The sequence below is a fragment of the Phaseolus vulgaris genome, chromosome 2, assembly GCF_051622355.1.
Source record: "Phaseolus vulgaris cultivar YP4 chromosome 2, ASM5162235v1, whole genome shotgun sequence".
NCBI lineage: Eukaryota > Viridiplantae > Streptophyta > Magnoliopsida > Fabales > Fabaceae > Phaseolus > Phaseolus vulgaris.
In genome coordinates, this window is record NC_143499.1 from 34,281,220 (window position 1) to 34,352,635 (window position 71,416).

Here is a 71,416-nt window from a genome sequence, read left to right on the forward strand (position 1 = left end):
TTAGTAAGCCAATTTTCTCACAAACCTGGGATATTTGACCAGCTCACATCAAAGAAAAAGAGAAAGTTACTGGAGTTTACCTATCCATTGAGCGCTGAGCTAAGTAAACTGGGGTGGGATCAATATCATTTGTGGGACTAAATGGCTGCACAGCACGTATATCATCCAAGCCAAGGATTGCATCAGCATGGTCATGAGTCAAAACAATCTGCAATTCAAGCAAGAGATAACTAATGTATTACACTAGGGAACTATGACCAAGTCAAGCTCCATCTGCAACAAAATAAGGCACCTGACTGAACACATACAAAGTTAGATTCGTATTGAATCTGAAATTTGAAAAGTTTGACCAAAAATAAGTATAGTAACCAAAGAAGGGAAGTTGAGTGACTGACAGAATCTACTCTGGGAATGCGATGGAAAACAAACCACCTAAGTGCAGCCTCCCTGAAGGTCTTGCCAGCATCAATTAATATATATTTGTGAGTGGCATCGGTTTGAGAGTAATATTTGATTAACATAGAGGAATTGCACCTGCAATGCAAAGCCAAGTCCATAATACATATAATGAAAGAGCTGGATTCAGTCTCTAGAATTGAGCTTAATTTCTACGAATTGTTACTGTGAAAAGTTGTACCCCATCTACCAATCAGTAATCAAGGTTGAGATAGCTAAGAATTTATGGTAAAGTCAACATATTTATTATGATTGAATGAAGAGTAATAGCAATAATTGAGAGTGAAGAAGTGAGGTACCTGTAGTTAGGGTTGGAGTGAGGTGGGAGAGAGAGGAATTGAGTGCAAACAGAGCACGGAGGATCTGAAGGTTCAATGAGGCAACGCAAGGAGGGGACCGATCCCGAAGTTCCCGTTCCCAGAAATATCAATGCCGATTCCATTTCCATCGCCATTTCCCACAAGCGAATGCAAATGGAAAAATGGAAAGTTTGGACAAGAAATACTCCTCCACCTTCCTAAGCTTTCTGCTTTTCCACTAAGAATTACAATCAAAATGGAAAGAGATTTTGGTACGTTGACCAAACTCATGAACAAGTGAGATTGAAGTAAGAGAAACTTGGGAACTTCATTATCTTCTAATAAAAAATTTAGGAGGGAAATAATAGAAAAGAAAAAAAATCATAACTTTCTAGACTATATTATGAAATACTTCATTTAAAGTAATTTTTAAAATTATAAAGTAAAGTTTAAATAAATTTTAAAAGATAACGAAAATAAATCTATTATAACAACACACTAAAAAAGAAATATGTTCTACCGTTTGGAACATTCTAAGAACTCTTGATCAGAGAAGAGCATATACATTAGAAACATTCTAGGAACTCAATTAAAGAAACTTCACAACAGAAGCAAATCACATGATAATTTTCGACAACACAACCCTACCTTTTTGGATTTGTAAGCACCCTTTGACAGTTCAAAATAACTCAAATGTTCTTAATGATTTCGCTTTTCAGAGTAGTATTAAGTGTGTGAAAGAGGAAATCAAATGTTTTATTTAGAGTTCAATAAGTGTTTATTGAAAACTCATTCAAATGTATTTAGTCAATTATTTCAAGTTGATAATTTATTATTCTCAATAAAATTTTGAGAAAAAATTACAACGATTTTTGTTTTAATGGATTATGTGACATATTAATTGATTACTTTAATTTTGTATTTAATTTAGAAAACAAACTTAATTGTGATTGATTACACAAGACTTTAATCGGTTAATGTCTAATAACACTTGAAAACACATAACTCTACTATGTGTTTTAATCAGATAACAAAATAGATAATCAATTATCCTATTCTCTATTCTGAAACATCTTAAGAATAGTTTAATTGGTTATTTAAAACCTTAATCATTTAACATAGTCATAAAACCTTCACATGTTTTTCACTTTTCAAAACAAAATTTCTTTTAATGAACTTTCCTGTAGGTTGTGTATAAAACCTGATGAATACCATGTGTGCAATACTCTCGTGAAAGCTAAAACACCCAATACATTTTGAACATCATTAAAACAACTTTTCTGAGGCTTGATATTGCTCTTAAAGTCCAAATTTTTAAATGTTATCACTGAATTTATATTGTGATTGATTATATCATGAAGATATAATCTTTGCTTAAGGATGACAAAGCGGCTCGACCGCACTTGACCAGTAAAATACGGGTCGGGTTGGTCTGTTCCGCGTAGCGTAATGAACGCATACTCAATTTTTTGTCCCGTCCCACATAAGGGTCAGTTCGCATTCCTTTTTTTTTTTTAAGAAATTCAATGAAAATGTGTTTTTACTTTTTGCTTTTGAAAAATTGTCAAATTGAACCTATATTTGATATTATCAAACATCAATAATTTTTTCTTCCATTTCAAACATAGTCAAACATCAATAATTTAATTAAGATAAAAATTAAATATCAATATTCTTCCATTTAAAAAACATTAAAAATAGCTAATTCAAAAACATTGAACATAAATACCACTACAATAAACATAGTTAACTCAAAAAACATTAATATTCTTCTATTTCAATAATATTGCCTTAGACAAACTTTCATCCATTTTTTCATAATTAAATTTTTCCCATCTGTATACATTAAAACAATGACAATGAATTAATTAATTTTTCATAAAAATAAGATCAATTAGAAAGAAACTGGAAGTGTGCAGCTTTGGAAAGCTTTGGAATGAATGAAAAAGAAAAACCTATTTTTTTTCCTGTCCAACTAGTCACGGCCAAGTCAACACACAAACCTTTTTTTGCAGGCCAGCAGGCCAACCCGTCTCGCTCCGCTGTTGGCCTGCGGGAGTTGCGGTTTTTCGGATTGGATTAATGCGGGTCAGCAGGTTGAAAAACTTAATCCACCCCGCATTTTTTACTAGTGGGTCGTGGGTCAGCCCGTATGGCCCATCCCGCTTTGTCATCACTATGTTTGCTTATGATTGGAAATTAGAGTAAATAAAGAATTAAAAAATAAATAAATTCAAACTTTATAATTTAGTTTGTTATAAGTATGGGAGAAAAAAAGAAAACATTGTTCTTCATCTTCGTTTTCATAGAGCGAATCCCCCTTTAAATAAACATTAGCTTTACACATGTTAAACTCCCCATTAGCTTTACATCCATATAAACTTAATCTTATCTCTTCTTTAAGGACCATCAAAAGATGACCTTAGTCTAACTCTTCTTTATCTCACTAAAGCTAATGAAACGGCCCGATAGAAATTGAGTTTGTGGGAACATCAACATAACCTAAGCAATGTTGTTCATGGTCGGTTTGGAAGCTCTCTTGGGTGCCAAGGAGATTCTAGAAAGATTGGTGAGGGAAGAGATAAAACAAAGAATGCAAATAGACAAAAGCAAAAATCTTCAAATTCCACATCAGCATGAAAGTAGTGGAAGGAAACCATAAAAAGGAATATGAATTAAATATAAATATATTTCAAACACATTGAAATAAGCAACCATTTCTTTAATTTATTTTAGTAAATAACTTCTATCTCGATACTTAACCCTTTCATGTGTTTCTCAACACATTTTCGTTAAATAATATAACCATTTCTTTTACAAATATTTATTTAACCTATAACTTTACCCTCACAAACATACTAACACAAGTCATGATGCAGTAGTCCCACATTTCTCTTAATACTTTTTCTTAAATTACTAAAAAATAAAGTTAGGAGTGTGTTCGACTATATTTGAAAACTATATCTACATGAGTTGTATACATAATTCTTAGTCAATAATAAAAAAGTGTACCAAATTTTAAAAAATATACTTTTTCTTCGAATGTAACATGGAGACGCTCTTATATTTTAGATGACGAGTAAGACGGGATAAAATTATATTCTGAACTTAATTTTCTTTCCAATTATGAAACAACAAAGGTTTAAATTGATATGATTTAACCTAGTGAAAAAGTAAAAAAAAAAACAAAATCATTGAGTTCAGCCCTTAAGCAAACACAAACTATTTCTTGTTGGTTTTGCATACGAAAAGTAAAAACAGCTTCATCATGTGGTGTGTGCAAAATGGCAAAAGCGATTATCTGAAATCATTAGTCTTCCACACCTTTCCGTTCTTCCATGTTCTTATCCTTGGATTTATCTTCTTTTTACTTGAAACTAGAACGTAATCAAAGTAGCTAGCAGAATGGCAAACCAAACATTTGGGGTAGGATCTGTGAAATTATCTCTTCAAAACAGTACACTCCACCACCTAACATTCAACGTTAGTACAAATGTTCACGCATGCCATTCTTGTTATTTCAATCACCAAAAGCTACACCTAAATCATGACCCATTTCTGTCTTCTCATTTCAGATTGGAAAGAGAACATGCTGATTCCCAAAGCACATGCTAATTTATATAAACTAAAACACAGATTTCTTCTATATATTTCTATGTTTAATCTTCTCCTCTTAGCTCACATATGGTGGCATGAAAGTGAAGATGGTCCTGCATCACATGTTCTACCATTATCAATAACTGTTGAGTATGAATTCAAGACCAATTGGGTTGGGATGACTAAACACCATGTTTAGTGAGTGAGCTTAATGATTGTACACAGTTGGAGCGCAGGTGAACATTGTTCTATGGGTTTAAGTGGAAAATTGTTGGGTATGAAGCCATGACCAATTGGGTTGGACTGACTAGACATCATGTTTAGTGAGTGAGCTTAATTATTGTGCAACAGAACAATGTTCACCTAATAGTTGCCCGTGTGGATGTAGGTTGCAGTTGGCGACCGAACCACGTTAAATCTTGTATTTATTTTTCTGCAATTGATTCGTGATTGTGTGTTGTTTCCGCGTGCATTTTTCTCATCAATAACTTTCCTCAAGCTAATCGTTTGAGCTAATCGTTTGAGGGATCTTTACCACCTTAGAATGTTGCTCATTGCTTAATCTTCTTGCAAGAAGACAAGAAGAAATGTGATCTTAGAGCATGTGCTTTATAAATTATTAGGTGTGGATTTTACAGGCACACAGTTTCAGCACTGCTACTTCTACCGACTCAATTTATTCCATTTTAAAGAGTTTTAAGAAGTTTTGAATTGTTAATAAAATTATGACTTTTTTAAGGTTTTATGACCATCATGGGGTCTTTTTTTTATTGTTTTTACCAAAATGGGATCGTTGTCAAAAAAATTACAAATATGGGGCAAGTCATGCCAACTTGACACGACTTCATATGTAAAAGTCGTGCAATGACTTTGCCATGTCAGCCTGAAGTTGTGTCAACTAGGCACGACTTCTGCCACGTCAACCTGAAGTCGTGCTAAGTTGGCACGACTTTGTCCACATCATATTTTTTAAATTTTTTTTTGTTTTTAAATAAATATATATTATAATTATTTAATTATAATTAAAATTATAAGTTATGTAATATTTGAAATTAATTTGATAAATAATTTTTTTATGAAGGTCTAAATACTTAGGTAAAGAAAATGAGAAAATTAATAATCAAACTTGAAATTGAATTTTATTATCAAGCTTGTTTGTGCGGACAATTAGTTTTATTGTGATATTCGGTTCTGCAATATGAACATTTTTTTTGTTTTTCATATTTTTTATTAATCTAATAACCAAATTAATATATTACATTATCGTCAAACATGATCCATACACAATTATTCATTTTTTTATTGCTTAAAACTAACACCCTTAGAAAATTATGTATCAAATTAATTTTAAACATTACATAACTTACTAGTCAATATCTGAATAAGAAAATTTTAAAAAAATAAAATAAATAAATAAATAAATTATATATATATATGACGTAGACAAAGTCGTGCCAAATTGACACGACTTCAGGGGTTGACGTGGCAGAAGTCGTGCTAACTTAGCACGACTTCAGGCTGACGTGACAAAGTCGTGCCAACTTGGCACGACTTGCCCATATTTGTAATATTTTTGAAAACAACTCCATTTTGGTAAAAATGAAAAAAAACTCCATGATGGTCATAAAACCCTTTTTTAAATTATATTTCACACTTTTAAGATGTGAAATTACTTATCAAATATCTAAATTAATTTTATTAATGATTTTTATTTTCTTAAATTGTAAGGCGGATTTTTTTTTTAATATAATAGGACTATAGGCCTTGAGAATTAAATGAACGAAGAGATCAATCGGGAGAATGAATCAGTGAAGAATTAATGAGCCTTTTATAAATTAAGAAGAAGAAAATTATAATAAATGGAATCAGGAGCTTTCAAGAAAAATAATAATTACCCTTTTAATAAAGAAAAGTCTTATTTTCACGTAACCTAAAATTAACCTCACCTTAAGGTTTTATATAAAACTAACTCTGATGTAATTGAACGTCTTAAAATGAATATAAAACTAACTCTAATGTAATTGAATGTCTTATTACGGCTAAAATGATTTTTTAACATACATACAAGTAATATATAGAAAGCTAAATTTTTTACATTGATAATTAATGAATCAATTAGAAAAATCACTTTTTTTATGTTAGTTGAAAAGATCTATTACATAAAGGTCTAGAAGGAGATCATATTAGAATTATTTTTAACAATTAATTATGTCAATTGTAATCTTAATTAAAAAATTAAAGCTATAAAGACAATCTAACAGTTGCATAGCCCAATCTAACTCTTGCATAGCCCTTCTAGAATGATGAAAATCATCTAACCATAAAATCTTTCTCCAAAAAGGTAGAAGAAGATGAAACCTCAAGAAAGAAGACTCCACATTTGAAGAGTAGAAATAGGATTTTCTTCTTCCTTCTTAATCTTCTACAATTGTAAAGGTGTACTTTATTCTTTGTATCTTGTAGGATTTTGTGGAAGCATAAGTGAGTTTCCACTAGGCCTCAACTGGGTCTTGATTTGGACTTGAAAAACTATCCAAAAATCCTATAAAACATAGAGAATAATTTAGCCAAGTACATGCACATGAAGGGAGAAGAAGGCTTGAAGCATGGAAGTCCCACATCACTTGAGAGAGGAGTGTTACACTTCAACTCTTGGACGTCGCTTTTGCTCTTTTTTAGTCCCACATCTCTTGGTCAAGAGGTTTATGCATATATAAATAAGACTCATTGCCTCTTGTAACACTCACCCTTTGATTGAATGATAGTTGAATTAACATTATGCATTCTTCTTGTTCTCTTATCTCACACATGGGAGTAATACTCTCATATATCCTTAAGGATCATTCCTTGGTAGAGAAATCTGACTCTCTCAAAACATTTAGAAAATATTTAAGAATTTTCATTCATCTTTCGCTTCTTAGGAGAAAGTGTTTTCCATCATTTGGCACCAGAGCTAGGCATGAAGGTTTTCAATAGATAAGTCATCCTTTCTTTCTTTCTTGTCTTAGGTTTAAGTCTTATTCATATTTCATTTAGTTTAGGTTAGTTTACTTTCTTTATATGTTTTATGCCTTATTTTGTTCTTAATTGATTCAATTACTTGTTCCAATTGTCTTGAATCAATTGCATGTGTTTAGGAAACTCTATAACATATTTTGCTTATTTCTTTTCTTATAGTTTGAATTCGGTCCTTTGCATGATTACTTACCTTAGCTTTAATTTTCTTAATCCTCTAAGTTGGTTATAGTCTTGTTTAGTCCATTTATATGTTATGTTCATAATTCCATTAAAAAGTAGTAGTTAAATGATGTGAGTTGATTTTAGGATTGCACATTTCATGGTGATACTTTGTTTATGAGTTCTTGTTTTAGACAGAATATGGTGAGAAACCCAAAGAAGATTCTCACTGGACACGAACATAACCAAATGGTTAAGTAAGTGTGGAGGTTCACTTCTAGAGGGCAAAGAGAAAAACACAACTATGGTGATTATGATGATGAAGGTGTAGAATTTAAAGAACTTAAAGAAAAAGAACACAAGATAAAAACTGAATAAGGAAAGAAGAAAAGAAATGGAAATGGCGCAATGGAACAAAAAAGAAAAGATGAGAGTTAGAAAAAGTTTATGTAGGGAGGTGATTAATCACGCCACTTGGATGATGGACTACTCCAAGATGAGTGGTGAAGAGCCGCCACTTGAGGTGTTGTGCACTCTAGATAAGACCCAAGGATAAGAGACTCAACTCACTAAACACTCTGACAAAGTTTCTTTTCTATTTCAAAAATTCAACATATGATTTACAAGAGGGGAGACACCAAATTTATAGATATGAGTGCCTTGGAGAGGAAGAAAGGAAGGGTAGAGGTGTAAATGACTAAAAGCTTCTAGAAACTAGGTCAAATGTGAGCACATGGGGAAAGTCTTCTAGAATCTAGGTCAAAGGTGAGCACATGGGCGAGTTTCTAAAAGTTAGGTTAAGGTGGGCTTTGCACAAGCCCATTTTACTAAGTACACCCTCTTCTAGTTTATTTTTCTAATTGAAGCTCAAAGTGAGCCTGATTTATTTACTTCACTTGTCTTGTAAGAAGACTCGAAGGAAGAACAACTGATATTTTGGTTCATGTCCGGTTCTCCCTCTATCGAGACTCTTCTGAGATTTGGTGGGTCCTTATCTGGTATGTTGAGATGACTGACCTAGTTGTGAAGAGTTTGTGGTGTCCTTAGTCATCTATTTGTCGAGTTGGTTTGTATCATGCCCCCTAAGTTAGAAAGAATTCGGCCTCAAATTTAGAACTCTTCTAAATAACATAGTTAGTTTGTTCACAAGAAAGATAGAAACATTTCTAGACTTGGTATGTGAAGCAAACTTGTGTTCATTAAACTTTGGGAGTTCGTTTGGATGATTTCTACATATAGGCCACGTTTGAAAAGAATATTTGGGGATGAAATAATTTGTTTGTGAAAATCCTCTTAGAAGGTGAAAACCTTTAGGAGGTTTTTGAATATTATCCCTAAACTTCTTTATCAAAGATGTAAAGTATTTAGAATGATTAGGAGATGAAAAAGATAAGGAAGAAGAATACTTATGAGGTACAATTTGTATTTTTGTACGGGTTAACATTATTTTTTTTACTGTGTGAGGTGAGATGATGATACTCATTTTGTCTTTTCTTTCTTCATCTTTTTCATTTTGTCTTTTGGTTTTCATTTTTACTTGGTCCTCATTAACTTCTTTGGGAGAGAGGGGTTTTAATATAATCTTATGCCTTTGCAAGTTGAAAGAAATCTTATTGGAATGACCATCATGTAAAATTTTTCTATCATATTGCAAAGGCCTTCCCAGTAGAAAATGTGTTTCTTCCATTAGCACAACATCACATAAAACTTCATCTTTATATTTTCCTATGGAAAAAGTTACGAGGACTTGTTTATTAACCATAATTTCACCCTCTTCACTAAGCCATTATAGTTTAAAGGGCTTTATATGAGAAATAGTGGCTAATCCAAGCTTTTCCACTACTCTTGTACCTGCCACATTAGCACAACTACCCCTATCTATGACCATGGAACATAACTTCTTGTTGATAAGGCATCGAGTGTGAAAATATTTTCTCTTTGAGTTTCATCAAAAGGTTTTTGAATAGTATCCAACATTCACCTTACCACCAATAAGTCACCTTCACAAGGTATCTGACATTCATCTTCATTAGGGGTTTTGGAAGGGGTAGGGAAGGTAGACTTGGAAGATTAGGAACTATGCTCACTCACTACAACCCCCCTTTGACCCTCATTGTTCTTTTGGTTGGACAATTGACAGCTATGTGCCCAAAATCTAAACATTTGAAACATTTTCTACTTGAAGTTTTGGTTGGTGACTTAGGGGTAAAGGTGGAAGGTTTTTCTTTAGAAACTCTATGGTGAGAAGGGGTTTCTTTTGAGAAATTGGAAGGATAAGTTTTTGTAGAAATTTTGTTTTTATCCTTCCATGGAGATTTGTAGAAGACATCATTATGAGTATTTTTGAAAGTTGTTTTCTTCAAAATTTGTGATTCCGCCTTGATGGCTAGGTGAACCAAATCCTCTAAAGAAGAGTACTCATATAACTATACAATATCTTGAATTTCTCTCCTCCAACCACTTACAAACCTAGCTATCTTTGACTCCTCACTATCATGCATATTAATCTTAGTCAAAGTAGTATCCAAGTCTTTAAAGTATTCATCTACCGTTCTAGATCCTTAATGAAGCAGTTGGAGCTTCAACAAGAGTTCCTTCCTATAATGAGGAGGAACAAACCGCACGCATGCATTCTTTCAAATCCTACCAAGAGACTACGACTGACCTCTTGTTCAAACCAATGTCCATTACAATTTGATGCCACCACTGCATGGCATAATCTAAAATTTCTAGGAAGCGAACTTAAGAATTCTAGGAGACTCGACTCACTAAACACTATGACAAAGTTTCTTTTCTATTTCAAAATTCAATGTATGATTTATAAGAGTGGAGACACCCTATTTATAGATATGAGTGCCTTGGAGAGGAAGAGAGGAAGGGTAGGGGTGTAAATGACTGAAAGCTTCTAGAAATTAGGTCAAATGTGAGCACATGGGGAAAGTCTTCTAAAATCTAGGTCAAAGGTGAGCACATGGAAGAGTTTCTAGAAGCTAGGCTAAGGTGGGCTTTGGCACAAGCCCATTTTACTAAGTACACCCTCTTCTAGTTTATTTTTCTAATTGAAGCTCAAAGTGAGCCCAATTTATTTACTTAACTTTTCTTGTAAGAAGACTAGAATGAAGAACAACTGATATTTTGGTTCATGTCTGGTTCTCCCTCTACTCAGACTCTTCTGAGATTTGGTGAGACCTTGTCTTTTATGTTGAGATGAATGACCTAGTTGTGAAGAGTTTGTGGTGTCCTTAGTCATTTGTTTATCGAGTTGGTTTGTATCATCAAATGTTTGCAAAACTAAAAAGTGAGGTCCTACATTTGCCTTTTTATATATTAACACTATCAATATGGATATGTCCTGATGATAAACACTTATTGAAATGAAGCATCTCTTGTGATTTGTTTTCCTTTTGTTCATTGTTTTTGTTCAAATTATCAGTGACTTTTCTTTGATTGACGAGTTAACATTCACTACTACAAAAATAGAAAAACAATAACGATTTATTATGATGATTGTAGTTCACCCATCATAAAAAGTGGGATGATGAAATTTTTATAATAAACATCAAACTGACATAGTAAGTAACTTAAAATGATGGTTCTAAATTGAACCGACATAGTAACTATTTATTATGTCAGTTGAAATTAAAACTGACATAATAAATACTTACTATGTTGGTTCAATTTAGAACCATAATTTTAAGTTACTTACTATGTTCGTTTTAATTCAATTGATCTAATAAGTATTTCTAACTTTTTGCACCCATTTTTCCAAAATTTTACACTCTCCTATCTTCTATCTTTTCCAATAATAAACTCTCCTCTTCAAATCATAAAATTCAGTGGTCGTCATTTGTTTCTTTGTGTTAGCTTGATTCTTCGTGTTCATGGTGACTCCTTGGTTGTGGTTGTGATTCGTGTTCGTCGTTTTCATCACTCAACTTTGTGCATTTTGTCATGTCTCTTTTCTTGTGTCCTTCCTCTTGACATCCCTGTTGGGGCTCATTCTCCTTCTATTTTATGAGACTACCTTGGGGAGAGCACCATAGGTGGTTTGAATATGAAGTCAAAAGTAATACTTGAAACTTTTCTAAGATTCCAATTTTTGGTTTTGGTAAACACTTGCAAGGATTCAATCTTTGTCTATCTTGATTATGTTTTGGGTTGTTGGTTATTAGTTGATAGCACCATTCATCAAGATCAAAATCAATTGTTGTTTTTAAATGTGAAAGTTTCTTTATATATATAACAAAATAGAACATTAGATCATATAGTTATTTTCTTAATGTTCTGAACAACAAATATCAACTTAGATTGATTTCATTCTACATTTTTTTTTTAACATTGAGATTAATTTGTAACAATATTTCGTATTATATTCTTTAACTCATAAGCTAATTTTAACTTATAGATATTATCTCCTTTCTTATTATTTCTCTCCTAGAAGTGTTTATGAATAAATTTTCTTCAAACATATCTTTACTCTTATTTAATTGGATGTGGTTTGTAAGTTTGTTCTAAACAAGACAAATGTTGGTCCCCTTGCTTGTAGGAATTGATGGTCATGCTGCTTTAGAAGATCCAATTGAGGAAGAGACCATATCAGAAGCAACACAACACTACAAGAAAATCATAAAATAGAAACCAATTTTTAGAGACTAAAATAACTAGTTGCAATAATAACTAAATTAGAGACCATTTTAGAAACTAAAAGGAAAATTGGTTTTTAAACTAGTTTCTATTATTGTTAAATAATTTCTAAATTGGTATCTAATTAGCAACCAAAGTTTTAGAGACTAAATTTAGAAACTAAATAATTGGTAGTTAAAACCTTGGTTGCTAATTAAATACCAATTTAGAAACTATTTAACAATAATAAAAACTAATTTAGAAACCAAAATTTTTTGAAATTTTTAAAATGGTATATAATTTAATTACTATTGCAACTAATTATTTTGGTATCTAAAATTGATTTTTATTTCATGATTTTCTTGTAGTGAAAGCAAAGGATTTGCTAAAAGATTTGGGCATTGCAGTGTAGTTAGCCTACTCCTTTTGCTTGCTTGTGATTGTTTTTTCAATCTTCAATCTACTTCCCTGCGTCATATGCAATTGCTTGATGAATGAATACATTATGAATATATATTTGGCAGTATCTGTATCCCTTAATGTGCTCTTATGCTGTGTGCATATTTGTATCATTATCAAATTCTCTTCTCAACAGAGGCAGGGATGGATAATGGACACACACATCCTTTTAGTTGCAAAATATCCTTTTAGTTTTACATTGTATATTCAAACACTTAGCATTCGTATTATGCCTTTTTTCTATTCTTTCTCTCTCACTCTTTTCTGTTTGGATTTGACTCAGAAGTGGATTCAAGTTGTGTAAGAAAACATCATTTGTTTGTGTTCATGTGTGGACCTTTTCTTCAACCAGAAATTCGCCTCGTGGAATATTCTGCAGCCGTACATTGAATCTGTGATCCATCAGTGCCATTGGATATGACATGGACTATACCTTGATTTATTATAACGTGATGCCACACTTCTGCTGAGTTGATGCATTCAACAAAGATATTTTAACTTCACTTTCCCTTGAATAGGGTATTAATTTTTAGTATTGATATGGTGTGGAGAGGTTTTGATTTGCATTAAGTCGGTTAAAGGTTCTAAGAATTTGAGAGGTAAATTTAATGAGTCGGTCTCTCTGCCTGATTTTATTATAGTTAGATGATTTGAGATTAAATATCTTAACCAATATTTTATGTAAGGATTGAGGTATCTCTAAAATATTTTATATTAATTTATTATTTTTTGTCGATAAAAAAAATCTTCATATTCAACGCGTTCATCCTGTGTCAAGGAAGTGATTTTAGAAATGCCAATATGAAATATTATGTTGGTGTATGTCTAATAGGAATCACTTTTACTCCTTTCTTTTCCTTTTTTATATATTTTTTCCCTTTGCTTATTGATTTTTTCCGTTGTTCATGGACTGAACTCCTTTATACTCATTAGTTCTTCCTATGCGATCTCTTATAAATAATAGAGATAGATGACATGCCAAAATATGGCACCCAAATTAATTACATATTTAATAATATATCCCACAAACAAAACTACGGAAAGTATCCTAGTTGACCAAGTTAAAAGCTTAATTATTAACTTTTTTATTGACTAGTATTAGTTAATCAAGAAATGATTTTGCTTCAAAACGAAGGATAAATTCAAAAAAACAGCATGATGATTTAGTGTTGCATGGTTGAGCCAAGTGTATGTACCAAGTAGTTACATGGCTTATGGAAGAGTCTTGTTTTTGTTTCTTTTTCTTTCGACCCCCACGTTAGCTGGTGACACATCATTAATTGGGATGTTCATTTCTAATTATGCACCTGCTTCATCTTTATGTAGTTATATGCAATGACACGTATATTTTAGCATATGTACATAGCTTCTCTGATTTTATAGCTCCATCTATTTCATCATAAAGGAAACTTTAATTATATTTTTGTTTTCATCATAGTTTTGCATAAAGAGATGGTTTGTTTATGAATATAGAACTTTACTATCTTTAAATATGAAAAGATAAAGTAGAATATCGGTTTCATAAGGATTTGGGTTGCTATGTATCACTTCTTTAATTGGATTACTATGTAGACAACGAATCAATTTCAATATGTTTTTTAAAAATCATTTTTTTCTGTTTTATGAAATTTTTCTCTGATTTTTCAAAAATCTAAAAGAAAAATATCAAATAAATTCATTTCTTGTAATTTTTTACAAAAGAAAAATGGTAGCAAAACTCTAATAGTAATGGTATGAAGAAAATTAAGTCAAAGGATAATTTTCCACTTATTAGCTTATGTTTAATTGATCATGATCACGACACTGATTTGGTGCTCCATGAGTTGAAATTCTTTAATCTCATACCCTAAATTTGAAACTTTGTGGTTTAAAAGATAATTTAGTTAGTTTAAACTAAGCTTCATGTTTTTCTATTCAGAACATGGGATGGTTTTATTCAAATCGTAGTTGGATATATATGATAGATGTTATAGTGGTAAAAGAAGTTTAAAAGAAAGTTTTATAAACGGGGTTGAAGAGTTTGACATTAAAGCTTGTTAACAAGAGTCTTAATAGAATGAAAGGAAGACTACATGTTCATGCAATAAATGTCAATTTAAAAAAAAAAAATCAATTGAAATGGTTAGGATTGAACTCTTTAAAAATGGTTTCATGTCTTACTATTATGTTTGGAATGATCATGGTGAAGAAATGTCACATTTTAACAACAATCATGTTGGTGCTTTAACTAATGGTAAAGTGAACCATTTATGGCAATGAAGGACATGTATAATGCTCTTGGACATCATAAATCATTTTAACCATCCAATTTTAATAATATAAAAGAGCCTTTGAATAAAGAAGCTCAAAGATTTTATGATATGTTGTTAGAGGCTAATAAGTCATTGTTTGAAGGGGCTTTAGATTCTAAATTATTAATGTGTTTAAGATTTTTAGCCTGCAAGTCTAATAGGAATGTTCCTTACCAATGTTTGAATTTTATTACAATAATGTTTTTGGATGTTACACCTACAAAGAGGGTTTGCCAAAAAGTTATTATGATGTCAAAAGGTTCGTGTTAAAGTCGGGGTTGAAGGCTAACATGATAGATTGTTGTATAAAAGGTTGTATGTTTTTTTTTATAATAATGAATATGGAAAAATGATGGACATCTACTACAATGCAAATTTTGTCATCAAGCATGATATCATGACTCAAAAGTTGAAACAAGTAAAAGAAAATCAATTTCAATGAAAATAATGTTTTCTACACCTATGTTTTCAAGATTACAAAGTTTGTTTGTGTTCGTGCAAACTACAGGAATTTTCACAAGCATGTTCTGATGTTGATAGTTTAAAGAATAGTTTTGTTAATAAGCAATATGTTATTAGACTTGTACAACCATATTGTGTCTGACTAGGAGGAATAGACACAACCTCAATAGTTAACATAATTACTTACTGGAAATTCTTTTCGAAATTCTTATTCATAGCTACTCTCTTTCTTAAGTTAGCACAAATGATAAGATCATGTAATGTAAGAGAGATAAGGGAAAGAGATAATGTACACAACAATTTATATTGGTTCGTCTGTCTCAATGCTACATCCAATTTTTAACCAACAAGCCAAGTTCAACTAGGAGGACTATTGCTGCAAAGTACACTCGAATATTCTTTAGGCTCACAACCACTCTTAGCTAACCCCTTTCTTTACCCAAGACACTCCTAGCTGACCACTAAGTATTCTTTGCACCTAGAAACTTTTGACTAACTGAGTATTCTTTTATATTGCAACCATGCCTAATTAACCCGTCAAGGAATATTCTTTGGGCTACTAGCAACTTCTGGATACTCTTTTGAGTATTCTTGACACAAGTCAGTCTTGATTTAATTGAATCTTCTTTGTCCTTTAGCCACTTCTAGCTAACATAAGAAGGTTAAAGACTTCAACGATTGTCTGGGTAGTTTGACTACTAGAGAGTGTTTGCGTCTTTCAAAGAATATAATGTTTAGGTTTTCTCTTCTAGTTTAGATCATCTTGCATTGTAGGAAGGGGTTATGTCTTCTGACAAATACAAAGTTTAGGCTTTATCTCCTAGGTAGTTGAATGAACACACTTAGAATTCTTCTGATGACTTCTTCTAATCCATTAATATGGAAAATTCACTCCTCTCAGCTTTGGGATCTCATTTTGAAGCTTTGAGGATTGATTAACATTTGAACAACATTTTGGCATAGTGTAACATTTTCTCTCATCTTCTTCTTCTTTATGATTAATATAGGTGTTGGAAGAAGATAATAGTCAAGAGACCATTTTTATCCGTTGAGTAGCTTCAGTTCTTTTGATGTTCTTTCTACACCTAACGAGCTTAAATATAAGCATTGCATTAAATGTATTTTTTTATGCAATATCCTTGATAATGCTCATCTCCCTAAGTGACATGACCTTTTTATGCATTTATTAGGATCTTGATAAACTCAAAAGGTGTGGAGAAAGGAAACTCCATGGAAAACACAAGGAGAGTTGGCACATATCACATTTTCTGTTAGACAAAAGAATCATAGTCTCCTACATCAGCCCTTGATTCCTTTTTCAAATAAAAGTGTTGGCATACGTCATTATTCTTATTTTGTCCTAGAATAAGTTATTCTAGAAATTATTATCATATCTCTCTTTTCAAATTATTTTTTTTCATGTGAAAGTCTTCCTTTCTAAATATATTATATTTTTATTTTCACTTATCTTCTTGAGAAATCTTCTCCAAACTCTTCTTTACTTGAATACTCCGTTTTCAAATTCCTATCACTTATCAATATGTTGTCTCTTATCAATATGTGTATTGTTGCTCAATCTTTGAGAAGGACGAGGAGGTATATATGATTTCTTAGACTTTTTGTGGAAACAAAAAATGTGATTCCTATCTACAAATTTTAAAGAGTCTTTTTTGGAGGTAAAAGTTTCTATAAATATATGGAATATATATATTATTCTGCTTGATTATAAATTATTTTATGTTAAGTTATTTTTTATTGTGGTATGTTTTATGAAGATAGAACTTACTCCATGATGATACCAATTTGTTAGGAACTTAATTTTAGAAAAATAAGTTATATATGAAATATTTTGTATCAGAGAATCCAACAATCCAACAGTAGTAAGTATAAGGCAGTTGTGTATATAATTATTACATATCTATATATATTTTTTTTTATCTTTATAGAACTCGGGAGTTATAATAATGGTTACCAAAAAATTTTAGATTATATGATAGAGTAATATGGTGTAGTGTATTAAGGAGGACTTTAATCCTTAAACGTTACCAACCTACATTTTCAAACCAGTTATTGCATATTATTGCTGTTTATAATTACTATTTGAAATTAATTTTTTGTTATCGGAAGGCAAAAATGATCAATTATAAGAAATGCTCAAGAGGGTATTCTTGTTAAATGAAGATACATTTGGAAGCACGAATATTTTTTTCTTTTCAGTAAATTTGATTGGTATATTATTAAGTTTAAATTAATAATAAAAGGAATATTGTTGTAACAGCGAAAATAATATAATGCAAAGTGAATCCTGTGTGTAAAGAAAGGAAAGCATGATTGAAAAAATATAAGACAAGGGAATGATTAAGGCCACTCGTTTAGGTGGTGGTAGTCTTACATCACCTCACCTCAAAATCAAAAGAATGAAAAGAATATTAGTTATGATCTCTAAATGGAATAATAAAGGGTTGAAGATCATCTCAAATCAACTTAGAGCATGCATTGTCCCCTTTTCATGCATCAACCATTCTTTCCCTCTTCCACCTTTTCTTCACTTTTTCTTCTTCAACTATGCACACACTTCTCACCTTTTAAGCCAATTCCCCCAATTAAAACTAATTGTTCATGCTTGGTCGGTTGTATTTTGTGTGTGATAACATGCGTTGATGTTTCGAGAGTCAAGTCAGTTTTTTATTTTAGATAATAATTCATTTTTATCTGTGGTTAAAAAGAAGTAGTATTTTAGTTTATTAACGATTGAATGGTCAACTGTGCATATAATATGGAGTTCCATATTCAGTATAATTAATGCTCTATAAATACGTATATTAATATGATGTTGATCAACATATTTATAATGATGAGTTGAACCTTCGTATTTATGAACTTATATAATACAATTTTTTTTATTAATTTTATAACATCATACTTGATTTTGTCTTTAATCTTTTTTTAATCTTGTGTTAATAAGATTCATTCTCGTTAATAAGATTTATGAGAATGATTGAGGTTTAGGGTTTAGCTTCTGAACTTCGGATGATATAACAATAATTAATTTTGATAGGATACTAGCTTAGCTAAACATGGTGCTTTCCTTCAATGATCTTCATTCTCTTTTTTCTTTTCCCCAACTTCAAAATTGTACACTCCAAAATAGTTGCATGAAGAAGTATTGATTTTGGGCATGAAGACAACCGAAAGGGTAACAGAGAAATGCATGCCCCACCGAAAAAGAAAATAAAAAGCATGGTGCTAAAAAGTGGAAAAGAAAACACAAGCCTCATTATGCTGTCTGTGGGGACTTCAATTCCCCCATAAACATCTTTCCAGGTAAGGAAAGCAATTCAATCCCACCTTGCATTTTCAATCAATTATCACACACTATTTTGGAAAAAGCAAAAACAATCGTAGATTTCACCAAATCATAAACCATGCTCATTTAATTCACCCTTTTCCCTTCCTCTTTACAAATTATTTCTATTCTTCGGTAAAAGAAATGACTTCATCCTCATTCATATTTGCTAGTAAGACTTTTCTATGATTCATTAATTAAAAACCATCTTAAACATACATTTTAAAACATTTATTATAAAAAGAATACTAACTCATCATCAATAGTGATATGTAACTAGACAGGAATATGAAAAACATTTTCTTTATTTGTAAACTCTAAATAAGTTCAATAGTTTATACAAACGTATCTTCTAAAAATATATATGATCGAAAAAAAGAAACATTTTTAAATTATAATTTTTAATTTTCTTAGTTTTTTTATTCTAAAAGTGTTTAAAGAATTGTCTAATCTAGATATAGAAATAATCGTTGTATATAAGTGAAGTGCAAATTTCATCTTTATATAGTCTCACGCACGAGTCGGCAGTCTCGGCGTGAGAGGATGTGTTGAAGATTCTACCTCGACTAAAGATTGGAGTCTTTCATTGTATATAAGTGGATGCAAACCTCAACCTCAAAAGTCAGTTTTAATTTTATGGGACGAGGTTTACACTCACTTATATACAATGAAATGTTTTAATCCTCATTTATATATAATGAAATGTTTTAATCTTTAGCCGTCGATGATGTGGATCTTCAACCTATATGAATTTAAATTCATATAGGTATGACTTACTATTACTTTTAAGAAATTGAAAAAAAGAATTGTAAAAGTGAATTAATCTATTTTTGAGCAATCTCTTTATTTTTTTAAAAATCTTTTTGTGCGTGCATTGCTGTGTCAACCATCTCTGTATATATGAGTGTAAGCTCCATAGCTCAGACAATAGTAATAATTAAAAATAAAGCACGCGTTACGCATTGTGTTTTCCGGCAACGCTCAACGTCGCCGCAAATGAACGATTCACAGAGAGTCGGAATCGGCTTAATGCGGGGTTTTCCACGCCGTCGATCGCTGGAGGACCGATCATCTACCCGCCGCCGACAGGCCCCCTTCTCCTGCGCCGGAAATTTGGAAGCCGTGGACGCTGACGACTTTGCTGACGTGTTTGGGGGCCCACCGCGGACCCTGCTGGCTCACAAAATCTCCAGCTGCGGGTCGTTTTACGAAGAAATATTCAGGGCGCCGGAGTTTACGTGTCCGGTGGCGAAGGGTGGCCGGAGCTTGCCAGTGTTCAGGATTCCGGCGAGGAACGAGGCATTTTACAGCGACATATTCGGCTCGGAGGATGGGCGGAAATCGAGAGAGCGGTCGAGGTCGCTGTCGAAAGAGAATTCCTCGTCGGCACTGAGTTCGGAGGAGCTGAGCCCTCGACGGCCGGCGATTGGAGATGACGTGGCACTCTGTGGTTTTGCTTCAAAGCTCAGGTACTGCTAACAGATAAGATTCCCCATTGAGAACAAAACTAAAAACTCTTTACCTTTTTCTAAGAATTTGAATTTTATGCCCTTGGTTATTTGGTAGTTATGTTATGTTTGCATGTGCTATCTCCTTGTTCTTGGTGTGTTGAATTGTACATATTGGTGGGATGAGAAGAATGCTTATTGATTGAAATTTGGCAAATGGAGATTTAAATTCTTTGAATAAATTTTAATCAAATAAAGCCACATGGTTTAGAAAGAGTGCAATCCAGAGCTGAATTTCTTGCTTCCTTTCCCAAGTTTGAAAGTGTTTCATTTTTAGAGTTTAAATTCGTGTATTATTAACAGAACTATATTTCAGATATAACTTTTCAAAATAACTATTATGAACTAGATAGTTTTATTATATGAAAATCTATGATAGGATAAAAAAAAGCATTTTAGATAAGTTCCTATTTTATTGATTTTTAATAGAGGCTTTTTAAAAGTTGTATTTTAAATTTAAATTATCTGAAGCAATTATTAAATATATATGTAGCAACATGTCTTTACGTGCTTTTAATTGGACCTGTAAAGTTTAGTTGCTTGCTTTTTCTAAATTACTAATAAAATAATAGTTTCTTTTTTTTGAAATAAGTTAACCAAATATCCAACCAACATTAGAGATTATTTAGAAGATGGATTTGGTAAGAGCTAGATGAAGTTGGAGACTATACCAAACCATTTCATTGTAAATAACTATAATCTACAACTGTTTAGGCTTTCTAGTTTCTACAACAAGTTGATTTTACAGAATTGGACTAAAGAATGAGAATAACTTCGTGAAAATATGGTAATGCAGTAACGGAATTCTGAGTACTCCTAGTGATTGCTACAGGCCAATCAATGTTTCATGGAGATGGAACACATCCACCGTGGTGCCGGAGGCTGAGGAACACTCAAGTAAACATGGGGTGCCACTTTTTGCATGCAATGGTCGTCAGTTATTTGAATTTCAACATCAGGATAATAATAAGGAATTCAAGGAGAACTTCAGAAGCTCCCCTTTAGGATCCTCAAGAAGAGTCTCGTCCCCAGAAACCGTTAGTTTTGAATCCAATTCATACCAAAGCGTCAAAGTGTTCACTGATGACTGGGAGCTCAATTCCCCATTTTCTGCTGCCTCTTCTTCGCTTTATCAAGAACCCGAGGCAAGATTTTCAGTCCGTGAGCATGTGTTCTCAGAACAAATTGTAGAAGGCAATGATGACGAGGATGAGGATGAGGATGATGAAGTTATGAGTTCCTATGTCATTGAACTCAACTCCAACCTGAGAAGGGAAGAGTGTGAAGCATCTGCCGTTGATGAAGCAATTGCATGGGCCAAAGAGAAGTTTCAATCACGAAACTCTGATGAAGAATCAAGCGCGAGAAATGATAGCAATGAGCAAACTATTGGAAGACAAGGTGATTCTCTTGGAAAAGGGGAAGTTTCCTACAAAGTTAACACATATTGTAGTCCTGAAGCAGACAATAGTAGACACTTATGTGTGTATCCTTATGATGCAGGAAGATCTGATGCAAGTGAATGCCACCGTGATGATGGGATTGGAATAGTTCACACTATGGAGGTAATGTATTGGATAAGCTTAAATAAGTATCAGTAGATCTATCATATAACTGATACAAAGATTAACCAGATATTTTATGAAAACAATGTTTGAAATATGATGTTTGTTTGTAAAATTGAAAAAAAGGGAGAGGCTATAATCTAATAACAACCAATCTTTTCTGAAGTAATTTCAATTTCAACCACTCCATGCTTGGTCAATCTTTAAAGATTGATTGATAACACAACCTCCAATTTCACAAAATCACTTTACTAGTTGTCAGAAGGTAGTATAAGAAAGTAAATGGCAGAATATACTCTTGTATATATATAAGGGATGTCTGAACTAAGGATGAAATCAAAGCCATACAGAACCAGAATCAGATTAGAATAATAAAGAAAGTGTATGTGATTAAAAATGAGTAAAAGTTAACTTCTACCTAAAATTACTTGTATTTTCTGAAGCAGTTAAAACTTGCATACTTTGTAAAGGCACTGGTTCATATTAGGATTTCCTTTATTTCTATTTATACTTCGTTATAATATTAAAGATTATTTATAGTAATTTCTATTTCTACAGAAGCAACAGACAGAGATAGAAAAGTTAGACAGAGATATAAGATTGTGGTCATCTGGCAAGCGAACAGATATTAGGCTATTACTTTCATCACTACATCATGTAAGATTTTCTTTGTTGATGATTTCGTACTAGTGACAGATTATCAAATCTGTAGTTTTATACCACTTTGACAAACATATAACAGGAGAATTGACCTGGTTTTATTTTTTAATTACCAGATTCTAAGGCCCGAGAGTGGTTGGTATGCTATTCCTCTTATGAGTCTATTAGAAAGCTCACATGTGAAAAAGGCTTATCAGAAAGCAAGGTTATGCCTGCATCCAGACAAACTGCAGCAAAGAGGAGCAACATCCCTACAAAAGTATGTAGCAGAGAAGGCTTTCTCAATTCTTCAGGTACGTAAAAACTTTTAGACCTATGGAAAAATTCTGCTTCTGTCATTGTTCTTTTTAGAGAATAAAGTATGCTCTGAGGATCAATGTTGATTTTAACTTCACATTGAAACAGAATGCTTGGGCTGCATTTATTTCTGAAGATGTTTCGTTTTAGCCAGTGGATGTCTTTAATCCTGATAAGCTCAGTTTTGTCTGGAAAGTTGTGGACAGACGCCAAGTGTTGGTTGACATGCCGCACATATAAATCTAAAGCCATGAAACTTGAAAGTATGAGATCTTTTGTACAAATGATTGCTGAGGGATCTACTGTTGTATTTATGTTTGTATCATAACTTCATAAGCTGTTTGTTGCTTTAGTAGGTATATGTAATTACCAGAAGGATTGGTCTTAGTATTTGATTTGTAAATTACATGAGTACTTGATGAGAGATTAGCGGTTATCACACTACCAGACAACACGATATTAAATACCAATTATTAGAAAAAAAATAACTACAATGTCTTAAATTCAGTTCAATTACATGATTATAACTTTATCATAAGGGAGAGCGGCATTGGACAATTTGCGAAAAGAGCATAGTCCCATTTGTGAGTTAGTGGACTCCTTGAAGTTAAGCTCTGACTGTCTAGTTTAAGTACTAAATGGAAAGTTTACTTACAAAAGATTTTTTCACGCTTAAATCAGTAAGAACTTTAAAATGATAATAATGAGAAAAAATAAGTGTCTACTCCCTTAAGACAAACTTAAATTTGCTGGACTGTGCTGCTTTGCTACCCTGTATTATCGAAACATCATGCCAACGTGGCTAATTTGAATTGTTATCACCTCAGTACTGAAAATGACCGAATTCACATTTATTCAATAGTTAAAATTTTGAAATTTAAACAAACGGGAAAATTTAAAAGAAAACACTAATTGACACATTACAATAGGGCCAAAGGCCTAAACCAAATTCCATCATTAAAGAACTCTCTAGTATTTACAATTTAATTGCTGAAACTTCAGTTCTGAGGTAAACAGTTGTTTGATAGAAACTTTCCACTCTACGAGGTAATTGACTAGTAACATAGATTGAGGCAAGATCCCCGTTCTGATGAACAACCTGTACCCATTATGGCATAGGTGGGAGAAAGTAACATGTCTACTACAAACTCACTGAGCTCTAGCAAGTGAATGCAAGAATACCTCGAATAGATTAGTCGAATACGCTTCTAGAAGCCTGCAAAAGTTAGGACAACAAGAGTTAGAGATAGCAGGGAAAAGAACAAGTTTGAGCTGAAAAAAATAGCCATTTAATTAATTTAAGGTACGTAAAGTTGGAGATACTTTAACTTCAATTTGAAGAGTGGATAATCCTTACTTTCTCATTTCACATGCTTATTCCTTTAAGAGGAGTCAAATCCATGACGTAAAGTAACAATACTTTGTCTATCAAATTTTCAAGCTATAAGCCTATGACATACCCTCTTACAGGAAATGGAAACACCCATTAAAATCTCAGAGTTGACCATGGCTTCTGCTCAGAGAGTCGTTGCGAAAGAGTTTTTTACCAGGTGCTTGCTGGTCATTCTGCTGAAAGAGATTCAAGCCAGAGAACATTAAGACAATTAATTCAACGTAAGGTATATAGAGTATAAACATTAATATTTTAATTTAATTATAAAAAACAAACAACAGATGAAGAAGTTTATTATAAGGAAATACGTTCAATTTCATTGTATCTTCTATGTCAAACAATAATTTGTCCAAAGAACACCGTTAAATTTCTAGATGTTGAAAAGTAAACATTAATCAAAGGATAGGACAGGTCTACAGTATCCTATGCCAGTCCAAAAGACATTTTTCAAACGTATTGTCCACAATGTCTTTAAAAGGAAAATATTGGAGGAAGCAGCAAAACTTATCCAAAGGAGCAAACAGGGACCTCTAGATTACTAAACTAATAGAAACATGTAATTACAAAATTACATGTAGACTTCTGGATCAGCACACAATCATTCTCAGCTTATCAAGACTTGCAAACTTCTCAATATAACAAGACTACTAAACTCAATATAACAATGATCCTATGTAAGGAATATCTAAATTATATATGTATTATTAAGAACATTTGTATTTATTCTCATATCATATCTTTATTATTAGATGTCAAATCTTCTATATTTATTGTATTGATTCATTTTTCTCAATATATATAAAGCACTTGTGTTGTCTCAGAAACACAATTTCAGCTCAATATTTCTCTTCCCTAGAATTTAACATGGTATCAGGGCCTTTCTTAGAACCGTGTTAGCTCAATAGACCCACGGTTTCCAGAGGATTTTCATTTTTTGTTGCAAACCTCCCTCCTAGGTTCGCTTTCAATATTTCAGTGCTCTCTCATTAGGGTTTTTTTTTTTCTTTAGCTTTCCAAAACAAATGTCTTCCAACACCACACCAACCTCCAGAAAAGATTCTCTTGTCTTTTCTTACCATAATTAGTATTGAGAAGATGGACAAGTCTAACTATTCCACTTCAGCTTCTGAAATTGAGTTATGGTTAAGTGGGTCAAGCTACAAATCCCATCTCACTACCATTATTAAATTCGTTCCTACACAACATCGTGAACAATGGATAAAGATTCACGTTCAACTCAATAGTGTTATTACACCTCACTAAGACCTATTTTTTGCCTCCATGAAATGTGTGCATTACTTTGGAGTGAGGCTCGAGCCCTTTATACCAATGATACACAGCGTCTATACAGCACGTGTCAAGATCTCTCAGTACTTCTTGGTCCACAATGTTTTGAGGGTCCTATGTATGCTTATCTTGAGTGGCTTCATGTTGCCTTACATTATTTTAATGAGATCCTTCTACCATTTGCAAATGTGAAAAAGGACTTGGGAACTACAGTACGATCTTTATGACCTTGGGTTTATATGGTTGCCACAAGAGTATGCCCTTACCTGTGATTAGATTTTGGGATCACCAATAAATCTTACTATAACTTTCCCATCATTTGTGCTCCTTTGTATTCCTCAAAAAATAAACACAAAGACACATACTTCGTCGATAGGTGTGAAAACACTGCAATTGCATCATAGGGTGTAATTTTAGACTCTCTTGTTCAGGTAATTCTAAAAATCATTCTGCAAACAGTTACTTCATAAGTTGTTTGAGGGTGGACAGGAAACTCCCTTGTCCACACAATATTGCCCAAGCATCCACTACTGAGTTACCTGTTGTTCCTAGATTATCGGTTAATCCATCTCTAGCAAAATTTTAAAACTTTATCTAATGGTGTGTGACACACCAATCCACTAGCAGCATTGCTTCAATGGCATACACTAGTGATTCATCTACTTGTCTCTCTCAATCTCCTTCTCTTGGTCCCTGGGTTACTAGCTCTGGCACAACTGGTAATCATTCTCTTTTCTCCTCCTTTAATAAAGTTGTCAATTTTCCTTTCATAATTACTGCTAATGGATCACAAACAAAAGCTTGCAACATTGGTACTACCCAATCCGTCTCATTCCTTATTGTTGACTCTATTCTTTATGTCCCTCATTGCACTTTTAATTAACTGTGTATACTACCCAATCCCGTCATATTATCCTCATCATTGAAAAATTGTTACCTTCCAAGATTGGATATTGGCATTGTGAGTCACATGGCCTTTACTATCTCTATCTGTCATCATTAGTATGTGCATTAAGTCTATTCAATAATGATTCATGCACAATTAGGACATCCTCGATTAACAAAATTGCAAAAGATTATGTCAAGCTTAAAATGTCTACTTTAAATTGAGAGTCATGTTAATTAAGAAGCATGTTTGTCAGTCTTGTCTTCATAGTCTTAATAAACGAGCATTGTCTCTTTTTTTCTTTAGTTCACTTTATTGTACTATTACCCGTTTTGGTTTTACATATTTTCTTATCTTTATTGATGCTTATTCGATATGTACTTGAATTTGGTTGATAAAGAATCAATCATAAGTGTTTTATATATTTTAAACATTTTTAAATAACCAAAACACAATTTGGTATATTCATATGTGCTCTTCAAAGTGCCAATGCTCATGAGTATCTGTCTAACCAATTTCAACACTTCATGACATTCAATGGTATCCTTCATCAAACTTCATATTTGCATACTCCGCAACAAAATGGGGTAGTTGAATGTAAAAACAAACATCTTCTTGAAACTACTCGAACACTACTTCAAAGTAATCTTCCTCACCAATTTTGGCAGGATGTTGTTTTTAAATATGTATTTAATTAATCAAATGTCATCACTTGCCCTAAATGATTACCGCACCCTGTCCTTTTCTTCATTCCCCTCTATAAATCTTCCTCCACGTGTTTTTGGTTCCGCATGTTCTGTACGTAACCTCACCTTAGATAAACTTTCTACTCAATCATTCAAATGTGTCTTCATGGGATATCTTCCTTCACCACCAAATGACTTTGCAATAATTCAGGATGCTTCTTCTGCATCACTTCAGGTATATGAACGTTGTTTGTGACTTATTGATATTTCAGTATGAGATTCATCTTCGATAGATGATGATATAATGGAGGCCATGCCTACTCCTTCACTGACACCATCTCCCATACCGAATCCGATCTCATCTAAAAATGATTAGCCTATTAGGTATTCGAAAAGCTACATGTTCTACTTGTAACCCTTCTCCCCAATAGCGTCATTGTATTTCCTCCATAACATATGTTTGTTTGTCCTTGTTATCTTCAATTCTTATTCCTAAGTCTCCAAGTGAAGCTTGATCACACTAAGAGTGGCAACAACAAGATGATTGATGAGATGTGGGCTCTTCAAAGTAGTGGTACTTGAAAGTTGGTCCCTCTTCCAACTCGCAAATCAATTATCGAGTGTCGATGGTTGTATACTCCTAAAATAGAACCTGATGGTAATATTGATCGCTATAAAACTCGACAGATTATAATATTGTTTCTTCGCTTTCCAACTATTGTTTTCTCTCTTCAAAACTTTGATTAACCACCAATGCATGACACAAGAAATCATCTAAGAAGCGTGTGTCACTCTTAGATAAACAAAGGAGGGAGTAGCCATTTGATATGACACTCAAAATAAGAAATCACATTTTTATTCAATCAAAGTTATCAAAATAAGTACATGAGCTATCCTCATATAGAGAGTATGGTGGGAAAGGATTAAACAAACATCCTAGCCTTATGTCTAAACAAAACATAGAATATACTAATATTAGGGATATATAGTTTATTCTTGTTATGCTAAAAACAAAGAAAAAATTCACATTTATTTTTATTTTGAGGATCGCATCAAAGGGTCTAGACCCATCTCTATGTAATGCAATATACATTCTATATATAATATGTTCCTTTGTTGTGCTTGTGGCACATGGATTCCATATGATTATCTATCATTTATTTCTACAATATATGTCCTACTTAATTTTTTAATGTGCAAAATTTTTGTCTTTTGTCAGCATTTTCCACCACCAAACAAACAAAAAGGAAGTTTGAGGCTTGCAAAATTTCGTTCACTAAACCAATCAAATTAACTACTAATTTTTCAATAAATTGTTATAATATAGTTTCAAAATTTGAAAAATATTAATGTCCAAGAAAAACAAACAAACAACTCCACAAAATTCTTGTCCATACAAATTACACGGGAGAATCTAGTAAAATGAAATAAATTCATGGCAGTCTGATCTTGTCATGCTTCAAGCCTTATTTATTGCTCACCTAAACAAAATTACAACCTAGCAAGAATGGAGAAAACAAATGAGGAGTGAGATAGAAAAACCTTGTACAAGGACGCAGCAGACTCAGATGGTACAGCTGGAATTGCATTGTGCTCCAGTGATTGCAAAGTATCCAAAGCATCTAAAGTCAACTGCCAACCGGAGAGGGCAATTGCATCACTACTTGTTCTTGTAACAGAACTAGCACAGCCAGCTGCAGCCACATTGCCATTTACCCAAGGGCAACATTGATTGTGATAGGAAATAGGATCAAACTCTGCAGCTTCATAATTACTCTCTCCTTTTGGAGGGCCTAAAGAATTGCATAATATTAGTGGCTATGCTCCAAAATATGAACTAATGAATGAAGAGCAAAAAGACAATAAATGATTAGATTCCATTTTCATTTTGATGCTTGATGAAAAGCAGCAAGGGCAGGATTGTATATAGAGTCCACTGTCCAAAATTATCAATCTTGGAAAGTGGCGCATAGCAACTAAAAAAGTTAAAGATCATAAAAATAGAGCTTACCAATCCCATTTGCAATGGCAAAATCGGATTCAGGGAGAGAACTATTATTGCCAAATGAAGATTTACCATCCTTCATGATCTCTTCCTTGGTATTTTCACAACCGGAATAAATATTAGCATTACAAGATTGAGATGGGTGGCCACTATTAGCAGGCAGAAGATTGCAATTTTGACTAATCTTTTCACCACTTTCAACAGATTCCGCCTTTGTAGAACAGCCAATTTTTGACCCACTATCTGTTCTTCCTGCAGAGTGAGACATCATTTCCTGGCTATCACCAATAGGATCTTCCCTATTCATATCATCAGGGATAATCTCATCCATTAGACCTGGATCTGGAACAGATTCACCTGTTTGTCCCTGATGTTCAGCATCTTCTACTCTCTGTTCCATTTCACCAACAAGACTATCAGCTCTGTGCACAGATATATCAGCCCCGTGGATTTCAGCTTCATGACTAGCACACATTCCAACACTCCCTCCACTGATGCCCAAACTAATTCCATCTCGAGCCTGAGCAGTCACAGTTTCTGCATTGAAATGTTCTTCTATGTAGTTTGTACTACTGACACCCACTTCACCAGGGACAACTTCAGTAGTAGTTTGTAAGCAAGTGCTTTGCTGAGCTAGATTGCTGTTATTCAGTTCAGACGTTTCATTCATGTCCACATTGCCATATGTGCTAGAGGAGGGGAAATGAACATCATCAAGATCTCCAGGGTAGTTTTCAACACTTTCCATAGAATTATCATTCACACTGTGACATATTGTGTCCATTGCAATGACAGATGATGCACGGGTTGAGTCCCTAGTAGCTTGGATACCTATGGGACGATCACAACCTTTAACGTGAGCCTCAAAACCCCTTGAATGACTCAGACCTGCACCACATGAGTCTCTTTGATGAGGTGAACAATAAGTGTCGAAAATATCAGAATCACGTGCTCGTTTCGATGGACCAGCTGAATATTGTCCACCATCTGTAACTTCATCTCCATCACGATCGATGACAGTTCCTTCTACACTATCAGCCTGCTGCTGCAACCTAAGAATTGGCTGTTCATCTGAGCTTCCACCTTTTTCAAGATTTCTCTTACGAGACCTTGGTCCTCGTGATTCGTATGAAGCCGCACGATCACCAATTTCACTCCTAGAAGGTTGCCCGATCATTAAGTCCCTTCCCATATCTTCATCATGAGTATATTCAGATGTTGCTGTCCTGCCAAAAGGAGTAAAAGGAAAACCCCCTGCCATGGTAAGATTTAAATCCAAATCATCATTTGCCAACAATTTCCCCTCATTTGTTGTTGCAACTTCATCACGGTTATCAGTCTGATCTTTCTCTGTATCATCACCTGCAATCCAACCACTGATTCCACTTGCTGCACTAGCTCCTCGAATCAATCCTCCTATTTTTTTACTAGTATCAAGAATATCTATACTGTTAGGTACAAAACGAGTAGCACAAGGAACTGATAAAAAATCTGAAATTCTGACTGCAGCACCACATAAGCTACAATCAAGCCAAGGTATCTTGGAGTCAAGTCTAGTCTCTTTAACAGATGCCTTTCCCTTTCTAGCATCCAATTTAGTAGAAGCAGAAACTGCCTTTGACCCAGGATCTTGAGTAAGATGAATTTTAGTCTTGCTAGGGCCGATAGAATATCCATTTCTTTCAGATTGAGCAGAGTGTTCTTCACAATCTTGGACATTTAAAAGCCACCTTGGTTCCCAACCACAAAGGCTTATAAGTTTTTGTGCCTGCCAAAAGCATGACAAGTTATTAGGAAATAAGCATGTGACAGAGTAGCAACAAAAGTATCAAAAAGACAAAAAATATATAAAAAGCTTACACGAGTATACAAACAGTATGTCTCATCTTGAGAGTTGTCAAGCTCATATATAATTTCTGGTTTGATGTCTGCTTCTCCTGACGTAAAATTCTGAGACTGCAATAGAAAGCGTTCAATCTGTGGGCCATGAGAAGCAGACATCAACTCAATTGCAGAGATGGCTACCACAGGGAGACGGTGAAATTGTATGAGTCCATCACATCTATCCTTGTAGCCCCCAATTAAAGCAGATGGAGGAGTTGGAGGGAACTGCACTAAGCTTTCTGGACAACTGTTTCCCTTCCAAGGGCAATTTACCTTATGACCCGAATCCAGCTGCCTGGCAAAGGATTCGCAGGCATTTTGAGCTTTGGCCATGAACAATAAGAAAAAAAAGTTAAGAACACTGACGAATAAATCACCAACAGCAGACAAATCCTTTTAACCTGTTACCAGAGACAGTTTGCTTAAAACTAGATTAAAATAAGATAATAGGAGAGCTTGTTTGTGATTATTTTCTAAGAAAAAAAGTGGTTATTTTATAAAACAAGAAGATTTGTTCATTTTCTTTTTGTGTTTGTCTAATGTGCTTCTTTTAAAAATAAACACCTTTCAACTTATTTTTATTTAATAATCAAATCCTATCTAATTCTTACATCAGTGACTTTCTTTAAATTGCTTATTTCAAAGAACATTTTAAATTTAAACAAACTGATGCTATATTTGCCTAACTGTTTTGAGAAAATAATGTAAAAGAAGATCTCAAATGATTTAAACTGATAAAGGATCGCTTAGATATAAATATTAATAACTTATCTTATATGCACAGCTTACATTTTGTCCCTTTATTTTGAAGTATTATAAAGTCTTGCTATAAATGCCATAGCCTATAAAAACCTTGAAACAAAGTAATGCAAGCTAGTATACTTACATGCTTACTTGTATATAGTCACTATTTCTCAGCCAACTTCAAAAGCCTTATGGGACATTCATCACATTGATTTATCTTAATGAACAAATTTTATATACTCCTTTTAACACACAAAAATTGTATTAGAGGACAAATAGAAGTTAAGAATAGAACTGGGTCTGGGAGGAAAATAAAAAAAAAATTCTCTAAAACAAAAACTAGACAGGTACAAAGAACAAGGAGGCAATCACTTAAGACAGAAAACCAAGCCTGGTCTCTGTATTTCAAGAATAGCACCCATCCCTGTAACAAACACGAGCTGAAGACCCAAGGAAATAGAGAAAAAAGAAAATAATCCTGTCCCCATTATATATTTCAGAAGGATTGACAAACTATGCATTTAATCTTGAATCTCATTTCATCGACAACAAATTAAACAGCACTTAGCTACATTCATTTTTTGGACATATAAAACATTAAATGTTCAGCATCATTGCTTTTAATGTTCCATTTAAGAACTAAGTGAGGAAGAACAATATTTATCTTTGGGGATTGCTTGTTAACAATAGACGACCGTTCTCTGAAAGTAAAGTAACAGATCTGATTTTCATCCTACTTCTACATCGGACCTGTACCTAGGGTTCCACCAGATTAGACTTTTAACATCCATAGTCCACATAAAAGCATAAGCAGTTTTTATAATTTCTATATAGTTATTAACATGACATATTTTAGAGAAAACAGAGTTTGGAAACAGAATGAAGTAGCCAAAAAAAGTACAAAGATTGCAAATTTCCAATCACCAACCTTCAGCTGAAGTCCAAGATGATAATGCTGTAAAACACAGGCAAGCAGCACATGACTCGCAAGCAATTTTGTCTACACCATTATTTATCCAGCCTTTCTGAGCACAAGCCAATGAACTGATGATCTGGAGGAGGAAATTAAAGAGGACATGAAGAAGATTTGGAGAATAAAGTATAACATTGTCTATACATGCTCAATAGATAAAGCTTATCCCTCACAGATTAAAAAATCCTTAAACAACTACTTCGTGCAACTATCTATAACATTCACTGATTTTTTATCAAATAAAATTCAAATTTAATCAATGCTACCCAGCCTTGGGGTTCCCAGTGCGTATTAGTATGCATTCAGAAAGCACCAAGACAATATATTTGGGTTTCCCAAGATGATAGAAACCCTAATAAATATGGGGGAAAACAAACTCCATGAAAGAAACATTTCCCTCAAATGTGTCCTCCCAAGAGCTGACAGTTTTATTCATGTGCCATAATGCCATTTCCCAAGCCAAAGGAAATCAGTGTTTGAAAAATAATTTTTGAGGGACTAGCAAAAGTTACATTATGCATAATCAAACATAATAGCCTTCTGAAGAAATGATACTTATTTCATTTCAAAATAGAAATTACTAGATTTGGACCATATATGTTGTGACAGTGAAAGTGAGCACAGTTAATGTGAAAAAACCTGAAACAGCTACACAATGAGTGTTGGAGATCTCACATCAACCAAAGATGAGGTCAAATTTTGTATACAAGTGGGTGGAAACTACCTTACAAGCTTGTTTTGTGAGGTTGAGTTAAGCTTAAAGTCTACTTTCTAAGATGGTATCAAAGCCTACTTTAGCAATGTTTGTTGAGCTTATTGTGTCACCTGCTATTAAACCGCTATCAAACCACCTATAAATATTTAATCTCATGCTCAAAATGTCCACTCCTCATCGTGAGGGGGGTGTTAAAGATCCCACTTCAACCAAAAATATGGTCAAATTATAGTATATAAGTAGATACAAATCTCACGTTACAAACTGGTTTTGTGAAGTTGAACTAGGCTTAAAGCCCACTTCTAAGAGTGTGATATAAATGCATCACAATGACACTATTGGAATTCCCAAAATTGCCTAACAATCTACATTATTTATAATTGCACCCAATTTGGTAATTTTTCTTTATTAGTATAAATTCTTTAAGGATAATATGAAGTAAATTAATTACGAAATTGCAATTTAAGAAGTTAGTTGTGTTGTGAATAGGTAACCAGAAATGTCAAAATTACCATCCATGAACGGTTACAGGTAGAATTCAATATTTTGTCACATTAGGGATTGCAAAAGCAAATTTGCATAAATTCTAGTTTATTAACAATCAACAAATTATTTGAGACATTTAACACTACTGTAGAAAGAGTGGCCAACAGCTGTCACAAATTCAAAAGCTGAAACCAAAATTATTTGTAAGTTCCTCAAACTAAAGAGGAGTTTGCAGTTTTCAAGCAATTAGCACATGTAACAGACATGTTCTTGTACTACTAACAATAACTGATTTCAGATTTGAGAATTATATGTACTACTAACAATAAATGAATAAAAAGGAACCAGAAAGAATTATATGTAGCTCTGTTTGCATAATACCCTTTTTTTTACATTGTATAACAGTATAAGTTCCTATCATAATCTATATAAGCAAGCATAAACAGAAACTATCTCGGGGTAATCAATCAATATGCTTTGTTGACTTCAGACATACAACTCTTTATTCTCTAGGCCAACAAATATTGAAGCATAAGTGAATCTGTAACAAACTACCCACAAGGAAGGGATAGCTTAAAATGTACAAGTATATATTGAAGCATAAATGAATCTGTAATACATTTATAGAAAACCGTGGTCAGTTCAAACCTGAGGCTTTCCAAGCCAATTTAAAGGATTAAATGTAGCCAAACGTCTTAATAAGTCTCCCCTTTCCCAAGGTCTACAAGATCTGGAAGACCCACCAGTACTTGTGCTCAAGGAAGTCCATGGGGGTTGTGAACCAACACATGAGATAGAAGCTGCTTTAGAGACTTGTCCATGACTTGACCCATCTATACTGCCAACATTCGTTGGAACAGCTGGGGATGATGCCCCAGCAGAACTGATAAATTATGAAAATTGTCAATTTAGTAGGTCAAACAAACAAAATAGTAGACAATACAATTGATTAGTGTTTACAAACCACCGCCAAGCATCATATGTGCATTAAGTTCATATCCATAAAAAATTACGGAACTATCCGCTTTGCATATACTTGCACAAATAAGATGAGTGAAAGACAATGTTTTCAACCTACATTGTTGGACTTTTATTGATGTATATATAGGATACAAAGAGGCAAAGCACTTGCCTAAAACCCTAACCCTAAAGCTAGGTTCACACAAAGGAAAATAATAAAAATAACATTACATTTCAACACTCTCCCTCGAGCTGGAGCATATAGATCATATGCACCAAGCTTGGAACATGTAAATTGAATTGGACTTTTATTGATATAGGATACAAAGAGGCAAAGCACTTGCCCAAAACCCTAACCCTAAAGCTAGGTACACACAAAGGAAAATAATAAAAATAACATTACATTTCAACACTCTCTCTCAAGCTAGAGCATATAGATCATATGCACCAAGCTTGGAACATGTAAATTGAATCATAGGTCCTCTTAGAGATTTAGTTAGAATGTATGTTTGTTGTTCACTAGAGCTGACAAACTTAGTAATAAGATCCTTGGATAGCAACTGCTCCCTAACAAAATGACAATCAATCTCTATGTTTAGTCCTCTCATGAAACACTAGATTGGAAGCAATATGAAGAGTTGTGTGGTTGTCACAATACAACTTCAGCAACTCATTTTCACAAAATCTCAACTCTTGAAGGAGTAGTTTAATCCACACAAGTTCACATGTAGCTAGGGCCATAAATCAATATTCAGCTTCTGCACTAGATCGAGCAACAACTCTTTCTTTCTTACTTTTCGAAGATAGAAGGCTCCCTCCAAGGAATATACAGTATCTTGTGGTAGATCTCATGCCAACAAGAAAACCAACCCAATTTGCATCACAATACTCTAAGACTTCAGTATTTCCCTTGTTCTCATACAACAATTCTTGTCCCGAGTTCCCTTTTACATGTCTGAGAATGTAAATCACAGCATTCCAGTGATCAATGCAGGGGTTTTCCGAAATTGACTCACAACTCCCACTGGATTAGAAAGACCAGGTCTTGTTATAGTAAGATAAATGAGTTTCCAAACCAGACTTCTATATCTCTTTAGGCATGAGAAAAGTTCACCTTGGTCTCTCCTCAACTTCTGATTTGAGTCCATAGGACTATCAATGAGCTTGCCAATTTTTAGGCATGTCTCCTTCAAAATATCAAGAACATATTATCTTTGTGAAATGATGATACCTTTTTTATTGTGTCACTTCGATACCAAAAACATATTTTAGATAGCCTAGATCTTTGGTTTGAAAGTTCCTGAACAAATGCTTTTTTAATTGAGCAATTCTAGTCATATCATTTCCTATAATAACAATATCATCAACATACACCGTAAGATAAACACAATTCCGAGAAGAAGTGTGGCAATAAAACACTAAATGATCTGCCTCACTCCATTTTAATCCAAATATCTGCACAATATGACTAAATTTACCAAACTAGGCTCAAGGTGATTGCTTCAAGCCATAGAGAGACTGTTGTAATTTACAAACTAAACCAAACTCCCCCTGAGAAACAAATACAAGAGGTGGCTCCATGTAAATCCCTTCCTCCAAATCACCATGAAGAAAGACATTTTTATTGCCAAGCTAGTGAGAGGGCAATGGAGAATGGCAACCATAGTAAGAAAAACACAAACAGTGTTGATCTTAGTCACGGGAGAAGAAGTATCACAATAGTTGAGACCACAAATTTGAGTGTATCCCTTAGTTACTAGACGAGCTTTGAGATGATCTACTTCACCAATAAGACCTACCTTAACAGTATAAACTCATCTACAACCCACAAGCTTCTTATCAGGGAGAAGAGTTACAAGCTCCCAAGTACCACTATGTTCAAATGCATGCAAATCATCAATCATGGTTTGTTGACATTTAGGGTGACCAAGTGCCTCATGAACATTGTTAGGAACAGTAATGGTGGACAAGAAGAAAACAAAAGAGAAATATGAAGGAGACAAATGATGATAACTTAAAAAAATTATTATCAAGATATGGATTACGAGTAGATCAAATACTTCTTCTAAGAGCAATAGGTCAAGTATGATTAGAGTCAGGAGAAGGTGATGAAGATGAAGGATCCATGGTATGGGAATCTAGTGGTGGAGGATATGAGTCACGGGTACCTTCAGGTAAGGATGAAGGAGTGATTTGTGTCTGACAGTGGTATGTGAGAAGAGGTGAGGTGAACAACGTCATCTACACTTTGAGCTGGAGTTTGAGAGGAAGAAGGAATAATTAATGGATCACAAGATGGTATAGGAAGGACTTATTGAATAGATGATGAATGTTTAATGAAGGACAAGCAGTGAGGGATTGCATCTCCCAAATGATGAACAAGAACATTAGTATTCAACATTAGAGAGCATGCACCTAACCCCAGCTTTTTTACTGAACGGTTCGGATAGTAGTGGACAACGACGATGACAACAGATGGTGTCCAAAACAATGAAGAAGACAAAGCGAGATCATACCCGCTCCAATACTAACTTGAAAAAATAAGATGACTGAAAGATATTGTTGTATATATAGGATACAAGGAAGAGGCAAGGCACTTGTCTAAAACCATAACCCTAAGGCTAGGTACACACAAAGGAAAAAATAATAAAAATAACATTACATTTCAACACATATGAAGGAGATTAATTCTAAACTTGAGCTTTAGAAACACACATTGGAACCCAAGGGTTTCCACTTCAGTAGGATTAAGACATGGAATATATCGAATATCCTCTATTTATTGTATAATTAGGACTATTTAGATTATATGTGAATTATTAGGAATATATTTATTTATTCCTGAATCATATATTTATTATTAAAGGATAGCAGATCTCCTCTATTTATTGTGTTGATTCTATTTTCTCGATATAAATAAAGCATTTGTACTATCTCAAAAACACATGATTTTAGATGGTGGTGGAGGTTGTGCTTGCAAGCTTAAAATGGAAAGAATCATGTTGAAGCCAACGGAGAACAAATAAGAAGATGGTGATGGCCAAATATAGTTAGCCAAACTATGGCTAAGGTGAATGCTTCTCTACCATTCCAAATGAAGGAAGCCTGAGATAATTAAGACCTGATTGGCTTATTCCTAATGGTATCAAGGTGCTGAAACCTTGATGGAGTCATTTCCACCTAAAAATTTGCCATGTCACTGACTTGTTATTCATTTAGGGGGAAATAGAGACACATGATAAAAATAATAAATTAGGACCAGTTAAAAACTAGTCCACCTGAAAAAGAAAAGGCAAGAAATGGTGGGTGCAGATCTGTCTTTTCTAAATTTTTTTGCTTATATGGTAATGGGAAATAATTGAGAAAAATTATTACTTTATTTAATTTAACATTTTTCATACAGTTTATTTATTTCCACTCTTTCTTCTCTACTCATCCAAACATGTGGAACTTTTTTCATTCTCATTTCTATCCATCCAAACATATCTTTTCAACCCTATTGCTCTTTTATTTATATCCTTCCTATTTCTCTCCCTCTTATTTCATTCACTCGATTTCCCTTTAAATCAACACAAAAAATAAAGAAGTAGCTCCTGTAAAGACCCTTGACTCAAACATTATGAAAGTCAAACACAGGCAAAGTGTTCTGCCTTGTCATACGCAACAAGCAAGTAAAATCACCTAAACCCACCTGCGTTTAAACATTTTCAACTTACCGGAATGCTGTAGAAAACGCAAACTTTATTACAACGAAACTAAGACAGTGAGGCCACTCCAGTTAGTGCTTACGCACTTTATCTATATCTACTCTACAATTAGTCCTTTATCTCCTTCGTAATGACACGAATGACGTGAAGGAAGAAAAAAAAAACTCGAGCAAGAAACTACATAGTAAGTAAGGGTATAACCGCATAAGCACAACATTTCCAAAATACACAATTCGCAACAAGAACAACACGAAACCGCGTTTTTTTCCTTAATAAGATCCAATTCTGGAGCTGCGGGAGCAGCGACAACAATATTATTGTGTTCTAGTGTCCAATTGAAGTTCAAATCGCATGAAGACGGAGAAACCGAGCAAATTGAAGCAACGTTTACAAAGCCCACGGAAAGCGAAACCCTAATTTAGGAAGAAAACAAGACTTGCGAGGAAGTGAGAGAGAGAAGAAAGGAGTACCTGGCAGTGGCAGCAGGTGTTGGATCAACGGTGCCGCCGGAGCTGATAACCTCTTCTCTCATCCCCTCACTCACTCTTTCCACCTCGCTACTTTCTCAAATTCCAAGCAAATGAAATTCACAACTGAAAGAGTAGCATTTGCAGCTTTGCTCATGTAAGTAAGTGTCAGCGCGTGGAAACCACTGCGAATACCAATATTTGCTATGCCCACGCCAATCGTGCTTCTGGCTGCGCCTGCAATAACTATTTGGAAAATGATAATTTGACTCTTGAAACTTTTAATTTCTTCTAATATTTTTTACAGAACTTTTAATCCTTATATTTGAATTTCAAAAACTTAAAAGACTAAATCATCTCCAACTCATATTAATTTTTTCATGATTGTAAGATAGTTTTTTTTTTATATATCTGACCCCTTAAGCATTTTTTATTTTATTAATTATTTAGTAGAAATTGTTGAAAATAATCACGTACGATATTAGTATTTTATTATAAAACATGAGAAAATAATTCCTAAAAATAATAATAATAATAAAATCCACATGTGCAATTATGTTAGTGTAATAAAAGAGCGATTGTGGACATATCATATCACTCTCCTTTGGAGTTTCATCATATACTTGGAACTTGAACAATGAAATCTTTAAGCTTCATCCAATATTTTCTTCAATTTGTTTTTTTTTTATGTTTACCCTTTAACTAAAGTTATTTGGCTAGTGTTTTAGTACCAACTTTGGTCATCTTACAAAATATTATTATTTTTGTATTGTATCTATTTTTAGATCTATCGAGAATCTCTTTTTTATGATTTTTCCTTTTATGTCTTTCTTAAATATTTTGATATTAAAAAATTTGAATGGGGGTTTGCAAAAAAAAAAATTGACTTAAATTGATTTTAATTAAAATTTATTTTTAAGTGATTGTGATTTATGTTAGATGTTTCATTCTAAAAACGAGTTAACAATATGAAAATTACTTAAATCTATATTAACTTCCAGCTTATTAACCTAAACCAGATCTAAATTTGATTTATTTTTATTTTTACTTTCTATTTCTAATTTCATTAATAGTTGCTACAAAGTTTATATTTAAAGGATTAAATAGATACAAATAAAAATATTAATCTACTATTTAAGGCTAATTCTCCCTGCACCCAATCAAGTGCCCAATTATGTTTGTGAAAATATCAAAATGTTCTTAATGAAATTTGCAAAAATATGAAAATGTCCTTAATGAAATTGAAATTAGGTTAAGGGAGAAATTTGCACTCAATCACAACACCCCTTTTTTTTTCACGCAGCAGCCACCACCACCACCTTCGTTGTTGTCTTGCCATTCTTCTGTTTGCATTTCTTCTCTGAGGCAGCTGTATCCATTAAGAATGATGAAAAAAAAATATCACTTGGCTTCCGGATATAGAAATCCATAAGTCAAAAAATATACTTCCGCATGCTCACATCCGGAACACAATTAACTATTATGGATATGTACATCTGGAATTCAAAACCCAATTCCAAATATGTACATCCGGAATCCAAAACTCAATTTCAGATAATGATATCTGTAACACATTTCTCTAATATGGACATAGGTATCCAGAAGCTTCAACTGCAAATGTTAATTGCTTACAGATGTTTATATCCGGAGTGTTTAACAATGACTTCCGGACGCTTGCATCCGTAAGGTCCGTAAGGTTAAAATCAAGCTTCTGGATATCGGTATCCGTGACCACCTCAGCACGAACAAAATACGAAAAACCAGCTTAAATGTCTTTTTACCTCACAATAATGTCAACCGACGGACCTTACAGTGCAAACGGCCCGTCCACCACCACATTAAAACTACCTGCTCTGTAGCTCAAACCACCACCAAAGAGAAAAAAAACAAGTTTCTATGCACCCTACACAGTTTTTCAAAATAAAAAAGACAAGGACATAATGAGATTTTACAAAGTTTGATTAGGTGCAGGAAGTAATTGTCATTACTTAAAAACTGGTCCAAATAGTGTTCTTAGCCCATTTCTTGATTTTGTTTATGGGTAATTGCTTCTTGCACCTTCATATTTTTTAAAATTTTAAAAATATTTATTTTAAATTTCACAATATAAAATACAATATTATGAATTATTCAATCTGAAATAAAAGAAAATTATAAATTTTAATCTTCAAAATTCTATAATTCGAAAAATCTCTAAATTTCATATTCTAAAATTTAAAAAAATATTTAATAAAAAATATGAAAAAGTATTTTGGATATTTTTTAAAATATGGACTTCTTGGTCAAAACTTATTTCATCTAAAACAGTTATTGGGTCAACTGTATTTATTTTGTAGTATATATCCTAAATCTATTTTAAAATAAATAGGAACTAAAGCAATAAATTTTAAACGTAGAAAGAAATACTCTGAACACATGTGCAAACCTCTCAAATCCTACTAGTTAAGTCTAAATTTTTGTGACTTAAATATTTTTTTAACAAATTCGACTTGAATTTTTTTCATTTAAATTAAAATTAATCTTTTTAGTTATTGTAATTTAAAAAAAAAACTTATTCTTATCTTTGAATTAGATGTCTTATATATAGTTAAAAATATGTATATTGCGTTAATATATGTATGTAATAGTTATATTTTAATGTCTTAATTCCTATGATTTCTTCAATATATTATTTTTTTTATGTTTTTAATATTTAAGTATGAGCTTGATCTTATTTTTGTGGTTTTTAATATTAAGTATGAGTTCGGTCTTATATTGAGTACAAATGGGAAGGATGAACATTAAATTAAAAAAAAACCTAGACCTATAAATTTATTATCTCAAGGTTTTGGATTGAAAATGATCTCATAGTCTTTTGTATATAATATTAATGGTTTATTGGTGTTGAATCTATTCGTCATGTACCCTTGCAATAACCCAACAAAATATTGTGAATATGGAATGAACACGAAGTGGGTGAAGAGTCATATATTTGAGGATTTATTGTATCTAAAGTCTTCATAACAAGTGTTTCAAACAAGTGTCTCGTTGTGATAACAACAATGATACAAGTGTGTTACTATTATTTCTTGAGGGGAAGTGCCTTGGATAAAAACTTACAACTAACCCAAAAATTATAGCTAATAATCAGGGCAAAACTCTTTCTACTAAATAACATAATAGTCTAAGTGTCACGATTCGATTGTGACGTTGCTCACTTGGCCTAGGTCTCGAGATAATTGATGTACCTTGCAACAATCTCTCTCTCAGCAATTGTCCCACTAGAAACTCTTTAGTTGTGACTTGGCTCACCTGGCCTACACCATGTGATAATTGTACAACCTACAACAATCTTCCTCTAAACAATTGTCCCACTAATCGAACTTGTGACCTTCACTTTGATACAAATTTTCGAGTAAAAAACTTATCACTAAGTCAAAAGTTAAGTTGATAGTTAGGGTGCAACATTTTTTACTTAAAAGTGTAACAACTCAAATGTCACGATTAGATTATGACTTTGTCCACTTGTCCTACGTTACAAAACAATTTATCAACTTACAACAATACTAATATAGAAGAAATTCAAACTTCAAAGAAAGATTTTTAGGATTTCAAGTATCAATTTGTCTAATTCAAAGAGAAAGTAAACATTAATAAAAAAAATATCCAAATTAGCTATTAGAATATATTAAAATTGAGAAACTAGAATGAAATTTTTTAATATTTACTAAAACTAACACTTAAAATCACCTGCTATGATCTAATAGGACTAAAGAAATTTCCTTATCCAACCAAAAACAATAGAAAATAATATCTTCACCATTTTCAGCACATGGCCATTCACCGCCAATTAACTATGATGCTACACTTGGCATCCATTTTCTTCGTTCAATCAAACTTCTCCAATATCAATGCAACTCAATACCCAATAATCAGTGCCTGGAACTTTGAAAGGCTAAGCCAACCACCATGAAACAAACAAATGTATGAATAAAATTTCTCCAACTACACCCATGACCATCCATATCCTATCACATACCCAAAATAAGCAACGTGGCACACTACTAAAATAGCCCTTTACTAAAGCCCAAAAAGTGTATATTTGGAAGAACAGTTCCCAACAAAAACCATATCTCCATGGATATCAAATTTCCACCCAGATTTTGACACATACCATGTAGGTCCCACTGGAAGCTTATCCACAAGGAAAAGTTAGAAAACAACTTTGCCTCGCAATTAATATGAAAAGCTAAAAGCTAGAGGCGGCACTAACCAATAAATTTTGATTTAACCTTTCATGATTAAGACCATTGACTCAATTTTAGCCTAGCTATGAAACCCTATCTACTTCTTATAAATCCAACCCTTCATTCCCATCATCAACCAACCATCAAACCAATCCTTCTTTTAGCTTTCTCTTCTTCCTAAACACTTCCAAAAATGGCAAATTCTCGCATTGCTAGGTTCTTCATGGAGGTAGCACCACCTCAGTATGTTAATGTGATGAGGCACAGAACATCAAAGATGTTGGACACTATTACCGAAGATGAGAAGGAGATTAGCAGTAATGATTCTCTCATCTCACAACCAAAAAGCTCAGCAGCTTCATCTGCTGCTTCTGTCACCAGTGCAAATAGCAGGTACTTCCTGAAGGAAGTTCATAGATCCCTCTCTATTCTCAACCAGTGAAGCCATATCCTAAGGCAGGGAAATGAGTGATGTAAAGATGGTAGCTATTTTAGTTCATGTACTTCACTTCTTGTTTAGGTAATTATTGTATCCTGTTCAAGGGGTTTCATGAACAAGAATAGTTTGGAGTGTAAAGAGAGTTGTCTCCCACTTGTATTCTGCTGTACAGGCTCATCATTTTCTATCAATAAACTCAAGTTTTGCTATCTTATTACAGCTCTGCAAAAAAATATTCTAAAATATTAATCATTGAAACATATATAAATTTTAGACTTAAATATATAATGAAATTATAATATAACCATTGCAAACCCCATGTTATAGGGTCACTGAAACTAAATGCAAGAGGATAGAACAATATCTTAAATAATAATTAATATATATCACCACCATTGCTGTCTGATGAACAATTCTCCTTTATTTCTAGGACTGCATATAAACACAATTAAGGGTCCCTGGGACAGAAGAACATGGTGGGTTTAAAATTCGTTTGAATCTATTGAGTTTTGGGCCTTTCTAATTCTGTTCCTTGGGCTGAAGCCCAACCTATTGTATTTTGTATTTCATATATATTGTACATAGCAAAACGTAATAAGATAAGACATTTATTTTTCCATTTTCCATAAGCAATTTCATCTTCCTTTATCTTCTTCCTTCATCTTTCTGATCTCAAGCACTGGTTATCACCTCCTATCCTCCTTTGCACATCATGTAGAAATTCAAGATGGTATCAGAGCGGGTTTAAACCCGCTCTGCTCCGCTGCCATTACTGTTCTTCCTTTCCCCTGTTTTCTTGATCCTAGTCGTTTCTGCAACTCATGGCTGAAGAAAAACCTTCACAGCAAAATGATCAACAAAACCCAACCAATGTGTATTATCTACACCCTGGGGAAAATCTAGGTATATGGTCCTTGTAACTCCGCTGTTAGATGGTTCAAATTACCACTCATGGAGTAGGGCGATGAAACGTGCTCTGCTTTCGAAAAATAAATTCAAGTTCGTCAACGGGGATATTCCTGAGCCATTGCACGGTGAGAGTCAATACGAAGCATGGGAGAGATGCAACGTTATGGTTATCTCATGGATCACACGCAGCATCTCAACACAAATCGCACAAAGCATCGTTTACATTGATAATGCGAAGGAACTGTGGGAAGATCTCAAAGAAAGGTTCTCAAAAAGCAACCATTTCCGTTTATCTGACCTTTTGCAAGAAATAAATTCTATTAAGCAGGGAGAAAGAAGCATAACAGAGTATTATACCGACTCCAAAATCTTGTGGGAAGAATCAGATTCTTTGAGGCCATTACCGAGCTGTTCTTGTAAAATGAAATGTAGCTGCAATATGATGAAAATCATGGCAGGATACAGGGATTCAGAGCGCATTATGAGTTTCTTGAAGGGTTTGGGAGAAGCTTACAATGCTGTCAAAACGCAGATCTTGCTAACAGAACCTCTGCCAGGTATTAACAAAGTTTTCTCTTTGGTTCTGCAACAAGAAAGACACTTGAGTGAAAGTATAGGAATGGATACAAAGATTCTAGCAAACAGTACCGATCAACAACATCAAAAAATCAGTAAAACCAGTAACCATGGACAAGGCTGGCGCAACTACGGCAGAGGAAGGGGAAAAAGATATGGAAAACAGTGTTCCTTCTGTCACAAAATGAATCACACCGCAGACTAGTGCTACTCGAAGCACGGATACCCACCATGGATGAAGCATAAAGTCAACTACAATGCAGGCACTACTGAAGAAGATAGAGATCATGAGAACGAGAGAGAAAAACACATATTCAATGACGCTGTCAATGAGAAAAAATTTAAAGCTATCAATCCGGAGCAACTCCAACACCTTTTGGACATGATACAAAATTCAAAAGGAACAAAAAAGGTTGTTAACAACACCATAGGAGACTTCCCAACAGCTGACAACAACATAGGTAGAAAAGGTATGAATTGCTGGATTCTTGATACTGGAGCCACAGACCATGTGACCTGCTCTATTTCTGTTTACACAAATTACTACAAAATAAAACCAGTAATGGTTAAGCTTCCCAACAATCAAAGGGTCATTGCTTTTTTTGCTGGAACTATTTTCCAAACCAAAGATATTATACTGCATAATGTTTTGTACATACCTGAATTCATGCTAAATATTATATCTGTGCAAAGACTAACAAAATCCTTGAAGTGTCAATTTGTTTTCACACATGATGTTTGTCAGATACAGGAAAAGCTTACCTTGAAGACGATTGGTCAAGCTGAAATCAAGGATGGACTTTATCACATGTATGCATATAGGAAGGATAGTCTTGTTAACTCTGTACATAATGAAGCTGTTTTTAAAACTGTTGAAAAACTTGATATTTGGCATTGTAGGATGGGCCATGCTTCGAATAAGGTCTTAGAACACTTAGCCAAAACACACAATGATATACATTTCAATCATGATACTATCTGTTCTCCCTGTCATCTTGCAAAGCAACACAAATTACCTTTTCAGCTTAGTAAAAGTTTTAGTAAATCTGTTTTTGATCTTATTCACATTGACATATGGGGTCCTCTCGGTGTTCCTTCTATTCAAGGTCAGAGGTACTTCTTAACCATTGTGGATGATTTTAGTAGACATACTTGGGTTCATCTTATGAAAAATAAGAGTGAAACTAGAAATCTTTTACAGCATTTTGTTATTCACATTAAGAACCAATTTGATAAGAGTATTAAAACCATTAGAACGGATAATGGCAAAGAATTCTGCTGGAATGATTTTTATAATAAAAATGGTATCATACATCAAAGTTCTTGCAATGAAACTCCACAACAAAATTCTATTGTGGAAAGGAAACACCAACACATTCTTAACGTCACTCGGTGCATAATGTTTCAATCAAATCTACCTAATGCATACTGGTCTTTTGCTGTTTTGCACTCCGTTTATTTGATAAACCGTTTACCATCACCTGTAATTCAGAATAGAAGTCCTTATGAACTCTTGTACGAATGCATGCCTGTTTTAGCTGATATTAAAGTCTTTGGTTGCTTGTGTTTTGCCTCCACTTTGGAACAAAATAGGCACAAACTTGATCCTAGAGCACGTAAGTGCATTTTTCTTGGTTACAAACAAGGAGTGAAAGGTTATATTGTCATGGACATACACTCTAGAGAAATTTATGTATCTAGAAATGTTGTTTTCTATGAAACTAGTTTCTGTGATCTGAAAAATAGGAATAGTCAACCCAATCAACCCATTACTCAAGAAGGAAACAATTTTATGATGTATCTGAATGATGGTCTTGAACAACCCGAAGAGAGCCTTTTCGAACGAGAAGAACATAGACAAAACGAGAACAATGTTGTTCATGATGATCTGAGGCGTTCCACACGGATTAGGAGACCACCCACTTATCTGGAAGATTATCATCACCAGATGATGGTTGCACCGTGCAATAAGAATCTGAACTCAAAGGTACATTATCCTCTTGATTTTGTCATTTCATACAATAAACTATCTGATAAACAGCTAAAATACACTTTGTCCCTTTCATCACAAATCGAGCCCCAAAACTTTGAAGAAGCAAAGGGACACCCTGAGTGGTTGAAGGCTATGGAATCTGAAATAAAAGCGCTCGAATTCAACAGAACCTGGGAAATCACAGATCTTCCTCCAAACAAAACTCCCATTGGATGTAAATGGGTATACAAAATCAAGAGAAGAGCTGATGGGAAGATTGAGAGGTATAAGGCACGTCTTGTTGCGAATGGATATACACAACGGGAAGGAATAGACTACATGGAGACCTATTCACCAGTTGCGAGACTCACCACTCTGCGATGCATCCTTGCAGTTGCTTCTATTATGGACTGGCACCTTGAGCAGCTAGACGTGGATAACACTTTTCTGCATGGGGATTTACAAGAGGAAGTCTACATGGACATTCCTCCCGGGATCACCACTGAAAAAGAAAACCAGGTTTGTCGCTTGACTAAATCCTTATATGGTTTGAAGCAAGCAAGCAAGCAATGGTATGATAAACTTACTACCTTTCTTTACTCAATTAATTTCACTCATTCAAAAGCTGACAGCTCTCTGTTCATTAGAAAAACTGAGAACACTTTTACAGCACTTCTCATATATGTCGATGATATACTAATTGCTGGGAATAACATGAAAGAGATACAAGCTGTTAAGAGTTCTTTGAATGCAGTTTTTGCCATCAAAGACCTTGGGCAATTAAATTTTTTTTTAGGTTTGGAGATTGCTAGAACAAAGAAAGGGATCCACGTTTGCCAGAGGAAATATGCTCTTGAAATACTAGCTGATGCAGGGATGGCTGGTGCGAAACCAGTTTCTACACCTATGGTCAAGAAAAATGAAAAGCTGTTTGAACAAGCTGTTGTGCATGACGTTTCCGCATATCGAAGGATCATTGGCCGCTTGCTTTACTTGGTGAACACAAGACCTGACATCAGTTTTTCTGTTCAATGCCTTAGTCAATTTGTTCAAGCACCCACAAAACAACACCATCAAGCTGCGCAGAGAATTCTCCGGTATATCAAATCCTCCCCTGCTCAAGGATTTTTTTACCCGAAAAACACAGATATCCAAATCAAAGCGTTCAGTGACTCTGATTGGGCATCTTGCATCTTGCATCTTGACACGGCGATCAACCACTGGTTTCTGTATTTTCCTTGGAGAATCTCTAATATCATGGAAAACCAAGAAACAAAACACCGTATCAAGGTCTTCTTCTGAGGCAGAATACCGTGCGTTAGCTGCAACTTGTTGTGAAGTTCAGTGGGTTACTTTCTTGTTGGAGGATCTGGACATTACCACTCATAGCACAAAAAATTTGTATTGTGATAGTCAGTCTGCTAGACATATCGCTCAAAATCACAGCTTCCATGAAAGGACAAAACACCTTGATATAGATTGTCATGTGGTAAGAGAAAGGCTTCAACAAGGTCTCTTCAATCTGTTACCCATAAGTACTGAAAATCAACCTGCTGATCTTCTCACTAAACCACTTGACAATGATGTTTTCCATAGACTCCTTCACAAGCTAGGCGTGCTGAATATCCACGCACCAGCTTGAGGGGGATATTGAGTTTTGGGCCTTTCTAATTCTGTTGCTTGGGCTGAAGCCCAACCTATTGTATTTTGTATTTCATATATATTGTACATAGCAAAATGTAATAAGATAAGACATTTATTTTTCCCTTTTCCAGAAGCAATTTCATCTTCCTTTATCTTCTTCCTTCATCTTTCTGATCTCAAGCGGTGGTTATCACCTCCTATCCTCCTTTGCACATCATGCAGAAATTCAAGAGAATCTTCCTTGAAATGTTAAGATCAATGAAAAATGGAAAACATTGTTTGTTGCCCAGTGGATATAACAAGTTGGTTAGGTGGACAACTGTTGCTCTTTCATGATCTAAGTTCTGATAATATCTGCTAGTAATTATGTAAATTAGAAGAAAGTTAAAGAATATATAAAATAAGCATGGTTTTATTCCTCTACTTAGCTGTGTTTTTTTTTTGCTTCTTATCCATATTAATACAGTAGCATTCAAGTGTTGGTTGTTTTTCTTAGATGTTAGAATTAAAAATAGCATTAAACCTTTGGTTAATTTTTTCTGATGATGAAATTTAAAATTTGATACATGAATATAAATAAGACAATGAAGACAATGATGTTAGTTAGTCCATGAGCTATTGTCAGTTCATAGATGTTTTGCCTATGAATAAGGTAAGGTGTTGAATGTTGACAGATGAAAATGACCTCTCTATCTCTCTATTTTGTCTTATTGCTCTCTTCTCTCCCAGTTTTTTTTGTTTCTTTAACCTTTTCCACCTAAATTCTATATCAAAATATTCATAAAATAATTTAATAATAATATATGTCCAGTTTTATAGGTATAAAGTCTTATACTTTCTATTGTTGCATTGACGCGGTGTTTGTTTCGAAACTTTTACTGTTATTGAACAAAGAAATGCGGGACAAAATTGTGTTTGTTTCTATTAATTTAAGCTGATTTAAGCATCATATTTGTAAGATAGTTTCCATTTATGTATGTAAAGATTATTAAAGAAAGTCATGTAAGCATGACCAAGGTCATTTTCATTTTTGTCCTTAACAAAAAGATAAAGTGCAAGTCAGTATTTTCATGATTTATCAATGAATTATTTTTTAAATTTTAAAATATAACAATTTTTTAAAGATAAATTTATATAATAATAATATAAATGTATTTATATAGTAATAGTAAAATAAAATAAAATAGTAATATAAATATAAATGTATTTAAAATTTAAAATATGAATAATATATAAAAAAGTAATAAAATCATAAATAATACTAGTAACTAAAATAAATTTTTAAAATAACAATAATAATAATAATAAATTATAAACAATAATAATTAAAACAAATTTATTAAATAATAATATTAACAATAATAAAAATTAATTTTAATTTTGATTTGATTTTATGAAAATATTTTTTATGTGTATTTTTAAAATTTAAATTAATTAAAATTTACACAAAAATATCTCATACTTTATTATTTAAATATTTTTTTAAAGAAAGAGTAAATTTGTAAATTTATATTTTATACATTTAAAAATAATAAAAAAACCCTTACAACCATCCATCACTCACAAATCTGAATAAACTTTCCTCACAAATCCACTCTATCATACCTTAATCCAAACAATCTCACTTTCTTTACACTTTCCTCTCAAATCACTCCAAATCCACTCCCTCAAATCTTCTCCTCAATCCAAACACACCCTAATAGTCTTATTCGTTATCAGAGCTTTCCATTTTTATAAATTTTATTGGGAAGACTAATAATGTAATTGGCATATTTGATTTTTAAATTTAACATGTCAATAGTCAAAGTGCAGTATTAAAACTTAAATGTATTTCATTGTTGTTTTTACAGTTCTTATTGTCTTTGTTATCTTTTCATTTAATAGACGAGGGAATGGTCACCATACTTTTGCTTCACTCATTAACTGTGACTCAGGAAGGCAGGATAGTGTAGCCTATAAATAAGACTCATTCCCTTGTACACACTATTTGTGCTTGAATGAGAATTAAATAAGTGTGAACTTGTTTTTATTTGGATGAATACACAAAATTGGAGAGAAATAAATAAATCATATTAAAACAATTTGTATACCATTTGAACAATGTAATTTTAATTTATTATTTATATAGCCATAACATTATTTCATTATTTTTAAAAATTAAACATAAAAAAAGAAAGTAGTTTCCTATTAATTTGAAAAGAAAGTATTTTTATTATTAACTAGGTGCTCTCACAGAAATAATTTATTTCATATTTTTAAATAAATAAAAGTACTTTAATGTTGTATTTAAAGTAATGAAACTGTAACTATTTAATTGATTTGACATAGATTCATACAAAGAAAGTACTTTCCTCCTATTAAATTTTTTCTACTTGTTTACCGTCATTGTGTGTGTTTACAATGACGATGTTACCCTGCTCATTTGGACATTTAAAAGGTCATGTGGAATGTTAAGATCACTTTTGGTTTGTTTGGATTAAAGAGTGGAAATGAGAAAGTGGATTTCAGATGATTTGAACGGAAAATGTAAAGAAAGTTAAGATGTTTTGATTAAGGTAAATAGAAGAGAAAGTGTAGAGAAAATTTATAAAAGTTTGTGAGTGATGTGATAGATGTGATTAAAATTATATTTTTTTAATTGATAAAAATATAAATTTACAAATTTATCCTTATATTTAAAAATTATTCAAAAATTAATTTTATTTATTTATTTATAAATTATAATTATTTTTATTTAAAATATTATTTAAATATTTATAATTATAAATATTTGATAAAAAAAATTATTTTTATATTAAATAACATTATTAAGTTTAGAGGGCAAAAATTTTATGGTTTTATGTGTTTTTAATATTTTAATGTTTTGATTTTCGAGATTTTCTTTTGCACAGTAATTCTTCGCTTTTTGTTGCTTAAAAACAAACGGGTGTTTAGGGTCTTTTTGTCGATGATTACATTTTATGATGTGTCGACATCGACTAGGATGTACTAGACTGTTAGAGACCGGTGTGCCTTTCTTTTGTCAAAAGTTGTGAGAAGGTCTACTTACCCCTTGTAAGGACATTTTCTTCAACAAAACCAAGCAGAGGGTCAGGGTAGGTTTGTATTTGTGATTCGAGGATGTCCAGTTTTTTGAAAACCAACCAAAACAATTTGTCGGCTAAAATTCCCTATTCGAATAGGATCCTTCTTACAAGACAAGTTTATGTAAATAATTTTGGTTCTTTTTTGGGGTTCAAATAGAAGAATAAGCTATAGTAAGATGTGCTTAGTAATTTGAGCTTATGCCAAGCCCACCTTTCATGACATGTGCACCTAGGTTTAGGGTTTTTTGACCTACCTTCTAGAAGGTTTCTCACAAATGACGCCCTTACCCCTTTCACTCTTGTTCCCTAGTCACTTTCTCCTATATAAAGGGTGTCTTGCCTCATGTATTTTGACATTGAATTTTGAAATAGAAAAAGAAACTCTGTAAGAGTGTTTAGTGAGACTTGAGTGTTCTCCTTTTTTAGTCTTATCTTGGGTGTTTGTGCACTTCAAGTGACGGCTCTTCACCACTCATCTTGAAGTCTTCCACCATTCTAAGTGGCGTGATTCATTGCCTTTCTCCATAAGCTTTCTTTAGTCCTTTAATTTTTTCATTCTTCTTAGTGCCACTTTCCATTCCATTTTATGTCTTACTCTACTCTTTAATTTCGGCCTTTACATTGCTTTTCTTTATCTTATTCCTTGTCTTAATTTCGCACCTCATCATCATCTTCACCATATAATTGTGTTTTCTCTTTGCCTTATAGAAGAGAACCTTCACACTTACTTAACCACTTGATTAAGTTCGTGTCCAGTGACAATCTTCTTTGAGTTTCTCACCATATTTTGCTTAAAACAAAATCTCATAAACAAAGTGCAACCCATAAAATGAGCAATCCAAAAATAAACTCATATCATCAGGGGAGCCTTACTGAGACTCCATCGTACGCCCAGAGTAGTTTGAGTCGTCTTGGGTGAGATTCTCATTCCTTCGGACGATCTGGTCCTGTAGTGCTTGTAGCTTTTCCTGGTGTTGTTCATTCAGGGAAGGCATGTCCTTCTCCATCTTACTTTGTATCTGTCCTAGGGCATCTTCCATTGTCTTCTTCAAGTTCTCTTCATTCTTTTAGAGGAGAGCCTTGAACTGTTGATTTGTGTTATTTTGTAAAGAACTCATGCTAGCACTGCACGTCTAGCTATCGTTGGTGATCCTAAGAAAAAGTTTAATTAGACCCCACGATGACGCCAAATGTTCCTACTGAAAATGAATTTGAAGGATATCTCGATGAGGACTTTGTGTTCCTCGGGGAATGAGCTTTAAGTTGGTTTCTGATGAGAGAGAGAGGTTTACCTGAAAAAGACTATTTGATGTTTAAGTTAATAGGAGCACAAAGATGATGATGATAAATACTTAAAAGTATCAGTGTTAATATTATAGGATAAGATAAATTGTATCTGGAAAGTAGGTATATATAGGTCTCTTAGGTGGCAGCTTTGGGATTGCTCGTGTGAGGCTTTTGGGTTGGCCATATCATTGTCATTTATTAGTTGTCGTTCATCATTAAAGGCACATTGATTAGACTGTTTCATCTATAATTATCATTGATGACCATGAAGGCTCGGTTATGGAATGTGCTTAACCGTCCGAGCTGTTTGATCTTTCCAACCTCTGGGACAAGTAGGTATAATATATATTTTAATTTCTATGAAATACTTTTTTAAATGAAATAATTTAAGAAGAATGAATACCCCGAAAATTAAAATAAATAAATAAAATGGGGCGGTTTGGATTATTTTCTTTAAAAATTATGATCAAATTTAACATGTTAAAGAGATGATTAATTTTTTTTCCTCAAAAATACACGCATATATGCATTCCAAGGTCGTGTTGCGTTATATTATATTATAAGATAACTTTTTTTATTAATTACTAAAGAGTAGAACAGATGCTTCAGACATTAAGAGCTTGAAAATGAGTACAATTAAACTAGTTTTTGTTTGTGATTTAACTCCTCTAAAATAAAGAATAATAATTATAAAATGAGATTTAAAATCAAGATAAAAGTCAAATATATTCAACAAAATCTAAAATTAATTATAATCACAATAGTTAATTTGTCCTTATAAAATAATCTCTTTTAGCTGTCAATCAAAAGTTAATTATATACTTTATGGAAGAATAATTTATATAAGATGGTTTTAAAAATAGAAAAACTTATTTTAAATTGATCCCTTTCCATTTTTACTTCCACTTACCGATTCATTGGCTACATTTTGTTTGTTTATTGGTAGGAGCTGTTTCTGATCCGCACATACCTTAATTCCTTGTTATTTCCTGTTTGGACTATTATCTTGTGATTAGGGATTTGTGTAACAGTTTAATCCTTGCATTCGATTCTCATGCTGTTGAGCTTGCTTTGTGTTGATTCAATGTCATATACAAGAAGGTAAAATCTTTCCTTTTTTCCCCTTTTTTTTAGAGCAGACCCTATATCCTGCTGTTTATTTAATTTGCTGTTAGTTTAGTTTTTTTTTTTTTTTGTTGGGCAATTTGCTGTTTGCTGTTAGTTTTGGAGGAATAAATAGTTACTTACACTAACCTTTGTGCAAGAAAGAAAAAGAGAGAGACATAAAGAAGGAGAAGAATACTATGGCCAATGAAGAAGGTAGTAGTAGCACCAACACCAACACCACCACCACCAACACCACTCTCTGTATGGGAAGATATGAAATGGGTAAGGTCTTGGGCAGAGGAAACTGCTCACTCGTGAGGCTTGCACGTAACATTGTCACCGGAGACAAGGTAGCCATCAAAATTTTTGACAAAGAACAACTTCTCAAAAAGAAAAGGATCAAGAGGCTTATTAAGAAAAAGGTGTGCTCACTTTTCACTTCTATTACTTTATGCCATCATTTTATTAATAAAGAATATGTTCAGTACCTCTGCATCTTGATCTTGATTTTGGGGTACGTACATTCATGCATGGAATAAGGTTAATCAAAGTATAGGTGAGTGTAAAAATGATAAAAAGATAAAGAAAGTGATATTTTCTGAAACCTGATACTGTCTGCTGTTCATCATTATGCAGATTAAACAAGAAATATCAATACAGAGCATGGTTAAGCACCCGAATGTGGTGCCTATAATTGAGGTTAGAAGGAATGCTTGCTTCTGTGTGCACGATTTTTTTTGTTTAGAAGAAGCATTATCTATGTGGATGCATTATTCCTGGTGTAGGTTATGGCTACCAAGAAAAATATATACATCGTAATGGAGCATTTAGCCCAAGGGGAACTGTTTGATAAAATTGTAAGACACTTTTACTTTTACCTTGTCAATTGGGACGAAAATCCTCTAATAGTGGAACATTTCCTGACCCTCAGAGTAAGAGAACCCTCATGGGAATGAGTGAACTTCAAGCAAAGAATTATTTTCACCAGCTTATACGTGCTTTGGATTACTGTCATAGTAAAGGTGTTTTCCATAGAGACATAAAGGTGAGTGACTATATATATATATCCACCATTGATATATGTAAATGTTGTTGCTTTCTCTGTTTTCCATTCTTTCAAAGTTCATTAACATGATTTAAGTGCATGATGTTTTGCAGCCGGAGAATTTGTTGGTGGGTGATGATGGAGTGCTCAAGTTATCAGATTTTGGATTGAGTGAACTATTCCCAGCTGACGTGAGTTAATTATTGGTGACTAATACTTGCTCTCTCTTTTTAACTGATTTTTGAAAGCTTTTTTTAGTGTTATTTTCAGGGTTAAAAACAACTTTGATTATCCTATTGTTGTTATTATTAGGGAAATAAGCTTTTTTGTGTCCCTTATGGCACCCCACAATATACCGCCCCAGAGGTATTATGTAGCTTTTATCTCTTAAACTTCAAATTCTCTAATAAAGTTATAGCAATTTATTACTTCGTACATGTATATAAAATAGGTGACAAGATCCTACGGCTATGAGGGTCCAAAGGCTGATATTTGGGCATCTGGTATTACACTTTTCTTTATGGTTTGTGGTCATTTGCCCTTCACCAGTGATAACCAGCATGATTTACATAAAAAGGTTTGATACTACCTTTGGTTAGCACAACACTTATATCTTCTGGAATATCATTTATCTTTCTGACTTGCCATTGAATTCTGTGTCTCACTAGGTTTTTCAATTTTTGTGACTCAGATTTGTGCTGCAAACTACACCATCCCTTATTTTTTTTCTAATGATTTAAAGAGATTGATTAGGAGAATGCTTGATGCCAATCCTGCTACAGTAAGTACTTACCTGTGCTACTATTCTGGTTTTTAGTTCTATGTTTTCTTCTCATGAAACGTTTATATGTCTAACCTCTTCTAATGGCATCAACAGCGGATCACAATTGATGAAATTTTTCAGGATGAGTGGTTCATGAGGAATTATCAACCTCTTACATTTCCCCGGGAAAATTTTAGTTTTGATAATGTAAGTGCTAGTTTCAGTGGAATAGCTGTAAAACATTTTGGTTAAACTTTTATCTCTGCTACGGATTCTAACATCATATCAATGTGGCTAATTTGGTGCACAGGATTCACGAATTCTTCCAGTGGAGGGCGAAGAATTAGAGTCTTCAGCAGCACCACAAGCCATGAATGCGTTTGAGATGTTTTCTACCTGTCTCGGCTTCAACCTTATAGGGAATCTTTTCAGTGAGGTATACACACAAAACCTTCAATTTAGCTTCACAAAAAATTTAATTAATTTGTTCTTTGCTTAAGATTAATTATTTTTTTGACACCTAGGTACATGTTAAGTGGGAAATTAGATTCATATCCAAATCTCCCGTCCTTGATATAATTGGAGAAATTGAGTATAAAACATCCAGATTAGGATTTGATGTTAAGAGGAGGAACTTTCAGGTACAAAATTATGCTTATTATTATTCTTCTCTCTAACACGCCTATTTGTAATAGTATTTATAGATAAGATAAACACTCATTTATTCGTAAATTTTTATTAAAAATTTAATGTGGATATTATTATCACCTCATACAGTTTATATATGCTATTTTATTAAACATAATTACATATTTGAACCTTTTATGTTATATTTTGATGAAATTTCAATTTTTTAAAGATAATTGTTTTTTTTATTAAATAAGATACCAGATTAAAATACAAGATGTGATTAAATTTAGTCTACAATTATGTAGCAGTAATAATAATATTTATTTTGTATGCATCTCAGATGAGTATTACTCATAAAGAGGAACTGGCTAGACGCAAAGGTCACCTATCTATAGTCCTTAAGGTACATGTTTTTCAGTTGTAGATGACACTTGTTGTCAAGCTCCTACTTTCAAATTATTATTAACTTTTTAATTCTGTTTTCAGATCTATGAGATGGTCCCTTCCATTTACATGGTTGAGGTTCGTAATGCTTCAGGAGATAATCTACAATTCCATGAGGTAAGTTCTTTAAGCTTTAAGAAGATACTTTTCTTGTACTAATTAATTTGCCTTGTTAACTAATACACATCTTGCAAAATGGATTGCTTAAATTTGCAGTTCTGCAAGCAAGTATTTGCTGAGCTGCAAAATATCCTTTGGAAAGTAGAACCTTTACACGTGAAAGGTACTTATTTTTGTCTTCTGGGTGAGAATAGAGATTATATCTTAGAAACAAATGCTACTTCACATGCACTTTTACATTTTTTTTTTCTGTTCTGGTTTTGTTTAATATTTTTTGTGATCAAATGGTATTGCATTTGGACTTCTAATGTTTTGGCTGTTTCATTGTGCAGGTACCAATACTGCAATGTGTTGTCGTATAAGTTCCTTTTGTAAATATGCATTTACTTGTTAGGTTGTCATATTGTGAAATCAGAAATTGCTTCGGATAATTGAATATGTTGTAGCATGTATATTACCTCTTTTTTCAGTTACACATATTTTCTGATTTAGACATTAAAATGAAATGAAATTTGTTGCAGTTCTCTCACTGATTTTCAGTCGATGTTACTTTCTTTTTTCAGTTACACATTTTACGTTTTAGACATTAGAAAGACAAAAAATTTGTTGCAGCTCTTACTTTTTCACTTGATGTACAATTGTTGAATTCAGGCTAAGATAGTTTAATATAAATCAAATCATACTTTTCAAATGAAGGTTCATTTATGTTCAAATAGAGCTTTAGTTTGAGTGAGACATGTTTTTCACATGTGGAAGAGAACAAATTGAACTAAATTTGGGTCAATATTTTTTCTTGTCAAGATTTTGGACTACATTTTTCATTGGGTTTTAAACTTATACTTGGATTGAATCTTTTAAATTTTAAATGTAATATCTTTGGTAATTCATTGCAAAATTTAATATACTTCGGAAGATCCTATAATACATAGTTATTACTATAATTTTGCGTTAATTATATCTAAACATAGAACTCCATCATGAGTACAGAAGAAGAATCCCCTTAGTGGTGTGATTAGATGAAGTCTAAATACATTTTGATTATTTTATCTCCACTGCAAATAGTATTACAATAATGGAAAAGATGGAATCATCACTATTATTTATTATAAAATATTAAAAATTTGTTATACGAAATTAGATATTAACATCTTATAACATTTTGTTATGAAGATGGTTACCCATAATTAATTAAATATATTATTTGTACTTTTAAAATATTTATCTCACTTTAAAAGGATTAAAATATTAAATTAAAAAATATGAGCTATTATTTAATTTGTTTACACATGTACTTATTGTATACTCTTAAAACTAAAATTATTGTTAATATTATGAGAATAAAGAAAGAAATATTTTAAATTTTTAGCTCTATTGGAGTAGTTTTCTCCTACTTATTATTAGGTGAAATGAAGAATTAGAGTTGCATTATTCTTTTTTACGTATAAAAAAATTATAAGTTGATAATTTCTAATTTGATTGTTTTAGTATTTAATTCTTTTTATTGAATTCACGGGTTATAAAATGTCATAATTCATACATACTAAAGTGAAAAAATTGACTGAGGTGAAAATTTAACTAATTAGAAAAAATTCTTATTTTTATTGTCATTATATAAAAATATGATTAACTTGTCTAAATTAATTTGTCTAAAGATCAGGTAACACAAGAAATGAAAGTTCAATTGTATATTATTTTTTTTAAGATGTTTTAACTTCACCATGTTGGTTATTAATTCAGATTTTATTACCCTTAAAATATTTTACCGTTATATTGTATTAATGGTCAATTTACCCTGTTAATATTCCTATTTTATAACTTCTAGTAATTATAATTATTATATATATTTAAGTAAATCAAAATGAATAAGATCAGTTTTGTAATTTTGTGCAATTACGTATAATTAGTTACTACAACCTTCTGTCTTTTTTTATTTCCTTCAATTAATTGAGATAATTGATTATTATTTTTCTTAATGGATTACTTTTTAAATAGTTTTAGAAATCAACTAAAAAAATGGTTACTTATTATTTACGTGTATAATCATATCCTAAAAAAAGAAAATAAATATTTAGATTTTAAATATATTTCGCTAAAAAATAAATAAGATAATTAGATTTAATTGTGGGTTGAGATAGAAAAGATAAATGATATGTGATTCTAAAATTATCAACTCTTAAAATATGTATTAAAAAGATAAAATTTTGTAAATAAATGTCAAGCGAGAGTACACTAGAAGAAGTAAGATAAGATTTCAGAGTGTAATCTTATAATTTTTTAAAATCTAAGAAACTCTAATAAAGAAAAATGCAATCTCAATCTTGATATATTTAATTAATATCTTGAATCATACCATAAATAAATAGAAAGCGTGATTATAAGATTAGATTAAAGAAATCAATTATATCTTATTATCTTTTGTAAGTTATGTCCGATTGGGCTATAAAAGTAGTGTAGTGAGAATGATTGATGTAGTTGTTTTGTTGTTCTTGAAGGAAAGAAAAAGAGATATCGAAAGAGAAAGAGAGATGAAAAGAGACAGCAACAACAACATGACTCTCCCTTGCGTTTCTGTGATGACAAGATCAGTGTGGTCTTACAACCTTGAATCGGAGTTCGAGTTGATTCGTTCAGTCATTGCCTTATATCCTTTCATCTCAATGGATATGGAGTTTCCTGGCGTCGTCTTTCAGTCGCATCCAGCATTCCGACAACCACAAAATAACTACGCAGTGATGAAAGCTAACGTGGATAGTATGCACCTCATTCAAGTGGGCCTCACCTTTTCAGATCGCCACGGAAACCTTCCAACCTTTGGAACCTCCAACTGCTTCATTTGGGAATTCAACTTCTGTGAGTTCGATGTGACACAACATCCTCATGCTCCTCACTCCATCGCCCTCCTCCAACGTCAAGGCATAGATTTTGACAAGAATCGAAGGTTTGGAGTGAACATTGTGCGATTTGCTGAGTTGATGATGTTCTCAGGACTCCTCTGCAACAATAATATTCAGTGGATTGCTTTTCATAGTGCCTATGATTTTGGGTACATGGTCAAGATATTGAGTCAACGCCTTTTTTATATGCAACCATTTCTACCTCCCAACTTGTGTGACTTTCTTCAACTTGTTAAATTCTTCTTTGGATACAAAGTATACGACGTTAAGCATCTCATCAGATTTTGTCCCAACCTTCATGGTGGTTTAGACAAAGTTTCTGAGTCCCTCGGTTTGGATAACAGTTGCAGAAGAAGTCATCTTGCAAGCTCCGATAGCTTAGTCACTCTCCATGTTTTCAATAAAATTAAAACTCTGTATTTTCATTCAGAGTTTGACTTACCCAAACATGCATGTGTTCTGTATGGCTTAGAGATAATAGTTGCAAATTAGATGGCTTCATTATTGTTATATCATTTTGTTTTGTATTTTTTATTTTATTTTCAATTTATATACTAATTAACAAAATTTTCAATTTAATATTGGTGAAAGAATGTATGATTCCGAAAATTTATTAAGAATTTTATTAAAAAATTAACTTCAATTAAACAAATAATATATAAAAATAATATTGTAATGCTTAACATTTTCTTATAAATACAGTAACAATTATGTTGTGATGGAAAAAATATGAAAACTTATTTATTTTGCATTCTTAAAAAATAGATGGCGACTCGTTTTAGTCCAATTTACGGTTAGAATTAAAAATAAAACAAAGAATTCACCTGATATAATTTAATATTATTTAGTTATATTTTAATATAAAAAATTTATTTTTTGTTAAAGATCTATAATGTATAATATTTTAAATATAATCTTTGGTTTTAGATTTTAAAATTTTAAAAATTGACAAAAAAAATGTAACATAAAATATATAAAATAATTAATTTAAATTTAAGTATATCAATATTATAAAATAGATAAATCAGTTATGATTTACTTATAATCATATCCTCCTGAAAAAGAGATAATAAATATTTAGATTCAGAAAAAAAAACTAAAAATAAGTTCCCAAAAATAATTTATGGAATTGAGAAAAGTGTTCTCAAAATCCAAATCCAGAAATGTGGTCTGGATGGAAAAAGGGTTCCAAAAAAAAATCTGAGTGTAGGTTCAAATTTAATAATTTAAAATTTGTTTGATTCAGGTTAATTTTTTTATTTAAAATTTTATTTAATTTAGTGTTCGTTTAACCCACATTATTATTTTATGTTTTTTAACTCTCTTTTAAAAAAAATATTGTGTCTCATTTGACTTAGCTAAGTCAATTTTATTAATGTTCAACGTTAAAAAACTCTGTTACGTTAAACCAATATTAACAAAATATTTATTTAATTAAAAAATAAAAAATAATTTTATGTTTTTTTAATTATTTTTTTCCATGTTGCATTAGAGTTGTATTAACTTAAGTTAATGGCGTTGCATTTCGATTAACGTTAATATTTGGAAACTAATTTAATGTTTTATTGTAATAAATAGAAAAAAGTATTTAATGTATTATAAAAAAATTTATTGTATATTAATTTTGAATTATGTAGTGTAAAAATTGTAAAATCCGTAAAAAATACAGCTGTCCCACCATCTTTTTTCTCTCTCAATTTTTCTTTTCTTATTTTCTTGATATTTAAGGTAAGAGAAAATAATTTTAATTTTTAATAGTATCCTAGGTTAGAAGATCTGGATATGGAGGGAACGTGGTCCTAATATTCAATTTCTTTTGCAGGGAAGTTGTTTGTTTATATATTGTGTTGTTTGTTTATATATATTGTTTAAACTTGTAAAAATATTAGATTTTGATGCTTTAGTATTTAAGTGTTGTTTTTTTAATGTTAAATAGGATAGGACTTTGAATGTTGTGGATTGCATTTTGAATGACATTGTATGATGAAAATGGTATGAAATTGACTTTATACATTTGGGATAATATATGGACTAATGTTTGTTTGTGTATTAAGTATTTGTGCCTATGTGGTAATAGAGATTTCCGAACTTCATTGATGGTCTAAGTCAAATAGACTAAGATATCAGGTGGTGATCAAAAGCTGATGGGGGAGTTCATGCACGTCGTGACCTATGAGATGCACGACTTTGTATTGAACTTACTCTGATCCTTTTATTACAGTAAATGAAGATGAATATTCCTTGTCTGATGTGATGCTAATGTAGCGTACGTAATCGCACGTAATTGTAATGAAGAAAGAGAGGTTTTGATGAACCCTAATTGTAGAGAAAAATAAATATAAAAGAAACTTTTATTCACTTGTATATTAGAGAGTAAAATACATGGTGTATATATAAGAAAAAGATTAAGACCTAGCTGAAACAGAAAAGGAAAGTTGGGTCAAACAAACAAAGCCCAATAACTTAAAATAGAAAATTAAATATATTAACACCCCTCAAGCTGGGGAGTAGATATTTGTCAGGCCCAGCTTGGATTTGAGAGTAGAGAATTGTGCGGAAGCAAGGGGCTTGGTGAATATGTCAGCAACTTGCATTGCAGAAGTAATGGGTAGTAGTTTGAGGAGACCAGAGTTAAGTTTTTCACGAACTAGGTGGCAATCAATTTCGATATGCTTGGTTCATTCATGAAAAACTTGATTGGAAGCTATTTGAAGGGCATATTTGTTGTCACAGTACAGGGTTGCAGGCTGGGAGAGAGGAAGATGTAAATCCTGAAGGAGGTAAGACAACCATTGTAACTCACATGTGGTGGTGGCAAGGGCTCTATACTCGGCTTCAGAGGAGTTGCGGGAGATAGTTGACTGCTTCTTTGATTTCCATGATATTAGGGAGTCTCCTAAGTAGATGGAATATCCAGTGACAGATTTGCGTGTGGTAGGACATGTTGCCCAGTCAGAGTCACTAAAACCACAAAGGTGAAGTGAACTAGTGTGAGAAAAATATAGTCCTTCACCAGGGGTGCCCTTGAGGTAAGGCAAAAGACGTGAGACAGCTTGCTGAGGATGAGTTGTGGGTGCAGATATGAATTGGCTTAAATTGTGGACAGCGAAGGCGATGTCTGGCCGCGTGTTGGTTAAGTAAATTAGACGTCCAATTCTGTATTGAGAAGTGGCATCAGCATCGAGAGGTGAGCCTTGGTCGGGAGAGAGACGGGAGGTGTGAGTCATAGGAGTGGCCACCGGTGCAGAGTCAAGCATGCCAGTTTCTTGAAGGAGATCAAGAGTATACTTGCGTTGACTTAAATGAAGACCAGTACTGTTGCGAGCAATTTCCAGTCCCAAAAAGTAAGTGAGATTACCTAAATTTTTTATCTTGAAGTGATGGTGAAGGGATGCAATAATTGTATTGATTTCCTCCGTGTCATCACCAGTTAAGAGCAAGTCATCAACATAAACAAGAATAACAGTGAGTTTATCATTATTATATTTAAGAAAAAGAGAGTGATCAGCAACAAAAATAGAGTAATTATTTGATAAAAGAAAAGTAGAAAGTTTGGCGTACCATTGACGACCAGCTTGACGAAGGCCATACAAAGACCGTTGAAGCTTGCAAACATGCTGGGGAGAAGGAAGAGAGAGGCCAGGTGGGGGGGGGGGGTCATGTATATCTCTTCATGGAGATCACCATGAAGAAATGCATTATTGAAATCAAGTTGTTTTAAAATCCAATTTTTGGTAGTGGCAATAGCAAGTAGAAGGCGGATGGTAGTGAGTTTAGCAACAGATGCAAAAGTGTCTAAGAAATCAAGTCCTTCAAGTTGGGTAAACCCTTTGGCAACAACTCTAGCTTTGTGGCGCTCAACAGTGCCATCAGAATGGTATTTGATTTTATATACTCATTTACAACCAATAGTTTTCTTTCCTGGAGGGAGAGGGGTAAGTTGCCAAGTATTGTTAGCAGCAAGAGCTTAAAGCTCATCTTGCATGGCAGATTGCCAAGAAGCATGTTTGGAGGCTTCGTTATATGTTCGAGGTTCAGGATGAGAATTGATAGAGGAAATAACATTTCTAAAATTGGAAGATAAGGAATTGTAAGACAAGTAATTATGAATAGGATATCTACTACTTACAGTGTTGGTTGCAGTGTGGAAATCTGCAAGATAGGCAGGTTGTCGGTGAGGACGAGCTGATCTTCTTGGAAATTGGGATGAGATGCTTCCTGGAGATGCAGGCGGTGATAATTCTGATGGAGGTGCAATGTTTGATGCAGGAGCAGAGACACTATTTGTTGGAAGATCATAGGATAATGAGGCTGGTGGAGGAACAGTATTAGGTGCAGGAGTAGAGGTACATGGCTCGACAGGAGGTGCAGTATCAGAAAAAAAAATCAAAAGCAGAATTATATGCATTAGAAATAGGGAGAGATAAAGTGTTAGGGTCCTTAGGCAAGCCACTGTCCAATTTATATGGAAAGTGGTTTTCATGAAAGATTACATGTCTTGATATCTCTATGCTATGAAACTTTAAATTTAAGATAATATAACCTTTTGTATTTCGCGGGAAGCCAAGAAAAATACCTTTGATAGATCTATCATCTAATTTTTTCCTATGTGCAGTAATGGTACTAGCATAACAGAGACAACCAAACACTTTTAGAAAGGAAATGTCATATGGTTTTCCAAACAACTTTTCATGAGGAGTGATGTTATCAAGTAATGGAGTAGGAATAACATTTATTAAGAAAACAACATGATTTACAACAAATTCCCAAAAAATAGGAGGAAGATTTGCTTGAAAAAGTAAAGCCCGGGTTACATTTAGTATGTGTTGATGTTTACGTTCTACAATGCCATTTTGTTGTGGTGTTTCAACACAAGATTTTTTATGTATAATTCCCTTTGAAGCATAAAAATTTGACATAGCAAACTCAACACCATTGTCAGTACGAATCGTTTTGATATTAGTTTTGAAATGATTTTGAACGAAAACAGTGAAGTTAATGATGTGTTGACGCACTTCAGATTTGTTATGCAGTAGAATAATCCAAGTATAACGCGAGTAATCATCAACAATAGTCAAGAAATAACGAAAACCTTGCATAAAAATTATGGAACATGGTCCCCAAATATCAAAGTGTACAAGATAAAAAATAGCAGAGATAACAGTATTACTTAAAATGAAAGGAAGTTTTCTCTGTTTTGCACGACTACAAGTGTCACATACATGATGAGTATCAACAGTAATAAAAGAGTATTGTTTGCTTAAGACATGTGATCTTTCATGTGAAGGGTGTCCTAGTCTATAATGTCATAGTGTTTTGTTTGTGATATTGCAATTAATAAAAGGAGCAATACAATGCGGTTTAGAATGACTAGAAGCAGGCAAGGTAGTGACAAGGTACAAGCCAGCGGTGGCTTTAACTGTACCAATCTTGAGTGAGATTGTCTTGTATAATGTAGTGGGTTGAAGTGAAAGTTAAAGTGCATTTAAGTTGGTGTGTGAGTTTAGAAACAAATATTAAGTTTAATTGAAAATGAGGCACGTATAACACATCAGACAAATAAAACTGATCAGAAAAACGTACTAAACCAGAATATGTGGCATAAACAGTTTGGCCATTTGGAAGACTAATTAAGACAGGTTTAATTTTAGTATAAGTAGTAAAAACGTTCAAATTGTGACAAACATGATCAGTGGCACCAGAATCAATAATCCAAGATTCTTTTATAGAAGATAGTGAAGAAAGAAACTTACCTGTTGAAGAATGCTCAGTATTGGGGATTTCATCCGTAGAGATGGTGCCGACTTGATTAATTTGAGTGTGAGGGGCAGGATCCTCAAGGTTTTGCTGACGCAAAATGTTGGTAAGGAATTGGCACTGTTGTGATGTAAGTTGAATCCCCTTTACATCCTGTTCTTTAGGAAAAAGCTCAGAAAAAGTGTCAGTAGTAATCATATTATTGGCTTGGGATGTCCAATTGGTAAATTTGTAGCCAGGAGGGAACCCATGCTTTTTATAACAGGTGTCAACAGTGTGGCCAAGACGATTACAAAAAGTGCAGACTTTTCTAGTAAAAGAAAACTTTGAGGTTTTAACATTACCAGAAGGAAAATCTACTTTGCGAAAACAAACAGCCTCAGTATGACCATATTTACCACAAAAATTGCATGTAATAGTGTGACTACTATTAAGACTATGAAGACTAGGGTTTTCATTAAGCATTGCCTAAAAGATTTTTAAAACCAATCAAGATTTTGAAAGAGAACAGAAAAAAAAACCAAGAACAGCAAAGAGGGAAATAAAAATCAGAGAGATGCGCAGCAGAACTCTTCATTCGAAGAGCTCTGATACCATATTACAGTAAATGAAGATGAATATTCCTTGTCTGATGTGATGCTAATGTAGCGTACGTAATCGCACGTAATCGTAATGAAGAAAGAGAGGTTTCGATGAACCCTAATTGTAGAGAAAAATAAATATAAAAGAAACTTTTATTCACTTGTATATTAGAGAGTAAAATACATGGTGTATATATAAGAAAAAGATTAAGACCTAGCTGAAACAGAAAAGGAAAGTTGGGTCAAACAAACAAAGCCCAATAACTTAAAATAGAAAATTAAATATATTAACACATTGTGCGATTTGCTGAGTTGATGATGTTCTCAGGACTCCTCTGCAACAATAATATTCAATGGATTGCTTTTCATAGTGCCTATGATTTTGGGTACATGGTCAAGATACTGAGTCAACGCTTTTTTTTATATGCAACCATTTCTACCTCCCAACTTGTGTGACTTTCTTCAACTCGTTAAATTCTTCTTTGGATACAAAGTATACGACGTTAAGCATCTCATCAGATTTTTTCTCAACCTTCATGGCGGTTTAGACAAAGTTTCTGAGTCCCTCGGTTTGGATAATAGTTGCAGAAACAGTCATCACGCAGGCTGTGATAGCTTAGTCACTCTCCATGTTTTCAATAAAATTAAAACTCTTTATTTTCATACAGAGTTGGACTTACAAAAACATGCAGGTGTTCTGTATGGCTTAGAGATAATAGTCACAAATTAGATGACTTCGTTATTGTACTATCCTTTTATTTTGTATTTTTTATTTTATTTTCATTTTATATACTAATTATCAAAATTTTCAATTTAAGATGTATGATTCCATAAATTTATTAGGAATTTTATTAAAACATTAATTTCAATGAAATAAATAATATAACAAAAATAATATAGTATTGCTTAACATTTTCTTATGAATACAGTAATATTTATATTGTGATGGAATAAAGCAATATAATGAAAACTTATTTATTTTGCATTCTTAAATAAATGTTACCTAAAAATAAATAGATGGGATAATACGATTCGTTTTAGTGTGATTTAAAATATAATTAAAACTAAAACAAACAACTCACCTAGTATAATTTAATATTATTCAGTTATATTTCAATATAAAAGTTTTCTTTTTTTGGTTAAAGATCGATAATATATAATATTTTAAATTTAAAATATTAACAATGGTTTTAGATTTTAAAATTTTAAAAATTGACAAAAAAATGTAACATAAAATAAATAAAATAATTATTTTAAATTTATATATGTCGATATCCTAAAATAGATAATTAGTTATGATTTACTTATAATCATATCCCAAAAAAAGGAAATAAAGATTTAGATTCAGGAAAAAAAAAATCTAGAAATACATTCTGAAAAAGAATTTATGGAATTGAGAAAAGTGTTCTACAAATCCAAATCCAAAAGTGTGGTCCGGAAAAATGGTTCCAAAAATATTTTTATCCTCACCCCTATTTCAATTTAGGACATTTTTGTCATTTTATATGTAAATCGATTGTAGTTCAAATTTGATAATTTAAAATTCGCTTGATCCAGGTTAATTTTTTGTTTAAAAATTTATTTAATTTAGTGTATTTTAACCCACGCTATAATTTTATGTTTTTTAAATCTTTCTTTTTAAAAAAAAATTGTGTCTCATTTAAGTCAATTTTATTAGTGTTCAACATTAAACGAATTAAACGAATTTTGATACTATCAATTAAACCAATATTAACAAGATTTTTATTATATTAAAAAATAAAAATAATTTTATGTTTTTTTAATTATTTTCATTTCTGTGTTGCATTAGAGTTGTATTAACATAAATTAATAGCAGTCGCAATTCAATCGACATTAATTGAAAGTTAATTTAATATTTTTCATGCAAACAAAACAGTATTTAATGTATCATAAAAAACTTGTACTGGAAAAATTGTAATAGACGTAAAAAAAAAAAATATAGCCACCCTCACCATCTTTTCTCTCTCTCAATTTTTCTTTTCTTATTTTCTACATCTCTCCCCTAACTTCTCTTTTCTCACTTCTCTCTTTATTTTCACTCCCAAATCTCATCTATTTCAAAATCTGATCATGTCATGTTGTAGTTGAAGAGTCAAAATACATTTCTACTTGATTAGATTTTCAAACAAAGTAAGTTCATTTTTACTCTAAATACCCCTTATTGTCTATGATTTAGTCTTCAATTTTAGTGGGGTCAGTTGAGAAAAATGTTTCTCTCAACTTGATTAAACTCATACTAAAATTTGGTAATATTTAAATAAATTATTATAGGTTCCTAAAGTTTGGAGTGATTTCCCTGTTTGAGGTAGAATTTTCATCAGAATAAGGAAGTTAAGATAAGGGAAACTAACTTTAATTTTTAATAGTACCTATGTTAGAAGATTTCGATGTGGAAGGGACGTGATCCCAATATTCAATTTCTTTTGCAAGGATGTTCTTTGTTTATATATATTGTTTAAACTTGTAAAAATATTAGATTTTGATGCTTTAGTATTTAAGTGTTGTTTTTTTAATGTTAAATAGGATTTTGAATGTTATGGATTGCATTTTGAATGATATTGTATGATGAAAATGGTATGAAATTGAATTTATACATTTGGGATAATATATGGACTAATGTTTGTTTGTGTATTAAGTATTGGTGCCTATGTGGTAACAGAGATCTCTGAGTTTCACTGATGGTTTAAGTCACATAGACTAAGACACAAGGTGGTGAGAAGCTGATGGGGGATTTCATGCACACCGTGACCTATGAGATGTACGGTTTGGGTTGTATTGAACTTACCCTTATCCTTTTTCTTGGATTCGCTGGTAATCTTTGGATCAGATGTTAGTCTCTAGTAGGACTTACTTAATATGAGTATTTCGGAAGGCGTCAGTTGCTATTTTGTTTGTTAGATATCCTGGAGATCCATGTAAGATTTATGTGATTGTTTTATGTTGGGATTTGAAGAAGATTGAATAAATGAGAAATTGATCCATGTAATTTGGTTTTCTCTTTTGATTTAATTGTGTATATTATAAAACGTTATTTTCACTAGTTTACCATTTCTTTACTAGTTGTGTTGTGAACTGTAATAACTGAACTATATACACGAGCAAATGATCGTACAAGTGACAAAGGTTCTAGAGGGCTTTAGGATGTTGCTTTGAACTTTATCTGTAAAATATTTGTATTTTTATAAGTCTTAATCGTGTATTAGGAATGTTTTGAAAAACTTCAAGTCTATATAGAAATCAATAGAACTTGTATTGTAATATTTAGATATATTTTTTGATGTGTTATGAAAACGGGACTAAATTGCCCACTATCCAACAGGTTTTCGCTAGAAGAACAAAATGATTTCATGCCATTTTCTTACATTACGACACAGATTATTATTCTTCAATTAGAAGCTCTTTTTTGAAGGTCCAAGGAATCAATTTGTTAGTTGTTGTTCAAATTCTCACTAGAATAACTATCACATATATACTTTTTATTCAGTTTGTTTTATATTCAATTCTTTATATTTTTTTAATTGTTGAATATGTATTAAAATTTATCAATATTTATGTCTAGAAATATAGGATATCATCTAGGATATTGGTTTATGTTGTTAGTTTCCAATTATATTTACATCTTTTTCATTTAATTTATTGAGTGTTATTCAAGAACAAATTGATGTCAAAGCCTGATAAACATCATGATTATCACGATTCACCTCCACCTCTATTTCGTTTAATGATTATCCTCGGCAAAATTCTCATAAACAAATAAAAAATCACTTTATGACACGTATTGGTATAGATGAATTACTTGTAAAATTCTCATTTATACTCTTTATTCTATAATAAAATTTAGTCAATTGTCTATTTTTAAATTGGTCTTTTCTTACTATCATTTCTAAAACATCACCTATTACTCCTACTTATTCTCGCAATTCACAATGATAATGCTTTTGAATTTTTTTTTTTTGACAGTTACAATTGAACACAATAATTGAATAATGTAGCCATAAACTGATCTTCAATTGTTAATATAACACATTAATATTTCTTTATGGGTCTCAACATTGAGTAATTAATTAACCTTATATTTTATCCCTTTATATATGCATTAAAAAAAAGGTAGAAAACCATCTCAAGCTGTTATATAAGCTTGCGTATTAAGTGAATTTGAATTCACCCATAGATTTCCATAATTAATAATATAATAATATGTAAGTGAGGAGATGAAAGTAATATTGTGAAGTATTACGTAGGCGAATGAGTCTCTTACGTAAATAACTCGTTAATTAAGGAGAAATAAAGATGCAAATGCAAAGAGGCGAAAGGGAAGGGTCTTCACGCCGCGTATTATTCAAAGTTCAAAGTTTAATATATGAAAATAATTAAAGCAAGTTATTAACTGAAAAAGTGACAATGATATAAAGATATTTGTCATAAAACAATAAATCTATACATATAAAGATAAAACAAAATAATATTTTAAAATATAAATATTTAACTGCTCATTTTACCACTTAATTATCAGATAAAAGTAAAAGTATAAACTATACATTATAATCAATGTATTTTTTTTTATAATAAATATCGAATAAACAATTTATGTAGATTAAATTAATTTTGTACAGTATTTTCATTTTATAAATATAGTTTGTATTGGACAAAATAAATAGTTTTAAAGAAATTGAAATTTAGGCTGTAATTGTCAGTAATTTTTAGTTTTAACTTAAAAAAATGTATTTTTTTTAATATAAACTTTATGTTGTTTGCAGAAGAAGGAAAACAAAATAAAGTTAAAGAAAGAAGGCTGATGAAATATTTAATTACTAATTATTTAAATTCTAAATTTGGTAACAAAATATTTGATAGTTAATTAGATATTAATTTAAAAATCATTTAACAAAAATTTTTTAAAATGGCATGTAAACTAATTATTATTATTTTTTTAAAATTGATTTCTATTTCATGATTTTCTTATAGTGTTTATTAAAAAATTA

The 71,416-nt window shown here is 32.5% G+C and overlaps 7 protein-coding genes and 1 pseudogene across 22 annotated transcripts in view; 5 read left to right on the forward strand and 3 right to left on the reverse strand.

Annotated features, from left to right (window-relative positions):
- Positions 1–1,380, reverse strand: part of LOC137811594 (putative hydrolase C777.06c) — a 5,800-nt gene extending 4,420 nt beyond the window's left edge. For 2 of the 4 annotated variants that reach the window (XR_016518665.1, XM_068613389.2), the window contains exons 1-3: positions 756–1,135; positions 396–534; positions 81–208 (exon numbers count right to left, since the gene is read on the reverse strand). Coding sequence is in view for 2 of the 4 variants with exons in the window: in XM_068613389.2 (XP_068469490.1) it covers positions 81–208; positions 396–534; positions 756–910 (422 nt within the window). In the remaining 2 variants the exon portion in view is untranslated. Of the gene's footprint in view, positions 1–80; positions 209–395; positions 535–755 lie in introns of all 4 variants that reach the window. The other 2 variants (XR_011081105.2, XM_068613388.2) reach the window with 2 other exon arrangements.
- Positions 1,381–19,588: 18,208 nt separating this feature from the next.
- Positions 19,589–23,174, forward strand: LOC137811597 (uncharacterized). 6 transcript variants are annotated; one of them, XM_068613396.2, is made up of 6 exons: positions 19,589–20,179; positions 21,015–21,619; positions 21,722–21,783; positions 22,342–22,440; positions 22,560–22,736; positions 22,849–23,174. In XM_068613396.2, exons 1-6 carry the CDS (start codon positions 19,611–19,613, stop codon positions 22,888–22,890), a joined length of 1,554 nt encoding a protein of 517 aa, XP_068469497.1. In that variant the 5' UTR covers positions 19,589–19,610; the 3' UTR covers positions 22,891–23,174. The 6 variants fall into 6 exon arrangements, with proteins under 6 accessions (XP_068469497.1, XP_068469499.1, XP_068469494.2 ...); XM_068613398.2 differs by having other exon boundaries at positions 21,051–21,619; XM_068613397.2 differs by having other exon boundaries at positions 19,608–20,179; positions 21,722–21,751; positions 22,340–22,440.
- Positions 23,175–23,567: 393 nt separating this feature from the next.
- Positions 23,568–39,229, reverse strand: LOC137811596 (uncharacterized). Of its 7 annotated transcripts, none has more exons than XM_068613392.1 (8): positions 38,937–39,229; positions 34,448–34,682; positions 32,554–32,677; positions 30,858–31,204; positions 29,004–30,765; positions 28,535–28,785; positions 24,201–24,306; positions 23,568–23,956 (listed from the first exon to the last, which is right to left on the reverse strand). In XM_068613392.1, the coding sequence occupies exons 1-7, from the start codon at positions 38,996–38,998 to the stop codon at positions 24,235–24,237; spliced, it is 2,853 nt and encodes a 950-aa protein (XP_068469493.1). In that variant the 5' UTR covers positions 38,999–39,229; the 3' UTR covers positions 23,568–23,956; positions 24,201–24,234. The 7 variants fall into 7 exon arrangements, with proteins under 7 accessions (XP_068469493.1, XP_068469492.1, XP_090154775.1 ...); XM_068613391.2 differs by having other exon boundaries at positions 24,201–24,309; XM_090298649.1 differs by having other exon boundaries at positions 24,201–24,309; positions 30,858–31,176; positions 38,937–39,177.
- On the reverse strand, positions 35,045–36,016 carry LOC150029128 (secreted RxLR effector protein 161 pseudogene; annotated as a pseudogene).
- A 4,021-nt stretch (positions 39,230–43,250) lies between the features above and the next one.
- On the forward strand, positions 43,251–43,812 carry LOC150029129 (galactosyltransferase family protein). The gene has a single exon (XM_090298654.1). It carries the CDS (start codon positions 43,353–43,355, stop codon positions 43,599–43,601), a length of 249 nt encoding a protein of 82 aa, XP_090154780.1. The 5' UTR covers positions 43,251–43,352; the 3' UTR covers positions 43,602–43,812.
- Positions 43,813–44,505: 693 nt separating this feature from the next.
- LOC137809385 (uncharacterized) lies at positions 44,506–45,288 on the forward strand. The gene has a single exon (XM_068610505.1). The coding sequence runs from the start codon at positions 44,506–44,508 to the stop codon at positions 45,286–45,288; it is 783 nt and encodes a 260-aa protein (XP_068466606.1).
- An 8,717-nt stretch (positions 45,289–54,005) lies between these two features.
- LOC137809715 (CBL-interacting protein kinase 23) lies at positions 54,006–57,709 on the forward strand. 2 transcript variants are annotated; one of them, XM_090299417.1, is made up of 16 exons: positions 54,006–54,173; positions 54,342–54,601; positions 54,816–54,878; positions 54,965–55,036; positions 55,111–55,224; positions 55,338–55,415; positions 55,537–55,590; positions 55,676–55,801; positions 55,916–56,005; positions 56,102–56,194; positions 56,298–56,423; positions 56,512–56,628; positions 56,958–57,020; positions 57,104–57,178; positions 57,278–57,344; positions 57,514–57,709. In XM_090299417.1, the coding sequence occupies exons 2-16, from the start codon at positions 54,377–54,379 to the stop codon at positions 57,573–57,575; spliced, it is 1,425 nt and encodes a 474-aa protein (XP_090155543.1). In that variant the 5' UTR covers positions 54,006–54,173; positions 54,342–54,376; the 3' UTR covers positions 57,576–57,709. The 2 variants fall into 2 exon arrangements, with proteins under 2 accessions (XP_090155543.1, XP_068466908.2); XM_068610807.2 differs by lacking the exon at positions 54,006–54,173 and having other exon boundaries at positions 54,297–54,601.
- Positions 57,710–59,697: 1,988 nt separating this feature from the next.
- LOC137809386 (putative CCR4-associated factor 1 homolog 11) lies at positions 59,698–60,567 on the forward strand. Its single transcript, XM_068610506.2, has one exon. It carries the CDS (start codon positions 59,707–59,709, stop codon positions 60,565–60,567), a length of 861 nt encoding a protein of 286 aa, XP_068466607.2. The 5' UTR covers positions 59,698–59,706.
- The last annotated feature ends 10,849 nt before the right edge of the window (positions 60,568–71,416 follow it).

What these genes read in the sequence shown, in the direction of transcription:
- LOC137811597 (XM_068613393.2), top strand. Translation starts at nt 19,611, where the DNA reads ATGAGTGTAAGCTCCATAGCTCAGACAATAGTAATAATTAAAAATAAA. An exon ending in GAATAGTTCACACTATGGAG is followed by an intron (nt 21,784 to 22,341) that starts GTAATGTATTGG and finishes CTATTTCTACAG; the next exon opens with AAGCAACAGACAGAGATAGA. An exon ending in TACTTTCATCACTACATCAT is followed by an intron (nt 22,441 to 22,559) that starts GTAAGATTTTCT and finishes TTTAATTACCAG; the next exon opens with ATTCTAAGGCCCGAGAGTGG.
- LOC150029129 (XM_090298654.1), top strand. Translation starts at nt 43,353, where the DNA reads ATGGCAAATTCTCGCATTGCTAGGTTCTTCATGGAGGTAGCACCACCT.
- LOC137809385 (XM_068610505.1), top strand. Translation starts at nt 44,506, where the DNA reads ATGGTCCTTGTAACTCCGCTGTTAGATGGTTCAAATTACCACTCATGG.
- LOC137811596 (XM_068613391.2), bottom strand. Translation starts at nt 38,998, where the DNA reads ATGAGAGAAGAGGTTATCAGCTCCGGCGGCACCGTTGATCCAACACCT. An exon ending in ACACCTGCTGCCACTGCCAG is followed by an intron (nt 34,683 to 38,936) that starts GTACTCCTTTCT and finishes ATAATTTATCAG; the next exon opens with TTCTGCTGGGGCATCATCCC. An exon ending in ATCTTGGACTTCAGCTGAAG is followed by an intron (nt 31,205 to 32,553) that starts GTTGGTGATTGG and finishes TCATGGCCAAAG; the next exon opens with CTCAAAATGCCTGCGAATCC.
- LOC137809715 (XM_090299417.1), top strand. Translation starts at nt 54,377, where the DNA reads ATGGCCAATGAAGAAGGTAGTAGTAGCACCAACACCAACACCACCACC. An exon ending in AGAGGCTTATTAAGAAAAAG is followed by an intron (nt 54,602 to 54,815) that starts GTGTGCTCACTT and finishes ATCATTATGCAG; the next exon opens with ATTAAACAAGAAATATCAAT. An exon ending in CACAATATACCGCCCCAGAG is followed by an intron (nt 55,591 to 55,675) that starts GTATTATGTAGC and finishes TATATAAAATAG; the next exon opens with GTGACAAGATCCTACGGCTA.
- LOC137809386 (XM_068610506.2), top strand. Translation starts at nt 59,707, where the DNA reads ATGAAAAGAGACAGCAACAACAACATGACTCTCCCTTGCGTTTCTGTG.